The sequence below is a fragment of the Hyperoodon ampullatus genome, assembly GCF_949752795.1.
Source record: "Hyperoodon ampullatus genome assembly, chromosome: 4".
Lineage (NCBI taxonomy): Eukaryota > Metazoa > Chordata > Mammalia > Artiodactyla > Ziphiidae > Hyperoodon > Hyperoodon ampullatus.
In genome coordinates, this window is record NC_136917.1 from 83,083,985 (window position 1) to 83,156,073 (window position 72,089).

Consider the following 72,089-nt stretch of genomic DNA (forward strand, 5'->3'; position numbering starts at 1 on the left):
TGTCTATTATTCTTTCAGCTTTCTAAGCTACCACTGCAGACAGCAAAGCACAACCAATTGTTCCTTAGTAAGCTGAAGGGTACTTTGAAGGTAGACTTGGTTTTCTCATAGCACAAAATTTTGTAATTACAAACCTTCCAAAAAGGATTTCTCAAAGTGAGGATAGACTCTCTGTGTTTCCCTGGGAGCTAACTGATATTCTGGCAGGATATTCTCACATGGTCCACCCATGTCAGCCTAGCTGAGCCCCAGGGCCCCCAGCCTGGCCATTCAGGATAACCCTCATGTCCCAACACATGTCTCCTAGAGGATAACACTTGTCTGTGGTCCACTTAATGATGATAGTACCAATAATGAGTACATCTGCATACTAACTTGGAGTTTACAAATCCTACAAATACCTACCATTGAGAAAAAGACCATGCTTCTTAACAATCTTCTGTCTAGGGCTCTCTCACCCTATGTTTTTGTCTCCACCTCCTCTCTATACCAGAAACCATCCTGGCTGATTCTCTAGATTTTGGTGGTATTAACTGTATTCAGCCTTGTGAAGGCAGGGGATAGATATTAACCTTTTTATGTTCAGTGTGCTGTCAAGTCACGCCACTGCCCATATTAGTTTCCAAAGACTTAGAAATAAAAATATTTGCCATGGATTGGCTGAATTGGATCATATGTTACGACAGCAACTGCTGTATGCCTCTGGGTGCACTTTGCAAGTCATTCAACAACCTGCTCTGAGAACCACACCTTTGCAGGTGCCTTTATATATGTTCTGTGCTGCGGCGTGAACACTGAATTTACAGAAAGATCACACTGAGATGGACTTAGGTGCTGTTCTCCCTAGAAGGTAAAGAAGTCAAGGTAAGCTTCCAGAGGCTTTGGAAGTAGGAAGGACAGAGTAAACAATACAAATTGCATAACCCAAGGCTGAGGTCTATGCCATTGCTTTAATCTTTCTTTTCTCTTCCCTAGGATTCAGTCTAACCGTTACATCCTTATCTCCCAGCCCTTGCTAGAGTGAAATGGGTGAAGCTCTTTCCAAGTCCACATTGTGTTAGAGAAAGTGTATGAGGCTACTTTTCTGGGTAAGAGTCCTGTATTACAGTTTTCCTCTTCAACTGGTCTGTGTGGTTTGGGGTCTGTTTTTTGCCTTCTCTGTGTCTCAGAAGCTCCTCCCATAAAGCTGACTTAAAACAAATTAAACAAACATAAACAGAGGCTTATGTTTCTGATTAAGATGGTGTAACAGGCATGGATTTATCCTCCTGCTTCCAACAATTTAAGAAATGGACAAAATATGTGAAAAATGGCTCTCAAGACATTGGAAAAAAATCAAACGAAATGAGCTCTACAATTGCCCAAATTACTGCCTGGAGAAAGTCTCCAGGCTGCAGTACAGAGATTAGAGGTCTGAGTTGTGGAGATGGAGTTGGGTGTTTGAAATAGCCAATGACTCCATGCTGGAGTTCATGAGGTAAGGTACAAAAGAAGGGAGACATAATCAGAGAGAGGAATTGGAAGATCATGAGAGGGTCCCCCTTGAGTATTCAGTTAAGTATGGATCAAAGCATCTGTGCAGGAAAACTACCTGAGCCCAAGGAAAGAATCACTAAAAGGATTCAAGGGAACAATGTCTGGAACTCACATAGGGCTGGAAATAGTGTTGATTCCCATCAGTCAGAATGGAAAACCTCCTAATTCATGGGGCACTGGATATATCACTAATAAAGGTCTTGTCTGAGTAGTGAGGCATAATTAGCCTTTGACTAAATGTTGCTTGGGTCCCACTGAAAAAGCTTAAAACCAAGACCTAAATAATCAAAGTGTTTCCAGTAACGTAATTGTGTCCCAGAACAAAGCTCATGAATATTTTCAGGAAACTAAGGCAAAATTAACAATGTCTGGCATCCAATCTAATGTTACCAGGCATCTTGAGAGTCAGGAAAATACAACCCATAATGAGGGAAAAAATAAGCCCATTGAAACTAACTCAGAAATGACAGAGATGATAGAATTAGTAGTCAAAGACATTAACAGAGTTACTATAACACTATTCCACATGGTCAACAAGCTAGAGGAAAGGTTGAACATGCTAAGAGAGACACAGTGTATATAGAAATAAAGATTCTAGAGATGAAAACTATAATGTCTGAGGTGAAGAATATACTAGATGGAATTGATTACATTTAACATTGCAGAAGAAAAGACTAATGAACTTAAAGACAGAAATATAAACTATCTGAAATGAAACAGAGATAAAAGGGCTTACAAAAAAGTGAACAGAGCATCAGTGAACTGAGGGACAACCTGAAGTAGCCAAAGATAAGTATAATTGGAGTCTGAAGGAGAAAATGGGGAAGGGGACAGAAAAAATATATATCTGAAGTAATAATGGCTAAGAGTTTATAAATTTGATGAAAACTATAACCCACAGATCTGAGAGGCTCAATAAACTCAAGCACAAGAAAAACCAAGAAAACTACACCATGGCAAATCACAATCAAATTTCTTAACACCAGTGATATAGAAACACGGTTAGAGGAAAAAAGGTGTACTACATACATGCTGAGGAACAACGGTAAGGATGATAGCAGATTTCTTGCTTGAAATCTTATTTGATTTCTTGTCCTCAAATTAGAAGGCAATGGAGCAACACCTTTAAAGTAGTGAAAGAAAAACATCCTATCTAGAGTTCTCTATTCCACTACAATATCTTGCAAAGGCAAAGGCAAAATAAAAGCTTTTCATACGTGCAAAAGCTGAAATAATTCATCGCCAATACATATGCCCTGTAAGAATACAAGTGAGTACAAATAAGTCTTTCAAGCAAAAGTAACATTATACCAGATAAAAACATAAACACAAAATAATAAAATGCACCAGAAATGTTTACAGGAAATGAAGGGAATAGAGGAACAAGTTAAACTACACCATGAAAAAGCAATCAGCCAAATCCAGAACACTGGGACATTTTTCAGATCTCCTCAATTAATTTCCTTAAGAAACAAAACAAACAAATGAAAAAATAATGACTAGAATGTGAACTGATGATTAAAAGAGTCAGCGATAACCTCTAATACCTACTAGAATGGCTAAAATTTTAAAACACTGAAAATGCAAAATATTGGCAAGGATGTGATTCAACCAAAACTCACATGCATTGCTGATGAGAGTGTAAAAGGTACAGACACTTTGAAAAACTCCTTAGTAGTTTTATGTAATGTATGTTTATATACATTTTACCATATTATGGACTAGCAATTTCAATCCCAGGTATTTACCCTAGAAAAATGAAAACTTACATCCATAAAAGGACTTAAAAGAGAATGTTTACAGCACCTTTATTTATAATAGTCTCAAACTAGAAACAACCTAATCAATAGGTAAATGGATAAGCAAACCATGGTATCCCATACAATGGAATAATATAATAATTTAGCAACAAGAAGCAATATATAACTAACAGAAGCAAAAATATGGGTGAATCCCAAAAACATTAAGCTGAGCAAAAAAAGCCAGACACAAAAGGGGTATATACTCTATAGTAACATTCATATGAAGTTCTAGAACAGTCAAAGCCAACCTATGTATGGTGACTGCCTCTGGGGTAGGAGGTAGTAACTGACTGGGAGGGGACTTAAGAAAACTCTTTTGAGTGATGGAAATGTTCTATATCTTGATCAGGGTATGAGTCACACAAGTGTATGCATTTGTCAAAAATTAATTGAACTGTACACTCAAGATTTGTGCTTTTCATTATATATAAATTATACCTCAATTTAAAAGAATGGAGATGAAGAGTAAAATATATTATCATCAATATGTGGACCCTATTTAGACCCCAATACCAAACAAAACCTGACTGTAAAACATTTTTTAGGCAATCAGAGAAATATGAAAATGGACAGACAGACAGATGATATCAAAGAATTATTGATAATTTTGTCTGGGTGACAAAGCTGTCCTGGTTATATAAGAAAATGTCTTTATTTTTATTCCTATCTGGAAAATATTTGGGCAAGGTAATATGATGGCAGGGATTTGCTTTAAAATGCAAGCAATTAGGGCTTCCCTGGTGGTGCAGTGGTTGAGAGTCTGCCTGCCGATGCAGGGGACACGGGTTCGTGCCCTGGAACGGGAGGATCCCACATGCCGCGGAGCAGCTGGGCCCGTGAGCCATGGCCGCTGAGCCTGCGCGTCCGGAGCCTGCGCTCCGCAACGGGAGAGGCCACAACAGCGAGAGGCCCGCGTACCACAAAAAAAATGCAAGCAATTAAAAAAAGTAAAGAAGGGAAAACGAAGGGCTGGATGAAGTATAGCAATATGTTGATATTTGTTGAATCTAGGTAACAGATAAGAAGGAATCCATTAAACTCTCTTATATATATATGTGCATATACATGAAAATTTTTATAATAAAAATTGCAAAATGTGTGTCCCATAAAAATTTCATAAGAAAAGTGAAAAACATGTTTTAAAAAATGATTTGTATCAAATAGAAACTAAAGTTTCCTTCACCAGAGATTTTCATGAATTGATATTTGAGTCCAGGCTGGTGCCTCCATGGACAAAGATTTTCTTTGGCCCTGGTGTTGCTGGTGGTGAGGGCTCCACTTCAACCTCTAGACTCCTCATCTGGAGCGCAGGAGAGGAGAATCCCTCCTGGCTCTGTTCTTGTTAATGACAGGAGTCACCTTCCCATATACGCTGTATTTTAGATAGTGGTTATAGCTCAAGCTGATGTGAACTGACCTCAAGGGTTATTTCACATTAGCTATCTCCACACTTTTTGATCACACACCCTTGTGAGCTAAAATATATATATATATATATATATATATATATATGGGTGAGCATTTCCAATATATGTATATATTTATAAATTTCACACACCCATGCACACAAATGTTCTAATATATTTTGCACATGATAAAACATTATAAAATTGAAATAAAAAGATGGGATAAAGATGGGATAAATGAAATAAATACTATTTTTAAATTTCTGACTAATCTTGATAGCTTCCTGATATCATTCATCTTGAAAAGATGGCATGAATCTAGCAAAAGACAATCAGTTAGGGCAAGGATTTTCATGAATGATAGTACATATGATTTACCTCAGAGTAAGGCAGTTACCTTAGAACTTGCATTTGAGGAAAGCAGGGACTCTGCAGAGCCACCAGTGGTCAAATGGAGAGCAGGCTGCCCTCTTGCACTAAGTATGATCGGAATCTTTCATCTGTACACAGTCCTTCAATGAGCCTCACACCACAGGCCCTGCTCCTCCTGTCTCACTGCCCCAGCTTCATATCCATTTATATTTTGTTTTCTTTCCCAGTTTCCCAGTCTACAATGGAATGGATAGGCAATGGATGATCCAGTTCTCCCAAGGTACCCTCTGTTCCTCGGCACCTTCTTTCACCTGGTCTTTGCCTGGCATCCTAGCTTGTCTCTCTGTCTCTCTTCTTGAGTCTTGTTGTCCTGTACTGTCAGATAAAACTTTCCAAGATTCCATGCTACCCACAGAAAAAGTCCCATGTGTTTTTATCTGGAAGACCACCCTCAAGCCCAGCTTTATTTCCCATTGCTTCCTTCTGCAATCATTAACTCTCCTGGTCCCTTTACTGTTACCAAATAATCAAGCCACATCCCTGCATCCTAGTTTTGTCTCTGCTTTTTCCTCTCTCTGAAATGTCCTCTCCTCCCTACCTTTCTTAATAATCCTTAGTTTTAAGTCCCAGTTTAGGTATCACCTCTCCACAAGGCATTTTTGGACCATTCTGGTCACTTTAGAATTCTTTCCTCTCCTAAAAACAAAAACAAAGGCAAAAAAACAAAACAAAAAAACCCCTCATATAGTAGTTATTGTTGTTCTCTCTCATGCTGTTATTAGACCACAATTTATACTCCTTTTATTTATTGATTGATTTTTGTCTAATCTGGGAACAATGTAGATGCTGAATAAACAAGTGAATGAATAAATGACTCTGCGATCTACTGTCCTCTCTGGAGTGCCATCTTATCCTGCTACTTTTTTCTAGGACGACACATAGCAGCTAAACTGTAAGCATTAGAAAACTCTGCAAGCGTCACCATATTGCCTGAAGTATGAGTATTATAGTTCTGACTTCATGGAGCACTGTCTGAGTTGTGTCTCTCCTCTCATCCCTCTGGTTTGCTTTCTGTCCCAGGGTAGGGGAAGCAGGGCGCCTTGGAGGCAGCACTTTCCCATGTCTTCAGGATGAACCCAGAACCTACACCCCCTGGAGAAGGATACAGGACTAGAGTAGGTTGAAAAATCAATTCCAGAGGAGCCAGGATTCAGGTTATTGTGGTTATGAGCAGGATTACAGAAAAGATCAGACACTGATGCGAGAGGGATAATGTCAGGAAAGGTGTGCTTTGGACATTATGTGGAAGGGAAATCACAAGAAGCAGCATGTCATCTGCTGTCTCTTTACTTCCTTCTAGGCACTGAGAAACGGATGATTTCCTTCTATACAGTTTTGCTACAAACTGGACAGTGGTCAGTATGGTGTAGTGGGACCAAGTAACTGAGTAGGTTTCTCCTAGGCAGGGGGGCAGTTAACAAAGATAATACAATGTTTATCCAGTAACTTAAGCATTTCTATTAAAAACTAAGCTATTTAAAATAAGAGCATTCATACAAAACACTAATTACCAATAAATGTATCAGGCAGATCAATTTAGTGCTCCTAGATTCCAGTTGGTATTGTCTCTATTTGAACATTAACATATTGATACTTTAAATACTTCATCTGATGCTGAGTTTCCTAAATTTTTTTTTTTTTTTTTTTTTTTTTTTGCGGTACGCGGGCCTCTCACTGTTGTGGCCTCTCCCGTTGAGGAGCACAGGCTCCTGACGCACAGGCTCAGTGGCCATGGCTCACGGGCCCAGCCGCTCCACGGCATGTGGGATCTTCCCAGACTGGGGCACGAACCCATGTCCCCTGCATAGGCAGGCGGACTCTCAACCACTGCGCCACCAGGGAAGCCCCCTAAATTTTTATTGTAAGTGTTTATGAAGCATATGCTTTGTGTTTAACATTGGTAATACAAAGAACTACTCTTTTGCCAATTTTTCTGTGAATTCTATTTCAATCTTTCTTAATGTAGGCCCCAAAGGGGCTCTGGTGAATAGGTAAATATGGATTTTAGATCTGCTGCTTTAAAATGGATAGGCACATGAGGGTTAGATAAGGCCACAAGATGGGAATGTAGTCCCTAAATCAATATTTTGGCCTGGTGATTTAGAAAGAGGGGCAAATTTGAAGAAAGAAGAGGAAGCATTTGAGAAACTATATCATGAAGCAGAGTAGTTTAGAAATTTATCCACCAACAGGAAGATGTAACTTGGCTACAAAGACTTGAAGCAGGAAAGAGGTAGTGACTTAGGGGAAATAGTCAGTGCAAGCAGGAAAGGCCTGGGGACTGTAGCATGATAAAGAGCTTGGGCAGAATGTGTGCCCAAGGAGCCGATGAAATTAAAAAAAAAAAAAAAGAAGAAGAGAGCGCTAACATCTTGTTGTGTGCCTGACTGATATGGAACTGTGAACTGTGTCAAAAGAAAAAAAAAAAAGATGAAAATACACTTATGACAATGCTATAAATAAAATAGTAAATTACAAAAAAAAAAAAGTCCCTGTGTATTTATAGCCTGCCTATCTGTGCAACCATATATATAAAATATTTGTATTTTACTGTGTTTAAATATTTATTATATTTGATTTCTTTTTTTTTCCACTAAAAATGGTGTTTGTCCTCTAAATGGCCTGACCATGGTATGTGCTAAAAGAACATATAGGAAGCAAGGAAACCATAGAGAATGTGAAAGAAAAGAGAGATCATACAAAGAAAAGAGTGCATGAAGCATCTACGTGCAGCTTAAAGAATAATTACAAAGCGCACAACCACAGACCCATCTCCCAGGTCAAGAACCTGAGCTTTGCCAGGACCCAGAAGTTCCCTCGATGTCCTTGCTTCTCACCACCACACTCCCTCCCCCGAGCTCAGGAAGATATTATCTTAGATTCTTCTAAAAGCTTTATAATTCTGCCTTTTACGTTTAGGATTATAATCAATGCTGAACAGATTTTTGTGTATGAAATGAGGTACAGAGCCAACATTTTTTCTCTCATTTGGATTCTCAATTGCCCCACATTCCCCATCTAATAAAAAGCTTAACTTCAGTGTGCTGCATAAATCAATTATCTGTCTATAAGTCCTGAATTTATTTACCCGACTTTAAAGAGACACTTTACGAGTTCGTTCATTAACTTAAGCCCCTGATTGTTCTAGCTCCCCATTCTTGAGCATTTCCTATGTCTGAGACTCGCTAACTAACAGCCAATTTTCATTTAGTCTCCATGATAACCCTATGAGGGTGCTCTCATTGTTATCCAAGGTGGTTCAAAGGTTGAGTAACTTGCCCAAGGTGGCCAGCTGGTTTGCAACAAAGCCGACTTTCCATAGTCTGCCCTACATTCTCCTGTGAAGCCCAAACACCTTCCACAGTGATGGCCAGTGATTTCATCTCTGACCATTTCAGCTGCAGGCTTTAAGGTATCCCGCCTAAAACCTGCCCTGACCGATCCTGTGCTATTAGACACATAGCTTGCTCTCTCCGTCTATCTGTCTAGAGACATGTCTGCTGATTCGATTTGAATTCTTTGTCTATTTAAAGAATCAAATATCAGTCAGCCGCTCAGGCGGCCCAAGCCTCAGGCTCTCTGCCCTGTGCTCTTGCCAAGGGATTTTGGCCAGGTCTGGGGTTTTCCCAAAAGGGCTTGATACTTGATACACACTCTTCAGCCTAATTTTCAACCTGTGATGCTTTCCTGAGCCCATACAGGTAGTTGATTGTGCAGCTTTTTCTTTGTGTGCAAAGAATGTTTCGTCATCAGCCCAGATTTACTCTTCTCAAAGGTATCAGTGAGAGATGGCAGCCTGTGGGAACAGGAGAGCTGATTGGAGGGTTGGAAATGGGTCCTCGCATTGACGTGCATTGCTTGGGTTGCCAAGCAGGGCTGCATTTTCAAAAGGGATAATTATCCAAGGTCTGTTTCAGAGGTGAAATCTGGTTTATAAAAGAAAGGGTTAGGGGTAATGCCATTCACACTGAATTTGCCAAATCCTTGATCATGAAATATTCTCAGAATGTTGGCAATCACTTCTGGGTAACCCCACTTACACAATAGTTCCCAAAGCTGCCAGACGCACTGGTATGAATGCTTAAGTAAGGTCAATAAACAATGTGGGAGTTCATTGCCTTTCTCTGAAATATCTTACTGACTCTGAATATGAAAAATTTGGATAATCTTTCCTGCTACAGAAACACATGTCAGAGCATGGACGTTGATACCTTGCCCCATCCCTGTGACACTGCCACAGCTTGACACAGACCCTGTGAGGTTGGATACAACATAAGACTTTGTTGTTTACATGCTTTACACCTGTTTTTCCTAAGTCTCTTCCTTTGAGATATGCTGGCTTAAAGGCCAGCAGCACCTTGGAAAGAATAGTTCAGGTTTCACTGGAACCTATTCCATGCCTGGTGGGCCCTCACCACACAACCTTAGGTTTCCTGGCAACCTGTCAACAACAAGAAGACTTTAGCTCTTAGCACAGGTGGTATATTCTGCTGGGAAATGAGGTAGACAATGAAAAGCCACTGCAGTAACTTTTCCTTTTTTTTTTTTTTTTTTTTTGACTCAGAAAGTTTCTAGTTTTCTTGGAGCATGGAATGTGCCTATACTTCTGACCTTTTCTGTTACCAGATCCTTCACTGCCAGCCTATAACACGAGGATGCTTTTGATACATCTCTCACCTTTTAAAAAAATTTGTTTCATCAGCTGTTGTCACTACTATCTGTATCAGCTCCAAGAATGATCTCAGTTGATTATATAAGTATTGGATTTATTTATAAGAAGGAATGATATAGACTTCCTCATGGCAAAACCCTGAATTGCAGCGATGCTTCCTCTTCAAAATCGGCTTCAAGCTAAGTGTTTATTTCAGAATTTCCTGGCACTAGAGAAAGCTGGAGGATAAGGAAAGATTACTCAGTCAGTTTAACAGGTCCTTAACTTATATATAACTAGTTCCCTGAAAAGATATTTCTCAAAGTCTGAATTTTTGCTATGAGTCCCAAAATTTGCTGAGACAGATTGGTTCACTGTAAATGGGGCTCAGGAAAATCAGTGAAAACCTTTAATATTATATTTTGGAAGTGATCTTCAACATATAGTGTCTAAATGTATGGAGACTGTGTTGGCAGCAAGGAAATTAGCATTGATTAGAAAATCCAGAGGAATGCACGTTATAGACAGACAGCTGCTAAGCTGTTTCTCTCTCTTGTTTACTCTTTGGGGCTGTGGAAGATGAGAGTCCTGCTCTTATGCTCATACTTCCCAATAAAAATCTTTCAGGGACCATCAGGAATGGAGAGAAAGAGACCCTCTGAGGTATTCTAAGATAAACCAAAAAGTAATGTCTGGGAAACAGATTGAGGTAGTTAGGACAGCTGATGCTGCTTCCCTCTACCCCCGAGTCTGTGCTAGCTGAAACATGCAGCAAGGTGGGATCCAAATAACAGCGCATGAAGCCAAGACTGGGCTGGTTGAGATACAAAGCCAGACAGCAGCTTCCATCACCACATCAGCCCACCCCACCCCATTACCATTTGCAAGCACTTTTGAGAAGTCTCTCTCTGGCTTCTCAGAGTAGATGTAGGGTTGGTACCCTCTGTATAAGTTCTCTCCCGTGTGCCTGCATCTTCATTCCTCTGCCAAACATGTCCTGGGGCTCTAAGGTATGTCATGAGTGTCAAGTCTTCCTTGGAACCTGGGGTTTTAATCAATAAGCCTGAAGGGGCAAGGAAATTCCAGGAGGTGGAATTTGTACAGAATAATAACGGTATGCTGATTCCCAGTTTACAAACAGTTTCCATATCTGAGATGGCAATGAGTCCGCCTGTTTGGTCACAGTTGGTTACCCCCAACTACAGCTACATCTTGACACTAAATAGGTGCCAACATCTGTTGATTTATGAACAAAGAAATCTGTCATTTCACTTGACATCATAATCATCCACTGAAGTAGCTAGGGCTGCTGTCATCCACTCTCATTCATAGATGAGGAATCTGAGTCTCAAAAAGACTAAATGCCCCCCCCACACCCGCCCAGAACTAAAGACTGCGAGGTTACTGCATTGGAACCATAACCCAGTTATTTTTATTCCAAACCCAGTGTTCCGCCTACTATACCAAAGAAAGAGAAATGGAGGAGAAGGAACCTAAGGTAATTTGAGCGAGACTTCCAGGAAAATGGATGGATTCCTAATTTTCTATTGTTGGAGAGGTTGGGGTTTCATCTACAGCACGAATCCAATGAGGGTCTAGAGAGGTCAGCTGGAGGATGTCAGGGGCTACAAGGAGAGGGGCTTCTTAGGGCTTCCTCAGGAAGCCAGCTATTGGTTTGGAAGGGATGATGCTAAGAAATAGAGTAGCTGTAAAAATTGAAAGCAGGGACTTCCCTGGTGGTCCAGTGGTAAAGAATCCGCCTTCCAATGCAGGGGACGTGGATTCGATCTCTGGTCAGGAAACTAAGATCCCACATGCTGCGGGGCAACTAAGCCCCACAACTACTGAGCTCACGCACCTCAACCAGAGAGCCCATGCGCCACAACTACAGAGCCCACGCGCCCTGGAGCCCACACACCACAACTAGAGAGAACCCCACGTGCCACAACAAAGAGCTCACACGTCGCAACAAAAGATCCCACATGCCTCAGTGAAGATCCCGCGTGCAGCAACTAAGACCTGACACAGCCAAAAAAATAATAATAATAAATTAATTAATTAAAAATAAATATTTTTAAAAATTGAAAGCAGAATTTGGGAAGAAATGCTCACAAGGCAAGGGATGGAGGTAGGGCCTAGGGGTCCCAATACGCAAGGGTAAGAAGGAGGATGGGCCCAGGGACTTGGGGGAATTCTAAGGGTCAGAGGCTAGGGTGCTTTGAGAAGAACTACAGTTGAGCTAGAACAAAAGCAGCAAACCAAAAAGTAGCACAACTGAGACCTGCAGAGAAAAGGTACTATCTTTAATCAATGTGTCTCTGCAGTAGAACTATGATGCATAGTAACATGCTCTGTATTCCCACCCACCCCCACCCCTTCTCCTGGGAATTCTAGAAAAGGTAAAGTAGTAGAGCCTACAGCTACTCTTGAGAGAATGATAGTAAATGCCTGTCTTAGCTCCTGAAAATTCGGCTTGAGATTCCTGAGCCAGAGCACGTGACACTTTCCTAACATTCATCTCACCCTAAACAGCCCTTGACGATTTCAGAAGAGGCCTTTTCTATGACTCTAAATTAACTGAGAGAGACAATGAAATGGCAAGATCACTGGCAGAAAGCTAGGAGACATAGGCTGAATCCTGGCTTTGCCAATAACTGTGTAACCTTAGACAAGTCACTCATATTTCCTAGGTTTCACTATCCCCATTTGGAAATGAAAAGATTAACATAGATTCTATGTCGTAGAAGCCCCCTGAGCCTAACAATCTATGAAACAAAGGATAGAATCAGACTCAATATTTATAAAGCATTTTGCATCTTCATAGACAGGTTTTTTCAGAGGCTGAGTTTACTGCATGACACTCAAGTCAGGCTGGTTTCCAGGTTTGGGTTCATTATGCTGGTGATTTACTAAGCTTATCTAATTACTATTCCTATATAAAAACAAATGAACCATTTTTTTGTTAATTTAGCCTTCCTAGGAAAAAAGTTGAATCTTAATAATTTATAAACTATTACACTAAGAAAGAACAGGAGATTGAAAACACCAGAGTCAAAGACTTTTTTTGCTTTGAGAAAGATGATAGAATATTTCCTTGAGTTATTAGCATATAGTGTATGCATTTAAAGAGCAGATAAATGCATTTGAAATGTCCACGCAGTGACTGCTTGGAGAGGATGGGAGCATTTCCAGAGAATGATAAATACTAAAGTTCCTTCAAAGGCTGAACTTGGGGCGGAGAGGAGATTGGGAGAGAGATAGTCATCTGAGGATGACATAATTCTAAATGCATGACTCACACTTGCTTTCACTAAGCAAAGTTCCTAAGTAGAATACATGGCCAAAGAGGTTTGTTAGTATTCCCTTTAAGAATTATCACCTGAGGGCAATTGTTAATCAGATACTAACACCTCTGCACATTGAGAAAAAAGAGGCTTTATGCAGGATGAGATCAGGTTTTACTAGAATGTTCTCCAACATGTTTTCCTTGTTTTATTTGCTTCACTAGAGTGGTTAGGACCACAGAATCTGAAGTGAGACTACCTGTGATGTATCGTTAGTAGTTGAGTGACCTTGAGCAAGTTATTTAATCTCTTGCCTCAGTGAAGTTATCTCTAAAATAGAATCTCAGAGTTATTGTAAAGAATAAATGAGTGAATACCTGGCTTGAAAGAATCCTGTTGAGTGCTACTGAGTAGAACACTGTGTTACCTAGGATGATCATTGCTGTTGTTACATTATGTTGCTTTGGAATAACTTGTGCACCCTGGCTGAGGTGAGGAGTAGGTGTCTCATTAGGGCTCATGTTTGGGCACTGGCTGAGTAATGATGACTGTTGACATTGGCTGGACTGAAAAGACCAAAGCTTGTGCATAAAGGTTCTTCTTAACCACAGTTAAGTCATCACACATAATCAATAGTTGACTATACCTTAGTTTTCATTCTAATTGGGAATTATCTTTGTCCCCTTTCTCTCCATAATGAGAAAGGAGAGTTGACTGAGTATAATTTTATAATGATCAGTTAAGTGGCCTGAGATATAATGGTGACATGTGTTCTGTCAATTCTTTCAGAGCTATTGGGAATTGGGTTAGAAGTGAATGATCATGAAACTATCAACTTATAATTCAGATGAAGTTCACTCTAGAAAAAAGGATATTCCAAGCTCCTTGCATACATATTTAGTTCTTTATAGGTTTTTGACTCTAACAAGATAATCTTTGCCAATAATATGGTACCACATATGCTTGCAATGAGAGAAACACAATTTGGGGACAAATGGACTCAAGAGAATTAACATATTTCAATGCCTGTCAATATTACCAAGAGGGAGTCAGACATTCCTTATATAGTATCTTCTCCTTATATTTTTTAGTTAAAATAGATTCACTGATCTACGGAATGTTTCTAATTTCAACTCTATGTAAATAGAAAAGGAGAACTGAGTTGGGCATATTAAAGAAACAGATCATACTTAATTGAACATATTCCTCTTTCTTTATTCACTTTTCTGAAAAGGTGACATAGCCTCTGCTCTGTCTTTTCCTTTCTGGCATCCTGGTGACTTTAGTGTCCATAATTCAAACAACCACCACTAAGAACAGAGTTTAAGATTTGTCCTGTCTGGTTGGAAAACAATGGAGGGTTCTGATATCATTCTTACAATAAACAACACTTTTGGCATTTTGTTTCATGAACTGATTTATTATTTGAACAAATACTCCTTTCTAGAACCCAGTAATCATACACACAAATGCTAATTAATTTCTTTCGTTCCAGCCCAGGAACCACATTTTGATGGCAAAAGTTCTCTAATCTTGACTGAGTAGCAAACCATTTAATTTCGTATGTACTAAGAAGAGAAGTAGGATGGTGTAAGGATGGAAATGAAATGAAGGATGTGAAGCTACAGATTCTACATAGCAGTGGACATTTCTCTTGGGTAATGGCTTTAATAATCCTACACTTGACAGAAAGGGCAAGAAAGAAAATAAGGTTCTGAGGTCTATTTATTCCTGAATCTTAGCAATTACTTTAGCCCCTGAAATTTGGGTCATCATACTCACTTTTGCCATTTTATCCTTAAAGTCATAGATTGAAAATACTTACTATACTCATTCAGGGATCCCTGAATCAATGTTATTAAGTGGATGGGAGATGGTTCTATGAGTTAGGATTAGGATCAGCAATATATAACAGAAAATCTCAAAATGACAGTGGCTTAAACAAAATAGATGTGTCTTATTTCTCTCACACACAAAAGGAGTACAAAGGTCTAGAGCTGATGAGGTGGCTCTACAGAGTCATCAGGAACCCAGGATCCTTCTAGGCCTCTGTATCATCATCCCTATGATGTGGTCCTTGTTCGTGAAAGCCCCCACAAGTCTTCTAATTACATCTATGTACCAGACAGCAAATGGAAGAGACTCTCTTTTAAGGGAATTCTACTCCCAAACCCCACTTAACAATTACATCTATGGGACTTCCTTGGTGACACAGTGGTTGGAAATCCTCCTGCCAGTGCAGGGGACAAGCCCTGGTCTGGGAAGATCCCAAATGCTGCGGGGCAACTGGGCCCGTGCGCCACAACTACTGAGCCCGCGTGCCACAGCTACTGAAGTCTGTGTGCCTAGAGCCCGTGCTCCACAACAAGAGAAGCCACCACAATGAGAAGTCCGCGCACCATAACGAAGAGTAGCCCCCGCTCACCGCAACTAGAGAAAGCCCATGTGCAGCAACGAACACCCAACGCAGCCAAAAATAAATTAATTAATTTTTTAAAATTAACTATATACTGAAAGCATAAATGAATGAATAAACATGTATGTGATATCTATTTAAAAATTACATTTACAACTCACTGGCTGAAACTTAATGGCATAGCCAAAGTTGGCTGCAGGAAAGGCTGAGAAATGTGCCTTTAGCTGGGCAGCAATGTACCCAACTTATGGTCAAGAAGCAGAACATAGGTAATGGGAAGTGGCTAGCAGTTTCTGTGCAGAATATTGCAGTAAATTCATTCTAAAGGGAAATGTTAGAGAGAAATTGAAAAAATTCTGTGAAATAATGCCTAACTTTTGAGGAACCTATGTTTGTATTCTCTAAGTTTTCTATTTCTATGGGTAATGCATGTAATATATACAGGTTGTATTATCAAATTCATGTATTGATAATGTGGGACTTGCAAAAGCTGATCATAGGAAAAGAAGGACATATGAGAATTAAGTCAAGAGTCAGACCTACTGTTGTTCCCAGACCCATCTGCTGACACTCTATAAGTTACATGTCATTATATTGTGGGCATTATGCACATACAACCCCCTTCAGATTCCACTACGAACAAAAGACAAGGGTATATGCAAGGGCAAGGTAATTCTAGGTGCAGGGGAGACCCATCCACCTAACACAACCAAATAGGTGGCTTTAGAACTGCTACTCAGTTCATGGAAAAAACCCATTTCCTAGATAGCTTAAGAGAAAGCTTGTATTAAGAATAACACATCCGTGAAAAGCAATTTTGCAGAATACTGTGTAAGAGCCAATGAATGCTGGAGAGGCACAGGGCAAAAGCAATAGATGAAGGTAGAACTCAGGAGGAAAGGCCTGTGGAGTTACAGTACTGAGAGTCTGGTTGAGAGAAGGTTCCAGCCCAGATGCCAAGTGGAGGATTCACATTAGCTGAGAGTCTGCTAGTTCCTTCTCTCCTCACAAGGTTAGTTTTGAACCCCTCTCAAGGTTTAACAGAAAAGACATGCAATTTATTCACCTGTTGCTGCAGAAAAAGCTAAAGCAAGGATCAGTGTCACATCTGTCAGTCCATAAAAGCCAAATGATGAAAATTTAAATGTAAACAAAGGGCAGAATCACAGACACTCACTTGTGGATCTCAGAAAGGAAACCTCTCTTGTGGTCTTTTGTTCTCCACTCCAGCTGTAAGGGAATCCCGGGTCAGGTCCACACCACGTGTTGCTGACGGTAGTCCAGTGGCCCTGGATGGCCTGAGTCTTCTCAGGGATCCCTGTGAAAAATGCAACCTTATTGACTTTACAGTTTTTATTTAGTCTCACTCCAAGGAGTGGATCCGTCTTTCTCACTGACCTGAGACAACCCCTTTGCAGCCATGGGCTTGAGAAAAATCCTCCATAAACCCTCTGCAAAGATAGAAATGGAATCATGAAAGAATCAGAGACGTTCTCTTGTCTGAGATCCGAAAGTCCTCTCAGATAGTTGAGTGGAAGCCAAGTGCAGAGAATGAGGGGTCAGTGCTTGTCCTCAGACCTGAGCCACCCTGAAGCCTGACCCAATGGCTTTACTCCCCATGTATGAAGAGAACAGTATTGAGATTCAGACCACGTATATTATTAACATTATTGTAGGAGCCTGACCGCCCACCCCCCACCCCCAAATCTACCTCTGGATCTCAAGCCTTTCCAATACAGTTTCTGGTTTCCTAGGTTTCGTCCTACTCTAGTAACATGTCTAGGCAGAATTAAAGAGGCTTGATATGCCACAGCTCTTAAACCACCTGCCTGTGGCTGGCCAAAGACAATACCTGCCCGTCCTCTTGCAGATTCCACCAAGCTGTGTTTGGAACACTGACAAGTAGATGGGAGCCACCAGTGAGCTGCAGCAGAGAGAGACCACTGAGAGGAGACGTTCTCAACTGTGAAGGTCTGTGAAGGTGTATTCTAGCCCTCTCCTCATAAAAAGCCATAGAGTTCCATAAAAGGGACACAGGCAAGGCTTTCCAAACTTTTTGTGGATAATCGTAATATTCATTTGTTCAGTTAACATCTATGGATGCCCATCTTAACCAGACACTAAACTAGCAACCAGGGATACAATGGTGAAAAAGAGAGACGGCCCCTCCCATCACAGGACTTATATTCTCACGGGGGAAACCATGATAAAGTAATTAACTGCAAGTGTGCTAAATTGCTACAGGGACGTACCCAGTTCTACAGAGTATATTATAAGGGCGCTGACCCAACCTATGGTTCAGGAAAGGCTTCCTGGGGCTGTGTGTTTGTGTAATGAAGTTTAAATTGATATCTGAAGGATGAACAGGTGTTAATTAGCAAAGATGGTGCTCCTGGCAGAGGGAAAAGCAGGCGGGAGGCCCAAGGAAGAGGAGGAAACATGGTAATAAGAAAGAAAATGTGATATATATATCTATATATAGAGATAGATATAGATAGATATACATATATGGAACATTTTTCAGCTATAAAGAAGAAATCCTGCCATTTGTGACAACACGGATGGACCTTTGGGGCTTTATGCTAAGTGAAATAAGTCGAGCAGAAAGATAAATACTGTATGTAATCATGTATGTGTGGAATCTAAAAAATCTTCAGACAACAAACTCATAGACTCAGGGAACAGATTGGTGGTTGTCAGAGGCAGTGGGGTGGGGTGGGGTGGGTGAAATAAGTGAAGGTGGTCAAAGGGCACAAGCATCCAGTTATGAGATAAGTAACTCCTGGGGGTGTAAGGTACAGCATGGTGACTAAAGTTAACAATACTGTACTGTATGTTTGAAAGTTGCTAAGAGAGTAGATCTTAAAACTTCTCCTCACAAGAAAAAGAACTTGTAACTACGTGTGGTGATGGATGTTAACTAAACTTATTGTAGTGATCATTTTGCGATATATACATATATCAAATCATTATGTTGTACACCTGAAACTAATACAATCTTTTGTGTCAATTATATGTCAGTTTAAAAAAGAGGAAGGAAGGAAGGAAGGAGGGAGGGAGGAAGGAAAGAAAACAGTGATTCTGGAGCGCAGTGAGCAGTGAATATCCCCACTTGAGCCTGAGGGGGCTGGCAGGCTGTCTTAAGGACTTCCACATCACATGGATAAAGAGAAGCTTGCAAAAGCTTCCAGATAGGGGGAAGAAAACTAAATGCATACTCTCTTCTTTCTTGCTCCTTACCTCTCTAGCCAATGAGCTATATATTGACATCTCTAGCCAATGAGCTATATATTTTAGGGCAAACTAAGAAAAATCAATCCAACCTTCAAGCTTTGTGCAAAACTAAACTCTTATGTGAGATGACTATAAAGCAAATGCTCAGAAATATAAAAACTAATGTTTTCATCTGACTGAATACATCTATAATTCAGTGGATTTGGCCTTGGCACTTGAACTCAGTTATCTCTAAAAACATGTGCAGATATTTCAACCTCCTGATTTGTATGCCTTCATAGCTTGCTACAGAAGGCAACAAATACATGCCAATTTTGAGTAGTGAAAGGAAAACATGTTTCCCTGAATTGAGAAATAACTTTATTAGGCATATAAGAACTCATTAATGGAAAAGTAAAGCATCCTCCTTTGCTGTAAACTTGGATATCATACTTTCACCTGTTGAAAGAGGAGTGTAAAGACATGGAATCCATCTACAGCCATGGCAAGGTAAAAAGAGAATGTACCCACAGACAAAGACTTTTAACTTTTAATTAATTTATTTAAAAGTTCCTCAATCTGTTCTTCCTGAAAATGTAAGCCACTGAGACTTAAAGAGTTTGTATCTTTTTTTCCAAGTCCCAGTTATTCAGAATATTTAGAAGGTAAAGCTATTTAGCTTACATGACACAGACTTATAATCTCCAAATACCGTTCCTCCTCCTCCTGGTACACAGCTAGCCTGCATTCCCAGCCACTGTGATGTGAGTTCAACAGAAGGTTAGTGGAAGTAGTATAGGCTATTTCTAGGCCTGGCCTATAAGACTTTCCAACAGGCCATCCTCTGTGCTCTTTTATCCTCCATCAGCTTGATGAAAATAAGCACAGTGACCTTGTAAGTTACATAACGAAGATGGTGGAGCCATAAGACACAGAGAGTCTGGGTCCCTGCATCAAGGCTCATAGAAAAGCAGCCAATCAGTTGCTCACAGTTCTGACTCCGGGTTCACTCTTCATTTCTGGCACATGGAAATTTTCCTTTTCTGAGCTCTGCTGTAATACAAAATTTCTGTACTCTTTGTTCTGAACTTTGTTCAGCATTTCTATATAACTGCACTAGAACATTAAACATTAGTTAGCTCGATCTACCATGTCACTGGAACCAGAACTATATTAATACATGCGCATTATTAGTACCCTGATAAGTAGCAAGACTGGTAACCGAGGAGGTAGTCAGTGCCTCTTGTCATAATTGTAACCTATCTTGTTTCACTGTATCTATTACAGTTGAACTCTCTGCCGGATTGTTGGATAACCTGGGTTTCTTACTCTCACAAACATTGTGGATTGGCCTGATTATAGGAAAGAGTTTACACTTTATGTGCTCCCACCCTGGGGGAAGGGGGCATCTCTACTCGGAGCAAAATATATTCAAGTAATCTGTCTGACCTTTTCGAGTGGGATACAATCTTTAAAAATTGTACAATTACCTGTTAATTTGCAAATGAGGGTGAAATTGCACAAGAAATAGTGTAGGCACATAGGAAAAAGGGAAGAATGCAGGGTGGTAGAGCAAGAAAGGAATTATTCTTAGAGGGGGGTGTAATCATAGCGTAACCAGAAGTTAGACATTGTAGATTCACTACCTACTAATTGTGTAACCTTGGGCAAGTTACTAAACCTCTCTGAACATCAGTTTTCATATCTGTGAATATAGAATGATAATATTAGCTACCTCGTAAGTTGTTATCTGGATGAGCTAATACAGTAAGTCCCCTACATACGAACCTTGGAGTTGCAAACTTTTGCTCCATCAATGACAGACACGAGTGAAATTGCAACTTGCCCTCCATCTCCTATTGCTGGCGATCCTTTGGCTCTACCATCTCCCACCTCCTCTCCCTCCTCCAGTCAGTAACTCTTCTTGCCTGTTCACTCAATGCCAGCCCCTATATGCCAGCTGTGGTACTGCACTACTGTACTTTTCAAGGTACTGTACTGTAAGATTTTAAGTTTGCTTTATGTTTTGTGTTTGTTTGCTTTTTATGTATTATTTATGTGAAAAGTATTATAAACCTATTACAGTACAGTACTATATAGCCGATTGTGTTAATTGGGTACCTAGGCTAACTTTGTTGGACTTACGAACAAATTGGACTTATGAACGTGCTCTCACGATGGAACTCGTTCATATGTAGGGGACTTACTGTACATGTAAATTACTTTAAATGGAGCCTGGAACAAAACAAGCACTGAGTATATGCGAAATATTATTATTTTAAATTATTCTAGAAGTGAAGGGGAGGTAAAATGGCAAATGTGGTTGGTTGCTGGAAGCACCTAAAAAGGTACCTTGCCATCCCTCCTTGGAGCTCAAGCCTGTTATTATCCAATTGTCCACCAACTCTGACTTAGCTGATTCTGGACTCTCAAGTCCAGCCCCCACTGTGAAGTTAAGGGCCATGAAAACCCACAAGGTCATGGTGGCAGAACTGGGCCAACTCTTCTCCCTCTCAGCCCCTCCACACCACTATCTGGCAATGGTCACCATGGCTCACTATCAACTGGCCACCATCAACACTTTTTGAAGGACTCAAAACCCCTATGATTCCATCTCTAGTGCCAGGGTGAAGACTCACACACACACAAATATACTCCTGAGTTCCCTAGGTAACTTACAGAAGCTACTTTGAAAAGACCCAGACTTTTGCTTTGAAGACCATCTTTTTATCTTTTAACAGATGCTGTTCTAATGAAACTTGGTCATTAGTGACTTTAAGTGCATAGTAGGTCCACAATAAGTGACAGCTATTACTATGACTAATTTCTTTAGTCACTATGCTATCTACTTAAAGTCTTTGTTTTCATTTTCAAAGGATTTCAAACATCCCGAGAAGAGTAGTTTTGTGTTTGGCTCAAACTCCATGAGTTTTTAAATTTTTAATGCAAATGAGATTTATGAGTCACTCTCTGGCAGAATTTGCAGCTTTTAGCATGTCTAGTGTTAGAAAAAAGACCCATAACAAGATACAAAATTGCAAAGGAACAAGTGATCAGTTTCAGAAGAAGCTGCAGAAGTAGAACAAATGAAGGGAAAGAGAGTTTCTGGTTATATAAGTGATGGAGTATTTGGAGAAATGAGACATTGAGTAGCATTTCTTATGTCTCAGTAGATATCCTTTTCAATACTTATCCTGTGGCCCTGCCTGGCCTCTGTCCTTCCATTAGTCCACTGGGTGGTCTTGTCTTGACAGAGATCATGATCTCCCATACAAGTTTCTTTGTTCTCTCCTCTCTTGGGCAGGCCCATTACATTAGAGAATGTAGAAAAGTGGAGTTGGAAACTGATCTCTGGATTAACAAGAGCAACCTGAACTGCCTCATCTTTTTTTATTTCTATTAAATCAATCACAAGCACAAACATTTGCCCACATTCCTTGGAGCTCAAAGACAAGGAGCCAAACCAGAAGGAAATGAGGCTATGGCCTTGGGAAGATATTTTCCCATATTTTCTCATTTCTCTTCTCTGGTCTCTAAGTTTTGAATGTGAGCTATAAAGAGAGAGATGGATTATATTTACTCCAATGCCTGAAGGAGGGGTAGTGGATAGGAAGGGGCCTTTTTCAACAAAGTAAGCTAGACAACTCTTATTCAATGATCCACACAAAACTTTAGGATTTGTGACCAGCCTCACCCCAACCCCTTGACTTGATTGTAAGGCAGCTGAGCCCCAGTCAGTGACTTGCCCAAATAGCCATTAAAGTGGAAGATTCAATTCTACTGCTTAGTAACTGACAGTACTGAGAAGTTATCATCCTAAACATTTCACAGTGACATCTTGGGAGATCATGGTTGACATCATGATATGTCTTGACATGACTTGATAGTACAGTATTATCCTTACATCCATATTGCTATTTGTGACTAAATTCAAATTATAAGGTCTTAGAGATGAAGATATTCTCCTGCTTAATAATGCTGGGCTAGGACAGACATTTTCAGATCGACTTTCATTCTAGTCATTGCTGCTGTGATATAGACAGAGAATAACTGGAATAAAGTCCACCCTGGCTGAAAGCAAAAGGTCTTTGATCACATATTTAGTTCTAGTGCTTTGGGCAAAGATATGAAGAAGACAGTGGGTCCTCACCTAGTTCCACCAGCAGTTCCCCACACCACTGTCCTCAACACTGTTTCAAACAAGCTCTCCAAGGGCTTCCCTCCCTTGTTGAAAAGTAAATAAAGCATAGCTTCACCAGAGACCATGGAGTACATTGATTCTGGAACCACTTGGGCTTCCTTCTGTAGCATCCATCCTTGGACAATGAATGACTAAGATTAATTTCTAGCTTACATAATGTCACTTGCACAAGAATATGTTTGCACACTAGAATATTGACACTGGCAAATGGGACCAGACTTTTGGCAGGTTTTTTGGCAGGTTTCTTGGATAAATAATGCCAAGCTGGCTAACGTCCTATACTTCTCTAGTTTTTTTTGGAAAATACCTAGAACACTTTCCAAGAAATTAGTTTAGGTCAATCAGAGTTTATTCTGGATAATACTACTGGTTGCTGTGCAAGAATCTAAGTCAGAATCGACTCCTCTTCCAGACCCAAGTCAGTTAATACTGACATAACACTTAGGCTTTTTTGCTCAGGGCATGAAAGCTACTTAAGGTTCCAGGAGGTAATACAAATTATATTTCTGAGTGGCTTGAACTGGCCATGATCTCACTACTAATGCTAAGGCTTTGAGGAGACAGTGATAATAAGAGAAACAGTACTGTCCAAATAATTTGGAAAGCTGAGGGCTTCTCTGTGCTCATCCCTTTCCTGGCTGGTGTTCTAGCAGGGAAGAGCACAAGGCTGGAAGCCAGTGACTGGGTTTGAACCTGGTTCTCACAGTTACTAGCTGGTTATAGTAGGTAGTTCAGTGGGACACAAAGTATTCTGTGGACAAGTGTTCATGTCAAATTTCAACAAAGCTAAGGCTACTCTAAACTTCAGTTCATCATAGAATGGATGCTTCTAGTCCAACAACAATTTAATTAGTATGATAATTTTGTTATTAAAGTTTTTAGTTGACAATTCTTTTTAAACTGGACATTATGTTAGAGGAACAACAATTTCTCGGTAATGTCAGCCACTGGATTGCTTCTATGGTCATTACACTGTACATCTGCAATACCAAGTAGTCACTTTCCATTTAGGTTAATTGAGGAGCTATATATATATATATATATATATATATTTTTTTTTTTTTTTTTTTGGACAGTTCTGCTAGTCTCAGAGACTGCTAATAGTGATGTTGCCACCTAGGACTTAATGGGTTTTTTTCTATTTAGTAGTAATATACTAAGGTAAAGACTTATCTTCTCTTATCATATACCAGAAGATATAATTTTATTGAAACAATGCCACAAACTGAAGCTTTGTGCACTGCTCTAAGAAAATGCTTTCTAAGTATTTTTAGAAATCAACTTCAAATTATTCTACATAAAATTAACGATTTTCACAGTCATAATGAGCTATGGCAGAATTTTACAAACTGCAAGAATTTCAACATGTAAAGCACATAAGTAGGTTTTCTCTTTGTGTCTGGGATGCTTCCTTATATTTGAAAGTGAATATTCAGTTATTAATAGTAAACTCAACTAGTGTGGACTGTTTGTTTAACTGTCATTACACAGATTAGATTTTATTGTACCCTGGTGGTTCAAATTATTGTTGATCAGAAATACTGTCAGAAACGTTATATGAAGGCCTTCCAAAGACTAAGGCTGAAGACCAACTCAAAGAGAAAATTTTGGTCAAGTCTTTAGGTTGATATTAAGCTATGTTAAGGCTGGGCAAGCTTACATAGCTTACATGGCTTATATTGAAGCTTTCTCTTCTTCATCTGACAAAGGGGGACATCACATCTTCTTTCCACCTCTTGCTTGATTGTTGTGAAGATAAGAGCTAGACAGTAAATGTATAAGTCCTTAATAAATGGTAAAGGTCTATGTATACACAATGTGTTATTCTTACTTATTTCAGAAATGCCAGCATATCTTCCGTTACACAAGCAGAAGGACAAGGGCAGTGTGTTGGTGTAATTGGTGCTTGTAGATGCTTTGTTCCTCAAAATCTCCTTGCCAGGAACCCCATCATTAAGCCATTTTTTGTAGTGCTCAACGTGTCCTTTTCTTCCCCCGACACAATCCACTTCCGGCCCCGACTGCCTGAAGCCCAGTCTATATAATTAACCTCAGTAACGCTCTCCCTGTCTCCGGGCCCTCTTCACCATTCTGTCCAGAACACCAGGACCAGATTCATCTTCCAACAGATTTTTATCATGTCACCTTAAACTCAAACGCTGCTCCCCACGGCTTACTAGATTAAGGTCTGAACTGTCTTTAAAGTCCTTCGCAATTTGGTTCCAGCTTACACGTAGAATCTTACTACCTTCTTAACCATTCCGTATGAGTCAATCAAATCTTTTGTTTACCCTTCGTATGATTTTTTGCTTTTCTGAGTAGGCATCTCTCTTTGTACTGCATCTTTGACATAAAATGCCCTCTTTCTCCTCTCCTGCCGACAGAAATCTTGTCTGCCAATTCGGGCTCATTCACAGTCATAGCTTATATTTATATATAACATATGTGCATGTATCCATATGTGTGCAAGTATATATATCTATAAATAAATTTCATTTCATTCCAATTATATAAATACAGGCTAGTTAAAAAAATTAAGTCAATATATAAAATTATAAGAAAGAAAATAAAAATTAGTTGGACTCTCAATCTTGAGACAACCACTATGAACATTCTGGTGACTCTTTCTTGCACTTCTATGTGTACAAATATACATATATATTTATCTTAGTATATACATGACATAAGATTATACCTGCTTTTTAAATCATATTCACTGTTAGGTATAAATAAAAGTTTGGTTTTTGTTTTGTTTATCGCATAGGTTCCTCCTTATCCTCTTCTTCCACCATTTTCTCTAACAAACTCAGCCCAGGTGATCAATATTAAAAACTTGCTGCATATTTTCCCATATCTTTCCTTATGCTTATGTCATCCTATGTGTACTTTATGTTATTGATTAATGTTCAAAGTAGACTCATAAACATATGATTCCTCCACTGAATACAGAATTAACCCATTAGAGGTTATTCTGTCTATTTTCTTTGTTCACATAGCCACAAATAAACATAACTTTATATAAATACATGCTTGTTCTCATAGTTATACTCTTTTGTGCCATCTTTATTTGCCTTTTGTTCCTTTCTTTTTTCCCCCTCTGTCTTCCCTTTTATTTTATTTTTTTTGGCATGCATTCTCTTCCTCTAATTCATCCTTTTTAATGGCTGCATAACATTATTCAATACATATACACATGCCACAGTTTATTTTACTAGTTCTTTGTTGATGGCTATCCATTTTGTTTCCAGTTTGTTTGTACCAAGACAATACTACAGTAAGAAGGCATGTGTGTGGTTTTTTTTTTGTATGTGTGTGTGTGTGTGTGAATTCTTGATTTTAATTTGATGGATTAGATTTCTCAGTCAAAGGGAAGATATTTTTTAAATTTTCATTGGTATTAACAAATTGCTTTAAAAAAAGGCTATAGAATTCATATTTCCATTAGCAATAGATGTATGAGTGCTGTTTCCTCATGTTCATTATTAATTTTAGTCTTATCTGAGAGTTAATGTGATTCTCTCACTGCCATTTTAATTTGCATTTCCACGACTACTGTAGAGAATGAGAATCTCTTCACATGTAGAATGTAATTTTGATTTCTCTTATGTGAATTGCCTATTCCTATCCTTTGTTCACATTTATCCTGTTATTTTTTCTAACCAATATGTACAAGCAATCTGTATATCACTGTGGTAGGCAGCCTTCCAAAAAGTCTCCCAGTGATTTCACATCCTGGTATTCATGCTCTTGTGTAATCCCCCTCTCTGAGTGTGGGCTGGATCTAGTGATTTGCTTCTAGAGAGTAGTATACAGCAAAGTGATGGGATACCACTTCTGTGATTAGGTCACAAAGACCATGACTTCCAGTTTGCTAGTGGCTCTTCTCAGGTGCTTACTCTGATAGAGAGGGCCGCCTGGCATGGAACTGAGGTGGCCTCCAGTCAACAGCCCATAAGAAGCTGAGGCCCTTATTCCGACAGTTCTCAAGGAAATGAATCCTGCAAACATTCACATAAGCTTGGCAGCAGATTTTTCCCCCTTCAAGCCTTCAGATGACACTGCAGCCTGGCTGACATCTCGACTGCAATCTTGTGAGGGACCTTAAAGCAGAGGACCTAGTTAATTTGTGCCTGGATTCCTGACCCACAGAAACTGTGAGTAATAAATGTGTATTGTTTTAAGCTGCTAAGTTTGGGGGTTATTTATTTTGCAGAATTAGATAACTAATATAATTACATATGTTAAATTTTTATTGGATTATATATTGCAGATGTTTCCTGATCTTTTGTTTATTGACTTTATTTATGACATCTTCTTCCATATAGGATTAAACATTTTATATAATTTATTGTCTATTCTTTTCTTGGCCTTTAGATTTGATAGAGTATTAGGGTTAGGGGTAGGATTAGGGTTAGGGTTAGGTTATTTGGTCACTCTAACTCTCTAAGGATGGAAATAAACATGTTAGCCACAGGTTTTGTTCAAAATATGTTTTAAAGTTCTTTCTCCTGGATTTCATGTTGGCAAAAAGTTTCCCAGTTATTCTCTAATTCTTGCCTTCTATTGTGATCTTTTTAAATTAGATAACATCTTTAGGTACAATTATTAGGTAATAAGTCACTCTCTCCTGGAAAACAGCATGACTCTCTAGATTGTAGTTGGCCACAGCATATGTAGGGGGTTAAGTTGTAAAGTCAAAGAGCAAAATGATAATCAAGTTTTCTCAAAGTAATCCTTGAGAATCCTTTAAATTGAACATAGAGTAGAATATATGTGGTTTGATATATATGCTCCTCTAAGGCAGCATGTATATATACATGTGTAAAACAAACAGAGGATATAGCACAGTGTACACATGCAAAATATAACTCTACAGTATATTAAATTATGGGATAACAAGATAAGGAGAAAGACACATTTAACAAAGCACTGGAAACAATGCTACTAAATACTCACCATGCATCCTGGGTATCCTTGCCTGGCTCTGATGGTAATAATGTTGACTCACTATGATGACTGATGCTGACAATAATGATGAGTTCAGCGTCTGTGTGATGAGGAATGAGATCATGAAGATGGGCACAGTACACACTCCAGGGATTCGTTTTCCTCCTCCCTGACAACACAATTGTAGGTCATATGAGCAGTGAAGAGACTGGCAGGCAGAATGGCTCATAATATTTAAATTGTTATTTTCTCAGCTCTAACTTTTCTTCTTGCTCTCTATTTAATGGCTCATCTATCATTGATTTCATGGAAGTCAAATACACATTTATGCTTTTCCACTGTATGGGGTATAAGGAGTTCAGCTGACTCCAAACAATAGTCAGCCGACTGATTTCTGTGTAGGTGGCAACACTGAGGTTGCATCCTGCAACACGAAAGATCACAAGAACTCATGTGTGGTAGCTCACAGTTGGAGGAGAATTTGCTTGTTTATTGTTTGTTTTATTTTGTTTGGTTTCAATTTCTATTCAGTAGGAGGGGAACCAATTTATACTTTATGGTTACACATGGAAACCTGGATTAACTGATACTATATTTCTACAGTAACTTTTTCCAGGGATGTTTTTTCACCTCTTACAAAGTGGCATGCTTGCTCAGGTGACCTGAAGATAGGGAAATGGTCAGTGCAAGTTCCCTGAGATGTTGAGACATGATGTGATGGGTAAAACCTATGGAACATCTGACCTTTCTTAGGAGGAGGGCCTCCTTTTCTATTTTCTTTTTTTTTTAAAGACAATTTTTTATTTATTGTTGGCTGCATTCGGTCTTCGTTGCTGCACGTGGGCTTTCTCTAGTTGTGGTGAGCAGAGGCTACTCTTCGTTGAGGTGTGGGGGCTTCTCATTGCAGCGGCTTCTCTTGTTGCAGAGCACAGGCTCAGTAGTTGTGGTTCATGGGCCCTAGAGCTCAGGCTCAGTAGTTGTGGCGCACACGTTTAGTTGCTCCGCGGCATGTGGGATCTTCCCGGACCAGGGATCGAACCTGTGTCCCCTGCATTGTTGGCAGGCGGATTCTAACCCTGGCGCCACCAGGGAAGTCCCAGGGCCTCCTTTTCAAATGCAAGGTGCGAAGCAGGAAAGGGGTGTGAGAGCAGATCAGTGTAGAACTCAAATTGGAGAGTTCCAATTTGATGAGGTAAGTGAGAGAGTCAGAAGTTTGGGGGGAATTTTGAGGGAGAAATGGGAATGTGAATTGACCAGGGAAACAGAGAAGATTGCCAGGCTGTCCCACATCAAGCACCCAGGTGAAGATAATGACCATACTTCTAGGGAGACAGCAATCTGCCCAGCTGGGGCACTTCATCTAGAAGTGGAGCAGCCTGGGCTTAGCACTGGGAAGGCCTTCATTTCAGGAAAAAATAATTAGGAAGAACAATATCAGAAACCTGAAGAGAGAACAAACTTACAAAGACTAAGGCATTAAAACATGAAGGTAAGACTGACTAAAAAGTGAGAAGTATATGTTCCTAAGGCAGTGGGGCCAGGCTGTGGGTGTTGAGGCCCTGGGGGTACTGACCACGTGGAACCCCAGTGATCATGAAGCTGCAAGTATTAGTATAATCAACAAAAGCTTAATTTAATGCAGAATCGATAATTCTTACAGCCTGTTGCCCCAGGTTGTTCCTATTGGAAATGTTAGTTATGAATTTTATGACCGCAAATAGCAGTTCCTGTTCTACTATTTGAACACAGGGAAGGCTAAGCCATAACACGTTGACTTGAGGAGGAAGAGTCCTATTTCCTCATGGGAACAGAAGGGCCTCTAATGGGTGGTCCATTCCACTTTACAAAGACTTTTAACAGGTTAAGTCAAAGCCCAAGCAAGTTCCCAGGGAACGGAGCCATAGCCGTGTGACTCGCCCAGGAAAAAGCTGATGCCAGTCTTGCGGAACAGATGTCTTACCCCCAGCCAATGGGTAGTATATTTTCAGTCAAGACTCAGAAAAGACATGTGAAGAAGACCTCTTCTTCCCTTGGTCACAGAACACAGAGGTCAATAAACATCTTTACTTTTAATAGATGGCATGGGAGAACAGGAAACCAGGCACCAGCTTTAGTTCTGACATTTACTTTCTGTGGGACTTCCAGAAAATTCCTTCACTTAGAGGCTGAATTGTGCAATGGCTTTCTTCTTAGACTCTAAAGTCTTATTTCTTGAGTCCAATCCATCTCCACTTATTATTATAGCTCTGTGACCACAGGAGAGTTATTTAAGCTCTCGTGTCCTGATTTACTCACCTATAAAAACCAGAAATAATAGTATTGGTTGTAGGCATTAAGTGAGATAGTATTTGCTAAGGCACAGTGCTTGGCATATAGTGAGCATTCAGTAATGGTTGACTCTTGCATAGACCTGTTTTATCTTCTGTAAAAGGAAGTTCTTGGGCGCATATCTTTTCCAGCTCTGAAACTCTTAAGATTCTGCGATGAAAATGATTTTTGGTTATTGTTTCACAGCTAGGGTCAGTAGGCATTTTCTGTAAAAATATAGGTAGTAATAGTTTAGGCTTTTCATGTCATACAGTCTTCATCATGACTACCCAACTCTGGCACTATAATGTGAAAGCAGCCATAGACAACACTTAAAATAACAGGCATGGTTGTCTTCCAACAAAACATTATTTACACAACTAGATCCATGGCCTAGATTTGGCCCATGGGAAGTAGTAGTGTGCTGACCTCTGTTCCATAGAATAAAAAAATGTGGAGAAAAGAATTGAAAAGCAATTTGTGATAGAAAAAGGACACAGGAAATGATGTGCTGCAAAATTGTATAAGCTTATGGTACATTTGTTTAGCTCAAAAACTTTTTCTGTAATGAGCATATGAAAAAAAACAGATATTCTACAACAAAGGTGGATAATAGAAATATAATAAACAGCTTTTACAAGCTTAAACATTTATAAATATTTAACTGGCATAAATATGGAAAGTAAGTGAAATGCAAAACAATGGCCCAGAAATTCCCTTTTGCTACAAGTTGAAAGAAGGCAAGAACGTGGCAGTCATGCAAACAGCATGAGAAGCCCAGGTTGTAGCAAACAGCTAATGCCGCTGTTGACTCCATAATTAAGGAGACAGTTATGCATTAAAATGGCTCAAACACTTGGGTGATTGCTCAACCTTCAAATCACATTTGATCCGATCTGGTCATCTGAATATTACAGTGCAATGACTGGATTATGGGCTGTTTTCCTTATGAAGTTGGCTCAGTGACTAACTGCTCAGAAACCAGGCCTTCATGGTATCTGGATACCTTAACAAAGAATATCAAACTGTATGGTAGTCATATTATAGCTATGAGCACCACCTGAAATTATGTCGAGGAAAGAAAAAGAAGAAAAATGCAATGAATAAAAGAAGAGACATGACAAGAAAGGTACAAAGGAAGAAATGCTAGTGGAGCACCATAGAAGTAGAGTCCAGATGCCTCATGGGGGCATTCACTTCAGGGGAACTGTGAGAATTTGCATGCTATAGCAACTACCATCCCCATCCCAGGGTCCATTACAGCCATCGCTGTTCCCCAGGACCCCCTACAGATGTCTGTGTGTCACCCCTGCCTTTCTCCTCACTTCCAGGTCTCACCTGGGTGGTTCTCCTAACTAGAGTTTATTCATTTAAAAAAGAGCAAACAGGATAGTATTTGAGCAAATAATTGACTCGCAGTATTTTTCCATCTTCTCACTTCAAGCATCCTAACACTTTGCTTGCATCAGGGATTTTGTACAACAGAAAACTTGACATCAAAGGTCTTTCCTGCCTTTTGTGAAAGCTTAAACCCTCTGAAGAAATTATGCCAGGTGTCCCAGAGAGGAAAGAGAGAAAAGATGGCAACTCTCAAGGGAGAGAGAGATTTCTCAAGATGGTGAAGGATGAAGGTCAGAGAGTCTCTCTAATGGTGGGGATCACACACTGCTCCTTGACAGAAGTCTGAGGAGGGGAAGAGACCCCAAGAACAACTGTAGAGGGCATCTAGGAAAGATGGCCTTAGGTAGACGGGGCTTTATCTCTAAGATTCCAGGATGAAATCTGGAATCTGAAGATGGGTGCTGGGGCTGATGGCCCCAGTTGGACTGAAACCACATGCATCTCAGCAGTAGCCAGCAAGCACCATAGCCCGTGACCAGAGGGACCAACCTGTTGCTTGGGCAATACATAAATTCCTTTGCACAGGCCTTGAAAGTGGGGAGTCCCAATAATGACTGAAATTACGTTTCCCTCCAGCCTTGAGGGAGGAGGACCCAGGGCAGATTTAAACTGATTTAAAGATATGAAGAAACAGAATGATTCTTGCAACATAGCATCCGTGGGCTGATATTCATGTACCAACAAATGTCTGGGAGTGGCGGGGTAGGGGAAGAAGAGTGGCTGAGCTGATATTCTACCTGGCACAGTCTCTGAGGCAGAACCAGCAAGCTCCCGGGGGTACATATTAGGTGCATGGAGGCAGAGTGACCACCGCGGCTGGGAGAGAGCACAGGGCTGCCTTATAAATCCTTTAGTGGGTAAACGAGTGCCCAGAAAAACAGAGAGTGGGTGGAGTAACATAACTGAAAACAGCTGAACTGTGAAGTGGGCCTAATTTTTTCTGAACTAAGAATGAGTAAAATGTCTTTTCAAGAACTGGGTATAAAAATGGAACCAGGAGATAAAGAAAACCCACTATATTTAGTTGTTCACACACATGCACACACAGCTAATATAGTAGCCATGCAATGCATTAAGAAAATCTCCTCCTGTACTTTTCATAACTTGCTTGGTTGTGTGATGATCCAGCACTTGGAGACGGGGAAACAAAAGGCCTCCTGACCCAGGGATAGACCCTAAGAGCCTGTAGGCCCATCTGATGGGGAAGCATAACCACTCAGGGGGTTCAGAAAGGGCTTCTGGCTGCAAAGGCTGCACCTTTTTGAGAAAAGCACACAGAGTGGAGGGAAAGAGGAGGTCACTGCCCCAGCAGGCCAGGTTGGCTGGGGCAGGCCTGGCCATCTGGACAGCTTGTGCCGTGGGCTAGTCTCACACCCACTTTCTCATCCAGCTCTTCTTTCGGTGAGATCAAAGGGATGTAGTGAGTCACCAGTGTAATCAACAGATTTGGTGTTATCTTCATCATTATTATAAAATATTCCAGTCATATTCTGAGTAAGAAGTAATTCCCTCCGAGCAAGTTGTAGAGCAGTAATTCAAAGCAGGCTCTCTGGATCCAGAACTCACCAACTCACCTCCTCTTTGTTATATGGCTTTCTACGAGCACAGCAATGATGGCTTTCACATGCATTCCACAGATGTGGCACCAGCTGTGGACACCCATCAGTGGCACTAAGCCACTGTAATCTGTTAATGACTATGCAAGGTCAATGGTAATTTATTTTTAAATGTCACCTAAAAGGAAAGGAGGGAGGGCTTCCCTGGTGGCGCAGTGGTTGAGAGTCCGCTTGCCGATGTAGGGGACACAGGTTCATGCCCCGGTCCGGGAGGATCCCACATGCCGCAGAGCGGCTAGGCCCGTGAGCCATGGCCGCTGAGCCTGCGCGTCCGGAACCTGTGCTCCGCAACGGGAGAGGCCACAACAGTAAGAGGCCCGCGTACCGCAAAAAAAAAAAAAAAAAAAAGGAAGGAGGGAATCACATAAAGGAGAAAAATAGGCCCTCTAGAAACAAACAATTAAGAAGGTCTAATACTTAACACCTTAGAAATATAATTTTACTTTTTGTTATGTTAATATACCCATTATTAAGGCCCGGTTCTGGGCTAGGGAGTCCAGTAAGCTGGGCAGGTTTTGAAAAGAGGGATCCAGACAAAACCACTGATTTACTTTTATAAAGTTACATTAATTAAATAATAATAGGAGAAAACAGCCATAAAGGTGAGAAGACAATAAAATGTATTTTTTTCTCTTTGAAAAATTATGCATCCCCAGTACACAGGAATTAGCTATTATCTGCAAATACTATGTTATTAAATTTTCTCTTTCCTTATGCACACATCCTTTTTTTTTCCCCCTACAAAAATTGATTGCCACGGATGTGGTCCTGAAATCCCTGTGGTTTCTGAAATCCTGTTCAAAGGACGCAATACATTTTCCTATTCCTGTAGTTTGAGCCAAGCAAAAACAGGAACTAAGTCAAATCGTTCCATTTCCTTTTTTATAAAATTAATATACTGGCAGATTAGCAAAATGCCATAGATATGGTCTACCCTTTGTTCACTGATTTAACCACTCAGTCAATAGGCATTTAATGAGCGTCTAGTATGTCTCAGGCACTGGGAAAGCAGAGGTCAATCAAACACTGGTCCCTGCCCACATGAAGCTGAATTTACTAGAGTTGGTGGCCATATCAACAAAGAATTGTGATAATATTTTGAAATACTATGAGAAGTCTTTTTCTTTCTCAGAAAATCTTTTTTTTACCTTGTGACTCTTTCACCATTAAACCAGACCAAGAGACGAAGGCTGACTGCCCGCAAAGAAAAGACACAAAAGGATCCAGTCAGAACAGCATCCAATTTCTGGCTGAGAATATAAAAAGAAAGCCTTGAAAGCTTTCACTTCTAAGAGCCTGGAGTTGGAGGGAGGGAGGAGATGGGGGTAGCTCTTGTTGTATTTATTTATTTATTTATTTTTGAATGCTAAAACCTTGGCTCTGACTCAACAGAGTAAAGCCTGAAAGACTAGCCAGTTTCTATCAAAAGCCAGGGAGTGGGACAAAATGCATGATGACGCAAAAACAGCTTTACAGCCTCAGAGGAGACAAGGCCTTTTCTGAGAAGGAGAAGGAGCTTTGAAAGGATGGAGAAAGGAGAACTAGAGTGTTGAGATGCAAATGTGGGGTCTGCTGAAACCCCTGCCTGGGGGTGGGGGGTGGGGGACAGAGCAGCTGGGAGACATTAGGGATATGAGGATGGAAGGTGCCCTGCTTTCTATCTGGAGTAGCCCTGCTGGCCTTCTCTTTGGTCACTGTCCATGCTCGACTACTTGTTAAATCTTTTTAATATTGTCCTTACACTGGAGAATTTGGGTGGTTTTATTCAGGGGTGTCATAGAATATGACCTGTAGTTTTGAAAGAACTCCAGTGAGGATGAAGAGGAAGGATGGGAGGAGAAAAGACCAGAGACTTGGGGAGATGCTTAGAGGCCATTGCCCAGGCACAAGAGGGGAGCAGCTAGTCCAGGAGTGGCAGTGCCTTCCTGCTTTACACCAGTTCACTTCTGAGGGAGGTGAAGGAGGGGGAGGATCGGGGACTGTTCCCAGGATTCCGGCATGTGGGCTGGGCGGTGCCATCAACCAGTAGACTATTGAGGAGTACGAGTGAGTCGAGGAATTCAGTGTCACCCAGGCGGGTCGTGAAGTCTCAAGAAATCCTTGAGAACTCAGAGAAATGTGAACCGCTTGATGGTATGGTAAGGAGAATCTGAAGCTAGTGGAACAAATGGACACACTGTGCTTATTAATGAATTGTGATGCCTCTCAGGGAGGTCTCTGGGGTTCCACTGGAGGCTCTGCCCTTGGCCTGCTGTTTTTGAGAACTTGGATGTAGACACAGAAGACATACTCATCAAATTGGTGTAGGATGCAAATTCTGAAGAAATAGCTATTACAATAAATGATAGAATGAAAAACTCAGAAGGCTAAAGCAAGTGTCTGAACATAAAAGGATGACACTGAACAGAATAAATGGAAAGTCCTGCATTTAGGTTTAAAGTAGAGTGAAGAGCACAATTAGGAAATGTGAAGGCCTGGCTTGGCAGCAGTTCCTCGGAACAATGACATGAGGATTTTAGTTGTCTTAAAGATGTTGTGAATCAACAGTGTGATGCCACCACTTGAAGGCAGCCCCACCTCTAGGGAGGATGAGGTAGAGTTGAGAAGACCTCCTTCCTAGCAAGATGCTGCAGTTTTCCCAAGCTAAAATCTTTTTCTGAGAAGAAAAATAAATAGTTTCAAGAAGCCACAGATTAAAAACCAAGGCTTTTGGTCACCCATTCCAAACACGTGAGGCAGGGAACAGCTCCTCACTTGGTGATTTTATGTCCTGATTGAGTCATCACTTTATCCAGAGACAGCTAGTGCTCACTGACTATCCACATGCTCTCTGACACTTTCTGGGGGGCTTTCACTTGGGTTGGGGACTTATGACTGAGTCCTGGCAGTTAAGAATGAGAGCAGAAGGGATATGGTACTTCTGACCCTAGGTTCTGAACTGTCAGTGTGTGTTCTCCATCCATGTCCTCCCCTGTGAACTTGGAGTCACATATTGAGATGCTGGCAGCACAAGATGGAGAGAGTCTGGACCCTTGAGCCATTGGATAACAGACAGCCCTGCTGACCCACATACTTCACATGAGCAAGAAATATACTTTTGTGTTTGTTAAGCTCCTGAGATTTAGGGATGTGTCCATCGCTGCCACTAGCATAACCTAACCCTAATAGTGTTTATCCTCGAGCATCCCTGGTCTCTGCTAAAGTGTGTCAATGGTCCATAGCCATTACATTCCTCTTTAGGGAACTTTTGGGAAACTCAGCCTGGGGATCCAGCTCAGTGTCCTTGATGAATAAATGCTATGGTCACACACAAAAGGAATGGGTAATATGGCTGGAGGAAACCACTGTTTGAATCTAGATAATTTATATTTCAAGGAAAGTACCAATTTATTCTAAGACAGAAAGACACTCAATTCATGAAATTCAATATATCTCTTGAGTTTTCCCATCTAATATTCTTACTTAGGGTAAAGGTTTTGACTAGATGCCAGCCTGGGTCCCTTTCAGTTCTATGAAGTAAAGCTGAAATAACATAAGGACTAGAGGAAATCTTAGAGTCCATCTAATTGTACCAAATGCCAGACTTTATAGATGAGGAAACTGAGCCCAAGAGAGGTTAAGATATTTATCCCAGACCCCTTAGATCTCCTGAATTCCATTTTCAGTGCTCTTTCTAGTATATTGCCTTAAATGAACAAACCAACAACAATAACAAAAAGACCTCCTGATTCTTTTTACCTTTAAGGTGAGCTGATTCCTTTCTCTGGGACCCCTTCAATCTATATGAGTCCATGAAAGGGAGAGGGAAATGTCTCCTTAGGAGCAAAAAGAAGGAATAGAGAATGGCAGATCGAAGAAGGGAAAAGAGTGCGAGCATAACGCCTCCTTATTTCAGGAACTCCATGTACCTTTCTTGGCCCCAAACCCCTGACCCTTTTTTTCTTCAAGCCCTCCTCCTCCTACGAATAGACACATGCTGCAAAATCAGCCTGGAACAGAGTCCTTAACTTTTTCTCATTCCAGTTTAAACTTAGTCTAGTACGGTGATATTTTTTAGTCCAATTCAGTTATAAAAATTCTACTTTATAATTTCAACCCCCAAATATTCTTATTTCAAGATTCTTTCCCTATTCTCCACCACCTAGTTTTAACCTTTTGGTGAGAAGCTGGGAAAGAAAGGGTATCTGCCGGCTTATTAGAATAATGACTCCTAGCTGGAGGGCAACCAGAAGCTCAGGTTGCCAGACTCTACATCCGTCAGAGCCACTGGCCAGCTCCATCGTGGATAATCAGGGGCCCCGCTGGTCCTCACTATGTTGGGGATCCCACTTCTCAGTGCCATTTTCTCCCTCTCACCTTGTACTTGTTACTTCAATTGGAAATTCCACGGAATGACCAGTGGGTTGCTTTGTCCTCTTATTCTGCAGCTGGTCCGGGTTTAGGAAAGCGAAAAATCTCTTGAGTCACCTTGGATTGATTTCATGAGAAACCAGGGGATTGAGCCTTGCCTTTCGCCATTCCCTCCCCTTCTCTGACTCTCCCTAAAACCCCTTCCCACACTCCAGGAACACCACCTGCAGCCATCCAGGAGGAAGGAGATGCCAGGCTCCCCTTTAGCTTATCTGCCCACATTTCACTAGGGAAGACTTAGAAGACTTCAGCTTTGGGAAAGCAGTTAAAATCCCCCTCCTTCCACACTGGGAGGTGAGATAGAAAGGGATACTGACCACTTCAGTAATAACGGGAATAAAGACACAGACCTACTTGAGAACGGACTTGAGGATATGGGGAGGGTGAAGGGTAAGCTGTGACAAAGCGAAAGAGAGGCATGGACATATATACACTACCAAACGTAAGGTAGATAGATAGTGGGAAGCAGCCGCAGAGCACAGGGAGATCAGCTCGGTGCTTTGGGACCGCCTGGAGGGGTGGGATAGGGAGGGTGGGAGGGAGGGAGACGCAATAGGGAAGGGATGTGGGAACAGATGTGTATGTATGACTGATTCACTTTGTTATAAAGCAGAAACTAAAAAAAAAAAAAAAAAAAAATCTACTTATCACCTACTGTGTGCCAACCGCTTTTCAAATGCTCTACGTATTACCTCAGTGAATCCTCACAAGGACACTAATGAGGTGGGAATTCTAAAGAAGGTGACTTTTTTGTTGTTGTTTTAGAGACACCGAGATGGGGGTGTGGAGAATGCTGCTCCAGAGGTTCTGCTAAAGTGCCTATCTTAACATCCCGGGAGGAGGGCATCCAGTTTCTTTTGTCCTCAGTTTAGAACTGTCTCCACAACTACCCGTTACTTCCAGTCAGCAAACTTGAAGGAGCAGGAAAGGGTTTTGTGCCGTACACTCTTTTTTTTTTTTTTAACATCTTTATTGTAGTATAATTGCTTTATATTGTTGCATTAGTTGCTGCTTTATAACAAAGTGAATCAGCTATACGTATACATATATCCCCACATCCCTTCCCTCTTGCGTCTCCCTCCCACCCTCCCTATCCCACCCCTCTAGGTGGTCACAAAGCACCAAGCTGATCTCCCTGTGCTACACGGCCGCTTCCCACTAGCTATCTATTTTACGTTTGGTAGTGTATATATGTCCATGCCACTCTCTCACTTCATCCCAGCTTACCCTTCCCCCTCCTCATATCCTCAAGTCCATTCTCTATGTCTGTGTCTTTGTTCCCGTCCTACCCCTAGGTTCTTCAGAACCATTTTTTTTTTTAGGTTCCATATATATGTGTTAGCATATGGTATTTGTTTTTCTCTTTCTGACTTACTTCACTCTGTATGACAGACTCTAGGTCCATCCACCTCACTACAAATAACTAAGTTTCGTTTCTTTTTATGGCTGAGTAATATTCCATTGTATATGTGTGCCACATTTTCTTTATCCATTCATCTGTCGATGGACACTCAGGCTGCTTCCATGCCCTGGCTATTGTAAATAGTGCTGCAGTGAACACTGTGGTACATGACTCTTTTTGAATTATGGTTTTCTCAGGGTATATGCCCAGTAGTGGGATTGCTGGGTCATATGGTAGTTCTATTTTTAGCTTTTTAAGAAACCTCCATACTGTTCTCCATAGTGGCTGTATCAATTTACATTCCCACCAACAGTGCAAGAGGGTTCCATTTTCTCCACACCCTCTCCAGCATTGATTGTTTGTAGATTTTTGATGATGGCCATTCTGACCAGTGTGAGGTGATAACTCATTGTAGTTTTGATTTGCATTTCTCTAATGATTAGTGATGTTGAGTATCCTTTCATGTGTTTGTTGGCAACCTGTCTGTACACCACACTCTTACGCTACAACTAGCATGTTGCTTACAACAGGAGAGTAATAGGAATGCATGTTTGTCTCTGTTTACATCGCTTCATTGTGCTTTTTCACTATGAGAGTAACAGAGACTGTAGCAACAAATTCAAGCAACACAGAAATATAACAAATAAAAACCAATTTTCTGTTACTTAATTGCCTCACCCCCTGACATTCAACCACTTTTATTAGTTTGGAGTGTGTATGTGTGTGTGTGTGTATGTCTTCTATGTACATACTTTTTTTTTCACTGTACATACAAACACAGATAATATATTTGCTTTCATTTTCTTAAAATAGAATTATATTATATATGTCTCTATATATGCACATATATATTATATATGTGTTTTATATATATAATATATATGTAATATATTTCTGAGTCTTTTTTTCACTTAACGTATTAGTATGTCAGTACATTCAGATCCATGTCATCTTTTCAGTGGTCCTGGAATATTCCTTGGCGTGAATGTTCTATGACTTATTTGTCCATTTCCCTATTGATGGTATTTAGTTTGTCTCCAGGTTTTTGCTGTCACAATGTGCGCACACACACACACACACACACACCTTTCCCTCTAGAGTCAGAGCTTTTCTGAAACAGAATCTTGTATGTGGGACTGCTTGGTTGGAAAATGTGCTTATTTTAAATTTGATGAAATCCACCAAATTGTCTTTCAAAAAAGGTCACATCCATTAACAAAATTGTAAAGGGCTTTGTCTTCTTATCATATATGTCATCAAAATCTTACTCAATTTTTGCCAACTTAACCCCCCAAAGAAAGAACTATTGTTTTAATTTCAATTACTGTAACTGTTAGTCAGTTTGGGCATTTTTTAAATGTTATTGTCTATTTGTAATTTCTTCTCTAAAATGCCCCTTATCATTTGCCCATTTTTTCCCCTTTTGTCTTTTTATACTGTTTGGGAGGAGCTTTTTATCTATGATAGATATTAGCTCTGTCTTTTCTATGTGTCGCAAATATTTTCCCACAGTCTTCATCTGACTTTTAAATTTGTTCGTGTGAACTGATTTTGCCAAGCAGAAGTTTTGGCTTAATTATTCCAATCTGTCGATCTTTTCCTTTATGGTTTCTGGGCCTCCTGTGGACCTCAGAAGGCTCTCCCCACTCCCCGTTTGTGAAAATATGGAGAATGTGCTTACTTAGAGCACGAGATGGTCCAATTCCAAGAGGCAACAGCAACAGAACTGATAGGATGCCAAGGAAAATTGCGCTGAGCCCTGTGAGGAATCTGCCTGGCCCACATTTCCCCTCCACTGTACTTTTCCAGCCTGTGGTTATTTGTTCTGCCTCTAGGCAGCCCGGACGTTCCACCAAGTTCTCCCCCTTCCTCCCTCATTCCTGTGCAGAGAACTGTTTGGTTTTCTGTCTTTGCTCTTGTTTTCCAGACAGTTCTCTGCAATAAGTGGGGCTCCGTTTACCTGCAGGTCTCCCACCCTAGGACTGAATGCAACATTACTGATGATATTTGCATCTTTCTGCACACCCTTCCTGCTTCCCCCACCACCACCCGCCACTTCCTGGAGTGAGCAAGCAAAGCAGCCAAAGTAGACGTTTGACACATCTGCCCTGGGTTGGCTCAGTTCCAGTGGGAAAGTTTGATGTTGCAAGATTTTCATAGCCACTCGCATTTCCCTGACTTACAATCATACAGGCTTCCTTGACTTCCTTCTAATTCAATAAAGACCAAGAAAGCAAGCTGAGTTTGCACTGCTTGGGTCCTGGGGGAACCAGCCCCAGGCAAGCAGATGACAACAGCCTTTGTCTTGGGCCCCTTTCTCTGCCCCAGCTGCCCTTTCTCTCTTGGCTCACTGGGCATAAGTGCTATCAAGTTTCTTTCCCTAGTGGGGTCAATCACAAGCCAATGTCAAGGGTTATCATAGGAGGATTTTTGCCCCACCAGTCTGTCAGCATCCAACATCAGTTATGTCCATTTCTTAAATATTCTGAGTAAACGTAGTATGCCTGTGTGCAAATGCAGCTTCAAGACAAGCTCCCCAGCTGCCCATTGCAAATACATTTTAGCCTCCTATACCTGAACTCCTCCTGTGCAAACATCTGGCACCCTGCCCCCTCCCTAACTTTTCCAGGTTTCTGGGGGTGGGGGGCAGGATGAGTGCAGGGGATGGAGGATTAAGCTCAAAGGCTAGGATTTCAGGTTTCAGTGCTCAAAGCCTGGGAAGCTCAGAGCCCATGGGGACCTGTGGACCCACTGCCCGGAAGGGCATCTCCTCTGACCTCTGCCCTGGAGGAGCACTGCTTCCCTGGGGACTTTGCTGGTGAACACTGTGGAGCAAGAGATGGAGGGTGCTTTCAACACTTCCTTTTGTCTTGGTTATTCGTATTTTCTGATTTTTTTCCCCCAAAATTCCAAGTAGTGTTTCTAATAATAAAATACAGTTTTATCCTAATTAAAAAAATATTATCCTTAGAGAGAAGCTCTCAAAACTCCCAGGAGGACTTTAAAGGAAGCTATGTGGACATTTAAATGAGTTAGTAAGTCCCCCAGAACTTAGGAAGCTCTGGCTAAATATCAATTGCTAACATTATCAGTATTATTATTACTACTATTATTCTGAAGAAGGAATAATTTTAGGGTAAAAGTAGAGTTGGCATTGAATGAGGAGCAGAGAGTTGAGTCTAGGATTAGAGGGTGCTTCTCATGGAATATAGAATGTGCTCAAATTGGCCACATTTATGTTTGGGAGCCATATGAGTTTTTCAGCTAGTAAGGTTCCCAGTATCATGAAGGATGCTGATATCTTGATGTTTCTCCCTGTAGCCTGGGTTATAGACAAATAATTCAGGGGGAAAAGAAAAAAAAAAAAAAAAAAAGAATCTCTCTAAACACAAAGCACTGAAGAGAGACTAGAAAAATCAGGAGAGAACTGGGAAGAGACGAGAGGACTGACTTCCTAGCCAATCCTGAAGCAAAGAAAGATCATTGGTCTAGTGACTCCTGAGAGGCCTGCCTACCACATATAATTCTGATTTTAGATATTCTGTCCCTTTACGTCAACATAAACAGTCAAGGGTTCTGATATTTACATTAGAAACCATGACCACCACACGTGTCCTTAAACACAGGGAAACATCTAAAGAATGCATGATTTTCTCTGTTCAACATGCATTGTAAATCTCATATAACCAAATCTTTTGAAGTTTCCTTTCACCAAAAGGAGGAGAGAAGCAGCAGCTCAGTGGCACACAAGCTGTCGAAAATGCATTTTAACCAGAGGATGCCATTGCCTCTGGGGCCTCATGCCTCAGGCTCACATACAGGGCTTCCGCTGTCTGGGGTGCCAGGAACCCCACTAGGGATCCAAGTTTTCAAGGCTAATGAAGATGATTTAGATGTGACGTCTGAAAGGGCCGTGTGGCATAAAGCCTTTCCTGTATGAAATCCTGGCACAGCTGCTCAGAGAAATGTGAGTGGGCGGGGATGAGGGGGTGTGAGAAGGCAGGATGCCATCAGGCAGAGCTAGCCATAAAAAGGGAGTTAGAGAGTCCAACACCCCTTTTTGTCTTAACTTTATCAATTTCATCTTTCTTTTTTTTAAAATAAAAGTCCCATTTTAAAAACTTGGCAATTCATCCAATAAAGCATGCCTCTATGCCCAAGTAGTAATATTTACTTTTTAAAATGTGGGATTTAAGATAACAGGGTCAACAGAGAGAACATAATTAATGGAACAAACGGCTGTTGATCACCTAATTAACCAAATAAACTTGAACCTTGGGAGAAAAATAGGTGGACTGTGACCCAATCATTGCTTGTATTCATGAAGCACCAGGAAAAGCTGAATAATTCCAGAGGGAACATTCGAGAGCATGTATTCATTGGCCATGAGTTTAATGTAAATATGCATCAGCCGTGAGGAACCTAGAACTTTCCAACACAGTAAAAGCAAGGTTGTGCTTATTTAAAAAAAAAAAAAAAAAGACGTATAGCCTTTCACCTTGTAATCTTTGTTCCTAAACCTGACCTTTCAACCCCCTTCCGAGACAGACAAGCCCATTACAGTCCCCAGTGCCTCACTAAGTTCCACCTAGTGGTCTGAGATCCTGACCTAACAGGTGGACCTCTCATGCTTAATGATTTCTTTCAGCTTCTTTCTGCAGAAGGAGCACACCCAAGACAGTGATAAGAAAGAGCATGGCTGCACTGCCACTGTTATTGCCCCACCAGGCTGATTTCTAAGGTTAAAGCAGCAATTGTAAAACTTGCCGTATTTTTCTTGATGATGATATTAATGTTCTTTACGAAGTTAAAACAACAATGATCTGAACTGATGTAAACCTTTGGGGGCTTGCTGCATTTTCATGAAAGCCTGTAATGACACGTGCAGAGTAGGAAGAGAGTCACCATCCTTAGTATTCATGAAGAGGACTGGCAGTGAGAACCCCAAGCACGAGCGCCAGTGTATTATTAGCACTTCCCATCAACAGCACGGCCTGGGCACTTGATGGCGCAAGAGCAACACGTGCCCTGCTTTAAGGAACCCTCAGACACAGGAGGAGCTTATACTTGGAGTCAGGTCCATAACTTCCCACTACCGCGTATTAGCGACTTTCTAGAAAGGGACAGTTTCTAGATTTTTAATACAATCTAACGTTTATATGAAGTGCTTTATTATGTACTAAGCACTACATATGCATTTTCTTTTTTCCTTCTCATAAAAATCTTATTGGTCCATTTTATTATTATCCTCATATTATGGATGAGAAAACAAGAGGTTAGAGAGGTTATAGAGAGGTTAAGTAGCTTTTCCAAGCTCACACAGCAATAAATGGCAACAGTGAAACTCAATCAAAGACAACAAAGTTCATGCTCCTCTGAGACTCTGTTTTTGGGTCTGTTTACAAAGAACTTTCTCACATGTAATCACTGGTAAACTTCAAAACAGCCCTGTACATTAAATATTATTGTCCTCATCATATGAATGAAACTAATAAGGCTACAACATATACTTAGGTCCATTAGCTTTTTAAGTAGATCATTTTTAAATGCCAAACAGATGTATGAAGAATTAAAAACTCTTAAATATAATATTTTTCATATCATATATTTCAAATATTCATCACCTAAGAAAATGTTAATGTTCAATTTTAACATAAATTTTGCCAACTCCCTTTCTGGATAGGTTGCCAGATTTAACAAATAAAAATACAGAATGCCTAGTTAAATTTGAATTTCAGATAAAAAGCAAATGATTTGCATGGGGCATACTTGTACTAAAAAAGTATTCATTATTTATCTGAAATTCAAATTTAACTGGGCATCCTGAATTTTATCTGGCAGTCCTATTTCTGGAAGATATATTTAGTGTGCCATAAATAAGGAAATTTTAAGCCAATTGAAAAAGATCAGAGAACTACTCTTTTGTCATCAGCTACACTTGTACTAAGCATATATCTGTGGATGATGCCTGCCTAGCTACTATACAACTGTGTGGTCTGGTTTCTGCCCTCCAGGAGTTTACAGCCCAAATAGTCATTACAATGTAAAAATAAGTCGATGACTCTTTCAAATGCTTTTAGTTCTAGCTACTAAAAATTAAAACAGGAAGTGCCATTTGTATAGTTTTTGATGATTTGTGCTAATTTAAGATTCACAAAATTTTATGAGGGCTGTGGATATTCCCATTTTACAGATAGAGAAAAAGAGACTAAAAAGTTATTTGTCTAAGGAAACAAAGAATTGGAGCAGAACTGTGGTTTAAGTCTCCTGATTCCAGCCTCACTCATCTTTCCTCTACACTCTACAGGACCACGTTTCTCAAAGCAGCAGGCTAGCCATGGAGGGGAGCACGGGGAAGGCACTGCCAGATAGCGGTGAACGCCCTATCTTTCTGGGTACCTTTATGATGGTGCCAGATCGTGGAACCCCAGATGACAACAGAGGATGATGATTCACCATGAAGAGTCTTCCGGTTGGCCTCAAGCCATATCCTGGAATGGATGGTGCCAGATCGTGGAACCCCAGATGACAACAGAGGATGATGATTCACCATGAAGAGTCTTCCGGTTGGCCTCAAGCCCTTCAGACTCTGTTAACAGAGCAAGCAGGACTGGCTCAGGTGAACAACCTGGAAAGCAAATTTGTTGGGAGCAAAAAGTAAGTAATTCAGAAAAAGCTCAGGTCCTATAGAGGTGGTCTGACTTCCATCTAGGTCACATTTTTCTAAGTGGATATGATGGTTAACTTCATGTGTCAACTTGAATAGGTCACAAGGTTCATGCTCAGTCAAACATTATTCTGAGTGTTTCTGTGAGTGTGATTTTGGATGTGTTTAATATTTAAATCAATAGACTGAGTGAAGCAAATTGCCCTCCCTAGTGGGTGGGCCTCATCCAATCAGGTGAAGGCCTGAGTAGAACAATAGGCTGACACTCCCCCAAATAAGAGAGAATTTCTCCTGCCTGATGGTCTTCAAGCTGAAAAATCCATTTTTTCCTGCCTTTGGACTCGAAGTGAAACAGTGACTCTTTTGGGTCTCAAGCCAGTTGGCCTTTGCACTGGAAGCACACCATCAGCTCTCCTGGGGCTCCAGCTTCCTGACTGCAGATATGGGGACCTGTCAGCCTCCATAATCACAGGAGCCAAATCCTTATAATAAATACATACATACACATACATATGTATACATATATGTATGTACATGTATATATAAAGCTAATATTTTCAGGTTTCTGAATTGTTTACACATATACACACATGCATATTCACATTATATTTGTGTAACATACATAGACTAAAGTCATTCTGAAATAATTCATTTCAGAACAATTAATCATATAGAACTGTAAGGCATCCTTTCAAGAAGTGGTAAAATACAATTTATCTTGACTAAGGAACAATTTCATCTATTTAAGCTGACTTTTGATTACACAAACCAGAGCCTTTACATAAAGATGAATGCTATCCTCTTCCTAACAGTTACCTAGAAAGACTATAAATTCTATAATCCTGAAAATATTTTTTTTCAGATTGTCTGGAGTCCTCAGTACGTTCCTCTGAGTATTTCTAACTGCAATAAATCTTTATTCTTCAGAAATGAATCAAATGTCTGAAAATAGTCAGATATCCAGAGAATAAAAAGGAGGACCAAGCTGGATAATGTAGATGGATGGCCCACTTGGGGTTACAAACTCCAAATGAAAAAGGGTGAATCTGGTTTTATACTTTCTCTGAAGTCAATCATATAGAGAAGGATCAAAAATTTTTCATCTGGCAGAATTGTTTTAGTATACATATCACCTTCACGGGATATTTTAGAACAGGATTGAGGGCCTTCAGTTCTCTTCCTGGGGTACCTCTCTAATCTCTCCTCCCACTTCTTGTCATTCCTCGTTCCCTAACAGCCAGCCTGAATTTCATGTGTTCGTGCCCTTGACATCCACTCCTCCTCATCTGTAGAAAACATACTCATACTTTTTTTAACATCTTTATTGGAGTATAACTGCTTTACATTGTTGTGTTAGTTGCTGCTGTATAACAAAGTGAATCAGCTATACGTATACATATATCCCCTTATCCCCTCACTCTTGCGTCTCTCTCCCAGCTTCCCTATCCCACCCCTCTAGGTGGTCACAAAGCACTTAGCTGATCTCCCTGTGCTACACGGCTGCCTCCCACTAGCTATCTACTTTACATTTGGTAATGTAGATGTGTCAATGCCACTCTCGCACTGCTTCCCAGCTTAACCTTGCCTCTCCCCTTGTCTTCAAGTCCATTCTCTATGTCTGCGTCTTTATTCCTGTCCTGGCCCTAGGTTCTTCAGAACCACTTTTTTTTTTAGATTCCATATATATGGGTTAGCATATGGTATTTGCTTTTCTCTTTCTGACTTACTTCACTCTGTATGACAGACTCTAGGTCCAACCACCTCACTGCAAATAACTCAATTTCATTTCTTTTTATGGCTGAGTAATATTCCATTGTATATATGTGCCACATCTTCTTTATCCATTCATCTGTCAATGGACACTTAGGCTGCTTCCATGCCCTGGCTATTGTAAATAGTGCTGGAATGAACACTGTGGTACATGACTCTTTTTGAATTATGGTTTTCTCAGGGTATATGCCCAGTAGTGGGATTGCTGGGTCATATGGTAGTTCTATTTTTAGTTTTTTAAGGAACCTCCATACTGTTCACCATAGTGACTGTATCAATTTACATTCCCACCAACAGTGCAAGAGAGTTCCCTTTTCTCCACACCCTCTCCAGCATTGATTGTTTGTAGATTTTTGATGATGGCTATTCTGACAGGTGTGAGGTGATATCTCATTGTAGTTTTGAGTTGCATTTCTGTAATGATTAGTGATGTTGAGCATCCTTTCATGTGTTTGTTGGCAATCTGTACATCTTCTTTGGAGAAATGTCTATTTAGATCTTCTGCCCATTTTTGGATAGGGTTGTTTTTTCGATACTGAGCTGCATGAGCTGCCTGTATATTTTGGAGATTAATCCCTTGTCAGTTGCTTCATTTGCAAATATTTTCTCCCATTCTGAGGGTTGTCTTTTGGTCTTGTTTATGGTTTCCTTTGCTGTGCAAAAGCTTTTAAGTTTCATTAGGTCCCATTCGTTTATTTTTGGTTTTATTTCCATTTCTCTAGGAGGTGGGTCAAAAAGGATCTTGCTGTGATTTATGTCATAGAGTGTTCTGCCTATGTTTTCCTCTAAGAGTTTTATACTGTCTGGCCTTACATTTAGTTCTTTAATCCATTTTGAGTTTATTTTTGTGTATGGTGTTAGGGAGCATTCTAATTTCATTCTTTTAAATGTACCTGTCCATTTTTCCCAGCACCACTTATTGAAGAGGCTGTCTTTTCTCCATTGTATATTCTTGCCTCCTTAATCAGAAATAAGTTGACCACATGTGCATGGGTTTATCTCTGCGCTTTCTATCCTGTTCCATTGATCTATATTTCTGTTTTTGTGCCAGTACCATACTATCTTGATTACTGTAGGTTTGTAGTATAGTCTTAAGTCAGGGAGCCTGATTCCTCCAGTTCCGTTTTTCTTTCTCAAGATTGCCTTGGCTATTTGGGGTCTTCTGTGTTTCCATACAAATTGTGAAATTTTTTGTTCTTGTAGTAAAAAAATGCCAGTGGTAGTTTGATAGGGATTGCATTGAATCTGTAGATTGCTTTAGGTAGTATAGTTATTTTCACAATATTGATTCTTCCAATCCAAGAACATGGTATATCTCTCCATCTGTTTGTATCATCTTTAATTAGTTTCATCAGTGTCTTATAGTTTTCTGCATACAGGTCTTTTGTCTCCTTAGGTAGGTTTATTCCTAGGTATTTTATTCTTTTTGTTGCAATGGTAAATGGGAGTGTTTCCTTAATTTCTCTTTCAGATTTTTCATTATTAGCATATAGGAATGCAAGACATTTCTGTGCATTAATTTTGTATCCTGCTACTTTACCAAATTCATTGACTAGCTCTAGTAGTTTTCTGGTAGCATCTTTAGGATACTCTAAGCATAGTATCATGTCATTGGCAAACAGTGACAGTTTTACTTCTTCTTTTCTGATTTGGATTCCTTTTATTTCCTTTTCTTCTCTGATTTCTGTGGATAAAAATTCCAAAACTATGCTGAATAATAGTGGTGAGAGTGGGCAACCTTGTCTTGTTCCTGATCTTAGTGGAAATGGTTGCAGCTTTTCACCATTGAGAACAATGTCGGTTGTGGGTTTGTCATATATGGCCTTTATTATGTTGAGATAAACTCCCTCTGTGCCTACTTTCTGGAGAGTTTTTATCAGAAATGGGTGTTGAATTTTCTCAAAAGCTTTTTCTGCATCTATTGAGGTTATCATATGGTTCTTATCCTTCAATTTGGTAATATGGTGTATCACATTGATTGATTCGTGTATATTGGAGAATCCTTGCATTCCTGGAGTAAACCCCACTTGATCATGGTGTATGATCCTTTTAATGTGCTGTTGGATTCTGTTTGCTAGTATTTTGTTGAGGATTTTGCATCTATGTTCATCAGTGATATTGGCCTGTATTTTTCTTTTTTTGTGACACCTTCGTCTGGTTTTCGTATCAGGGTGATGGTGGCCTCGTAGAATGAGTTTGGGAGTGTTCCTCACTCTGCTATATTTTGGAAGAGTTTGAGAACGATAGGTGTTAGCTCTTCTCTAAATGTTTGATAGAATTTGCCTGTGAATCTGCCTGGTCCTGTGCTTTTGTTTGTTGGAAGATTTCTAATCATAGTTTCAATTTCAGTGCTTGTGATTGGTCTGTTTATATTTTCTACTTCTTCCTGGTTCAGTCTCAGAAGGTTGTGCTTTTCTAAGAATTTGTCCATTTCTTCCAGGTTGTCCATTTTATTGGAATATAGCTGTTTGTAGTAATCTCTCATGATCCTTTGTATTTCTGCAGTGTCAGTTGTTACTTCTTTTTCATTTCTAACTCTGTTGAGTCTTTTCCCTTTTTTTCTTGATGAGTCTCACTAATGGTTTATCAATTTTGTTTATCTTCTCAAAGAACCACCTTTCAGTTTTATTGATCTTTGCTATCATTTACTTCATTTCCTTTTCATTTATTTCTGATCTGATCATTATTATTTCTTTCCTTCTGCTAACTTTGGGGTTTTTTTGTTCTTCTTTCTCTAATTGCTTTAGGTGTAAAGTTAGGTTGTTTGAGATTTTTCTTGTTTCTTGAGGTAGGATTGTATTGGTATAAACTTCCCTCTTAGAGTTGCTTTTGCTGTGTCCCAGCAGTTTTGGGCCGTCATGTTTTCACTGTCATTTGGTTCTAGGTATTTTTTGATTTCCTCTTTGATTTATTCAGTGATCTCTTGGTTATTTAGTAGCATATTATTTAGCTTCCATGTGTTTGTATTTTTCACAGTGTTTTTCCTGTAATTGATATCTAGTCTCTTAGCATCGTTGTCGGAAAAGATACTTGATATGATTTCAATTTTCTTATATTTACCAAGGCTTGATTTGTGACCCAAGATATGATCTATCCTGGAGAATGTTCCATGAGCCCTTGAGAAGAAAGTGTATCCTATTGTTTCTGGATGGAATGTCCTATAAATATCAATTAAGTCCATCTTGTTTAATGTGTCATTTAAAGCTTGTGTTTCCTTATTTATTTTCAATTTGAATGATCAGTGCTTCGTGAAAGTGGAGTGTTAAAGTCCCCTACTATGATTGTGTGACTGTCGATTTCCCCTTTTATGGCTGTTAGCATTTGCCTTATGTATTGAGGTGATCCTATGTTGGGTGCATAAATATTTACAATTGTTATACCTTCTCATGGATTGATCCCTTAATCATTATGTAGTGTCCTTCTTTGTCTCTTGTAACAGTCTTTATTTTAAAGTCTATTTTGTCTGATATGAATATTGCTACTCCAGCATTCTTTTGATTTCCATTTGCATGGAGTATCTTTTTCCATCCCCTCTCTTTCATTCTGTATGTGTCCCTAGGTCTGAAGTGTAGACAGCATATATACGGGTCTTGTTTTTGTATCCATTCAGCCAGTCTATGTCTTTTAGTGGGAGCATTTAATCCATTTACATTTAAGGTAATTATCGATATGTATGTTCCTATTACCATTTTCTTAATTGTTTGGGGTTTGTTTTTGTAGATCTTTTCTTTCTCTTGTGTTTCCTGCCTAGAGAAGTTCCTTTAGCATTTGTTGTAAGGCTGGTTTAGTGGTGCTGAATTATCTTAGTTTTTGCTTGTCTGTGAAGGTTTTAATTTCTCCAACGAATCTGAATGAGATCCTAGCTGGGTAGAGTAATCTTGGTTGCAGGTTTTTCCCTTTCATCACTTTAAATATGTCCTGTCACTGCCTTCCGGCTTGCAGAGTTTCTGCTGAAAGATCATCTGTTAACCTTATGGGGATTCCCTTGTATGTTATTTGTTTTTCCCTTGCTGCTTTTAATATTTTTTCTTTGTATTTAATTTTTGATAGTTTGATTAATATGTGTCTTGTCATGTTTCTCCTTGGATTTATCCTGTATGGGACTCTCTGTGCTTCCTGGACTTGATTGACTATTTCCTTTCCCATATTTGGGAAGTTTTCAACTATAATCCTTAAAATATTTTCTCAGTCCCTTTCTTTTTCTCTTCTTCTTCTGGGACCCCTATAATTCAAATGTTGGTGCGTTTAACGTTGTCCTAGAGGTCTCTGAGACTGTCCTCAATTCTTTTCATTCTTTTTCCTTTATTCTGCTCTGCAGTAGTTATTTCCACTATTTTATCATCCAGGTCACTTATCCATTCTTCTGCCTCAGTTATTCTGCTATTGATTACTTCTAGATAATTTTTAATTTCATTTATTGTGTTGTTCATTGTTTGTTTGCTCTTTAGTTCTTCTAGGTCCTTGTTAAACGTTTCTTGTATTTTCTCCATTCTATTTCCAAGATTTTGGATCATCTTTACTATCATTACTCTGAATTCTTTTTCAGGTAGACTGCCTATTTCATCTTCATTTGTTTGGTCTGGTAGGTTTTTACCTTGTTCCTTCATCTGCTGCATATTTCTCTGTCTTCTCATTTTGCTTAACTTACTGTGTTTGGGGTCTACTTTTTGTAGGCTGCCGTTTCCTAGTTCCTATTGTTTTTGGTATCTGCCCCCTGTGGGTAAGTTTCGTTCATTGGGTGGTGTAGGCTTCCTGGTAATGGGGACTCATGCCTGTGTTCTGGCACATGAGCCTGGATCTTCTCTTTCTGGTAGGCAGGACCACATCCAGTGGTGTGTTTTGGGGTGTCTGTGAACTTAGTATGATTTTAGGCAGCATCTCTGCTAATGGGTGGGGTTGTGTTCCTGTCTTGCCAGTTGTTTAGCATGGGGTGTCTTGCACTGGAGCTTGCTGGTCATTGAGTGGAGCTAGCTCTTAACATTGAGACAGAGATCTCTGGGAGAGCTCTTGCTGATTGATATTATGTGGGGCCAGGAGGTCTCTGGTGGTCCAATGTCCTGAACTTGGCTCTCCCACCTCAGAGGCTCAGGCCTGACACCAGGCTCGAGCACCAAGACCCTGTCAACTAAAATGGCTCAGAAAAAAAGGGAGAAAAAGAAAGGGGAAAAAAAGCAAAATAAAATAAAGTTATTAAAATAAAAAATTAGGGCTTCCCTGGTGGCGCAGTGGTTGAGAGTCCGCCTGCCGATTCAGGGGACACGGGTTCGTGCCCCAGTCCGGGAGGATCCCACATGCTGCAGAGCGGCTGGGCCTGTGAGCCATGGCCGCTGGGCCTGCGCTCCGCAGCGGGAGAGGCCACAACAGTGAGAGGCCTGCGTATCGCAAAAATAAATAAATAATATATTACTAAAATAAAAAAATTTAAAAGTAATTTTAAAAAAGAGAGCAACGAAACCAATAAGCAAATCCAGCAATGATAACAAGCACTAAAAACTAAGATAAACATAAAATTCAGAATCTAGTCAGGCGGGACTTCCCTGGTGGTGCAGTGGTTAAGAATCCGCCTGCCAATGCAGGGACATGGGTTCGAGCCCTGGTCCGGGAAGATCCCACATGCCGCGGAGCAACTAATTCCGTGTGCACAACTACTGAGCCTGTGCTCTAGAGCCCGCGAGCCACAGCTACTTAAGCCTGCGTGCCTAGAGTCCGTGCTCAGCAACAAGAGAAACCACAGCAATGAGAAGTCCGCACACCGCAAAGAAGAGTATCCCCCGCTCGACGCAACCAGAAAAAACCCGCATGCAGCAATGAAGATCCAACGCAGCCAAAAATAAATAAATAAATAAAAAGAATCTAGTCAGGCACATACAGCAAACCCCAAGTCTACATTTGCTCCCAAAGTCCACAGCCTCGATTTTGGGATGATTCACTGTCTCCTCAGGTATTCCACAGATGCAGGGTGCATCAAGTTGATTGTGGAGATTTAATCCGCTGCTCCTGAGGCTGCACGGAGAGATTTCCCTTTCTCTTCTTTGTTCGCACAGCTCCTGGGGTTCAGCTTTGGATTTGGACCCGCCTCTGCATGTAGGTCGCCCTCTGGTGTCTGTTCTTCGCTCAGACAGGACGGGGTTAAAGGAGCAGCTGCTTCAGGGGCTCCGGCTCACTCAGTCCAGGGGGAGGGAGGGGTACGGATGCGGGGTGAGCCTGTGGCGGCAGAGGCCGGCGGGACGTTGCACCAGCCCGAGGCACGCCGTTCGTTCTTCCAGGGAAGTTGTCCCTGGATCACGGGGCCCTGGCAGTGGCGGGCTGCACAGGCTCCCCGGAAGGGAGGTGTGGATAGTGACCTGTGCTTGCACACAGGATTCTCTGTGGCTGCAGCAGTAGCGTTAGCGTTTCATGATCGTCTCTAGTGTCCGCGCTGATAGCCACGGCTCACACCCATCTCTGAAGCTCGTTTAGGCGGTGCTCTGAATCCCCTCTCCTCGCACACCCCAAAACAATCGTCTCTTGCCTCTTAGGCAAGTCCAGACTTTTCCCGGACTCCCTCCCGGCTAGCTGTGGCGCACTAGCCCCCTTCAGGCTGTGTTCACGCCGCCAACCCCAGTCCTCTCCCTGCGCTCCGACCGAAGCCCGAGCCTCAGCTCCCAGCCCCGCCCGCCCCAGCGGGTGAGCAGACAAGCCTCTCGGGCTGGTGAGTGCCGGTCGGCACCGATCCTCTGTGCGGGAATATCTCCGCTTTGCCCTCCGCACCCCTGGTGCTGCGCTCTCCTCTGAGGCTCCGAAGCTTCCCCCACCCTGCCACCCGTCTCCACCAGTGAAGGGGCTTCCTAGTGTGTGGAAACTTTTCCTCCTTCACAGCTCCCTCCCAGAGGTTCAGGTCCCGTCCCTGTTCTTTTGTTTCTTTTTTCTTTTGCCCTACCCAGGTACGTGGGGAGTTTCTTGCCTTTTGGGAGGTCTGAGGTCTTCTGCTAGCGTTCAGTAGGTGTTCTGTAGGAGTTGTTCCACATGTAGATGTACTTTTGATGTATTTGTGGGGAGGAAAGTGATCTCCACGTCTTACTCCTCTGCCATCTTGAAGGTCTCCCCATACTCTTATTTTGAGCCAGTTTCTCAAACACCAGTGTGCATCAGAATCACCTGGTGAGTTTGTTACAGCACAGCTGACAAGGCCCAACCCCCAGAGTTTCTGATTCAGTAGTTCAGGAGTGGGGATGAGAATTTGCGTTTCTAACATGTTGCCGGTGAGGCTGATCTGCAGCCTACAAATTGAAAACTACTGCTTTGCACTGCTTCTTGGACTTTGCTGCATCTACCATAACCTGAGGATCTTGTTAAATGCGGAGCCTGATTCAGTACATCCGGGGTGGAACCTAAGGTTCTGCTTTTCTAACAAGCTCCCACTTTTAGCAGCATGACTGTGGGGCTCAGCTCCGAATACCCCTAATTTTTTTTAGAAGAAGAGGGCCACCCCCCTCCTCTATATCAGTGGTGGCCAAACTTGTCTGCACATTAGAATCACAGAGAGACCTTCAAAATATACTGGTGCCTATGTCTCATCCCAGAGATTATGGCTGGTCTGAGGTACAGCCTGGCCTTTGGGAGTTTTAAAAGATCCTCAGGTGACTCGAATAATGCCAACAAGCTTAGGAACCACTGCTCTAAAAACTCAAGCTATTTTCCATCCTCCATTGTATTTTCATTACAGCTATTGTCAGTTTGTTGGCTTCTTTTGTCTTTGCTTTCATCTAATCTGCCCTACCAGCTCATTCACCCCTCTGAAGGCAGAAACGGAGTCTGCTTCCCTAACAGTGTTTGACGCACACTAGCGGTGAATAAATGTTTGTTGAATAAATAAATGAGTGACAAAAATAGAAGTAAAAATGAATTTGTAAACGATATTACCCAAGTCACCAGCCCCCGGTAGAGTAGGGTCTGCCAAAAAGCCATTTACCTAAAATAAATTGTCTGACTTTCTCATAATAGACTTACAGGGGACTACTGCTCTTCACATGTTCAACTGTCTGACTCGTTTGCCGTATGAATTCCATCAAGCAACTTTTCTGATACAGCTTTTATCAATATTTCACACAGCTGATTTTTCACTTGCTACTGCAGGCTTGCTAAGGAATCCAGCTCAGCCCTGGGATCCAGGAACTGTCCTGCCTGCTCCTGGGTTTTCGAAAGAACAGGAACAGAGCCCACCCCAAGTTTGTGCACTGACCTTCTCCCGCAGGGGAACTCTGTCCCTCTTCTGCACAGGACACGGAGCCTTTTACCCCATCACCAAGGGGTCCTATACAGCAGCCAAATGTCTCTGAAAAGATGGAGTCCATTCTCTTTCCCATAATACTCTTCCCTTTCAGACCTCTCCACAACTGCAAACATAGAGAAATCAGCTGAGTGTAGGCAGCTGAAGCCTGGATCCCAAGCTCCTGTGTCTCATGATGAAGTGAAGACTCCTGTGGGTTTGTTGAATGAGCAGTTTCTTAGGGTCCATTGGCTTTGTAGTCACACCTGGAAAGGGCAAAACTTCACTCTGTATTTGTTCTCAGAGAACTATTAAGTCTTAAGTCACTCACTGTGCCAGTGGCTCCTATACACGTTTCCAGGTCCTCAGGCTGCTTCCTGATGTTTGGAACAGATTTGTGTCAAGTCCTGACATTGTACCAAAGAACAGTACCGAGGCCCTGCAGCATTACATGAACTAGGAGAGAAGTTAGCTGCTCATATCAAAAAACCAAATCCCCACTAGCTTAAATATGTAGGATTTATCTTTTCCTCCCCCCTTATCTAACAAGACTTTTAACTAATGCTACAACTCAAAATACCATTAGAGGCAAGTTTCCTCTATTGTCCTTAATAAGAAGACATTATCACCTCCCGGTTATAAGATGGCTGCTGTGTCTATTAAGGGTTTCGTGTCTTTAATTCTAGGCAGCAAGAACAAAGAAGAGGGAAGCATCACCCCTTCCAAAATTTCCAAGATGTCACAAGGCTGCCCTTAGCTGCAAGAGAGTCAGGTAAAGAGTATTTTCAGTTGAGCACAGGGCTGATCAATCCATTAGGCACAGTGCCTAGAGCCCACCATACTTTTAGGAGCCTACAAAAATGTCTTTGTTTTACTTTCTTTTAAAATCAGAAGGGAAAAAGAATATACTGAATATGAATATATAACAATGAATCTAGTCTGAATTACATTTGTCTTTATACCAATGCAGTTGTAAAATTTAATTTTAACTTTTAAACAGAGAAGGGGCCCACAAAAGCCAAAGCATCTAAGGACTATGAAAGTCATAAACCAGCAATGACTGGGATGAACCCACTGGATTCCAAACTGGAATGAAGCCACCCTAGCACACTACTGTCTTTGTTCCCTCACCCAGAAAGCAGGCCTCGTAAGACTAGGAGCATTAAAAAACGAATACACATAAATAATAGCATTGCTCCCACCCGAGAGATAGTGCCCACCACAAGTATTCACTAGTGATTATTAGTTTTTCTGAATGGTATATGAGTATTTTTTTCTCTTTTGAAAAAAAGAGCTATTGTGAAATGCTACATTTCTTGACATCATTTTCCAACCCAAGAAATTTTAGTAGCTTCAACATTTGGCTGCCCGTGGTTTATCATTGCCCAATCCACTAATTCCTTTCCTCAGTTTTTGCCAGTAAGTTGGGTATTACTTAGACCAGTGACTGCCACAAGGTATGTGCTTTCTAATTACCTGACTACATGATAGCCTGTCACCTTGGCCCTTCCCCGAAAGACTATTTAAGGAGGGGTCAGGCTTTAGCAGTTACTGTATTTTCACTTGTGGTTAGAAACGAGTGGGTTTTCCTCTCCTCCGCAAATATTTGGCCACCAAGTGCCAAGAGTATCACTTATGAGCCATCTGGAAGAGCTGTTGGTCCTTAATTGTTTCCAGATGACATTTCAAATGGATCATGTGGTGGAATTCGATTCCTACTCTCAGAGTACCAAGGATAAGCTTAGCACCTCAAAGCATGCTACTTGAAGCATTTTACAGAGAGCATGTGCAAACAGCACATGTATAGAGAACTTGTCCCTAAAGAGGAGGCTTTAGATGACAATGCTAATGTAAAATCCTTGAAGCAGGGATAGGCTCTTGTTCAACTTGGTCCCCTCATGGCTCAGTGACCACAGTGGCCTTTCTAGCCTCTCAATGAATCTTGGTCCAAATGAGTTAAATTACCAACCTAAAAGAAGCTGACCTTAAAACCATTTTATGTTTCCAAAATCAATTCAGGATATTAGGTTTTCCCAGAAAAAAAAAAAACTGTCATGTATGATCCTGGCTAAGCGGAATGCCAGTATCCAATTAAGTAAGATATCATCAACATCATGTTCTCTTAGACCTGGAATCAGCTTAGGAAGAACTAAGTAAAGAGAGTAAAGGTTAAAAAAAAAAAATCTGAGAGCTGAGATTAATGGGTAACTTGTTTTACTTTCTAAACCCAGTTTCTCCATCTAGAAAACAGGGGTAATATTGCCTACTTCACAATAAGTTGTGATGAAGACCAATAAAGATAATGTTTGAAAAGCAATAAGGCAATGCCTCTCACATTTTAAGACCCAAATAGATGGTGTCTGTATTATTATTATTCTTATTGTTACTGCTATTGTTATTTTTACAGTGAAGTGCAATTACCAGTCTAGCTCAGGAAGTCTATTTCATGGTTGTCTTCATTATGGTAGAGGTGTTACAAGATTACAGTTGGGAAAGAAGAATATGAGAAAAGCATATACTTTTGAGTGATGTCTCTCCTTATCCCTAAATGTTCTTCTTTCATGGGGAAAAATTTTTTCTTATTTGTTCATAACTATCAGCCACCATGAAGAAACCCTTTGGAAAAGCAATAATCTGAGGCATGATTCTTTTGCTCTCTACTAAATGCAGAAGTGGAATCTCTTACACATCACAGACATCTTGTGATTTTTTAAAACTACTTTTTAATTAATGACTCTCATAAACTGTCTCCTGTGTAACTATTCCCTTTAGTTACACAACTGTGTGCCAGAATTGAGCACAGAATCATGGGATTGCCTTGCTGCACACCCACCCCCTGGGAGTGGGTGTGGGGATGTCCTCTGGAAGGTGGGATTTTCTTCCTCAACCATAGACCCAGGGAGAAACTAAGTCATGCCTTGATCCCACCTTCATAAAGGGGGACTGTTCTCTTTTCTTGGGATTGAGCTGAGGTTGGAGCCCTCAATGCTGGCTAGAGGAGAACAAGCTCAGTCCCATGCACAGAGGTCAGGGGATCCCTTCGTGGCAGGGTATAGGGAGCTCAGGACCAAGGCAGCCTGTGGAAGCCCCTAGGAGATTCCAGGAGACATCCTATCTAGAAGCCAGTTTTAAATTTTCTCTTTCTGCGTTATTATTCCCTCCTCTTACACCTAATACTTCAATAATCCTATGTTAAACATTGCTGCAGACTCTCTGGTACTTGGAGGAATTATCCATGTCCATATGGGAGGGCCCAATGTCAGTACTTAAGGAGGAAGCTAGTTATGAGATGGCAAAAGATGAATGACTAGTAAACAAGGAATATCAGTCAGAGCAAGAAAGCCAGCTGAGGGGTGCAGGGGAGAACAAGTCATTTAATGGAACATAAAATCATCCCTAAGCAAATTTTCAAAAGTTTACTAGGGGTGGTGGGAGGGTAGAGAAGAATGTGAGAAGACCAGATTTCCACATGGCATGGGCTAGGATTCCAGACTATCATTGTGTTTGTTTTTCTACTGTCATTATTTGAATTAAAAGGAAAAATTACCCAAAAAGCTGGAGAGTTTGCCAACATTGGGGTTGTCCTTGTTTGCTAGGGCCACCATAACAATATACTACAGACTGAATGACTTAAACAAAATGCATTTTCTAACAGTCTGGAGGCTAGAAGTCTGAAATCAAAGTGTCAGCAGGACTGGTTTCTTCTGAGGCCTCTCTCCTTGGCTTGCAGATGGCCACTTCCCCGCTGTGTCCTCACAAGGCCCTTTCTCGGGCAGACACATCCCTGGTGTCTCTCCCTCTCTCATAAGGACACCAGTCCTGTAACTCCTATAAGGACACCCTAACAACCTCACAATCACCTCTTTAAAGACCTCATCTCCAAATACCATCATGTTCTGAGGTCTTGGGGGCTAGGGCTTCAACATATGAATTTGGGAGGGACACAATTCAGGGGTTAATACAGATGCCAAAAGGCAATAACATCTAGGCCCTAAAGTCTAGAAAAATAAAAGAAGGAGAGGCAGGTGGCCATCAACATCAGGGTGACAGCTTTTCTTCTCTTCATTCTGATCCTCTCTTTTGTCTGCAAAACATGGCATTGTTTTTAACTGATCGCCTTTCTGAAAACCCTAGGCTGTCTCCTCGATGCTTTCTCGAAGATTTTAATAAAGAGGTCTCCATTAGGGGTGAGTGGAACGGTGTGGTGGGAAGGACTGCAGGGTAAAAATCAGGAAATGAAGGAAGCCTCTGGTCTCTCGGCCAAGCAGGAAAAGAGTGGCTGAGACATGACAGGTTTGCTGCACACAGATCTGCTTTCAGCACTCTACTTCCCCACTGCCTCTGGGACATCTAGCACTTCATTCAAACACACTCAAGGCAAAGCACTCCAACATTGCTGAACGTTTCTCTGGCAGGTTGCCTGTGCTTCATTCTTCGAGTTAATGGTGGCCGAGAAAATTACACAAGGTATCCAGGATGTTGACATGTTACTTGCTTCACCATCTACTTCAAAGTCCCTCAGGGTTCTCTGAGTTTTGTTTTCTAGAACAAATATTCTTGACATAAGCATCAAGGATGCCCATGCAGTTATTCTTAATGGTGGCAGAAATCAAGTTCCGGATTTTCAGGTCAGAAGCAATCTGTCTTTTAGCAATTAACAATTAATGGCTTCGTAGTAATAAGTTTGGTTGGCACAGGCTTATTTCTTCAATTCACTGATACAATAACAACCATGTATTAAAAATGAACTTATTCCTATTGAGCGATATCACTTTGCTCTTGTTCTTGCTCTTACGCTGTAACTTACCTGGCATTGCCCGAGGTTCTCCTTCAGTTTCCTTGATTGAAGATGACATCTAAGGAGATTAATTTGATTCACCAAATCATAAAGCTAGACGAGACCACAAGAAATTGTTCAGTTAAATCTGCCAGGAAAACTCCAATGCAACAAAACCATCAACATTTTCCAGGGCAGAAAGGCAGTGTTTCCTGTATATTTCACTGTCAGAAAGATTTTCCTGTATCAGGTCACTCCCCTAACAGTGTCTGAACTTGAATTAATTCTGTATTACCAAATCCTCTGCCCCATATCTAGTCTCAGGAAGAGGCCTGGTATCCAACGTTTCCAAAAAAATACACAAACTGAATTCTGAAAATGGTGACCCTGGGTTCCCCTTGAAATCTTGATTTCCAGTGTTAGTTACGGCTACAGCTAGAAGAGCACTTAGCCTGTGGCTAATTCAAGAATTTTTGCCCAATGGATGACTTGTATGGTCAACTCCCTTGAAATCTGGAGAGTCATGCTGGTCATAAATGCAAATTTCCAGGGGGAACCCTCTGCAATTTTTTTGAAGCAATTTTTCTTTTTCTTACGATACGTTAGAAATTTGGCTGGTTGCTTATCTTACGCTATTTGCTTATGACTTTGCTGTACTTTTACATGGATGATCAAAGCATACTTTGCTGTGTCCCCCTCCTTCTGTGGTCTCCTATTCTGCTCTCTTTCCCTCAGTCTTCAGCGAGGATCCGCATCTGTGAGAAGACCATCCACCCAACAGTGCCCTCTCCCTTCCATCTGGCAACTCGGCAGTGGGATCAGTCAGGGCTGGCTCTGAACTCCTGCTTGTGCTATTGGCCAAATAGGAAGGGAGATTTGCTCAGTGACCTGCTATTTGCAAATAAAGAGCCCAAGACACGGTCACTGAGTGACAAGTGGCTGAGGAAAGACTTGGGTTTTCCAATGCTCCATGTTAAAAGCACCTTCACCAGCCCAGAAACCCAGGGTTTCTGGACAGAGAGTCAAAGTGGAAATGCTTCAGGGGTCATCAGCATAGCTGCACTGTATCCCCTACCACTGCCAAACAGCCCAGCTCAGACCTTTATTTCAAGGGTGAGGAAACTGAGTCCCTGAGACATATGGTCATTTGCCCAAGTTCGTGTAGCTAGCTCATTGCTGTAAAGCTGAGCCCATAACTCAGGTCCCCTGATTTCTAGCTCAGGGTTCATGCTGTTATAGCATGTGGCTCGCAAGGGCTTCTGCACCATCCCATCTATACCACAGTGCCACCCTAGCCTCCAACCGATAAAGTCAGCTCTCTGCATGCCAGACAAAATAAGAGGTCTGAGAACGTGAGTTGTGCAGCCAAAAGGCCCGAAGCTACTCTTGTCTCCCTGCCTCAAGAATTGTCCATTTCCCTTACCAGCCAGCCCCTGGAGCAGCTAAAGGGCATGATGTGGCTTTGCATGCTCATTCTGCAGGGAACAAAGGCATACAAAAAGCAACTCATATTACTGGTGTCCTCAAATTCTTTCAGTGTTTCCCTACAGAAGGTCACAATCCTCACTCGGTATTAGAGGCATCCCTTAGCCTGCCCCGAACCTCCCCGCTTCCTTTCTCCCCAGCAGCTCCTTATCCTGCCCGTTCTTGTCAGTGCTGGATTCTTGCCTCTTGCTATCCCATTGCCCTCCGCCAGAGCGTCCCTCCTGCACCCTTCACCTAATGCTAGCCGAACCGCCAGACCCAAATTCTTTTTCCTAGGTGTTGCTCGAGAGGGATCCCCTCCACCTCTTCTCTGAGGTCATCCAAGTACTCCCTGCACACGGAGCACGTGAGTTCAGGTATTGTTTTCTGTGTGTCTCCCAGGCTCTCCTTCCCTAATGGCTCCCGTGCTTTTTAGTATCTATTGGATACACCTTGTACTTTCTCACCTCTGTGCCTTTGCCCATGCTGTTCTCTTGCTGGGAATTCCATTTCTCATTTCTGCCTATTAGAATCCTACCTATGCATCAAAGTTCAGCCGAAATATTACCTTCCATTAAACTGTCTCTACTCCTCTGTATTCTAATGCAGTTGTAACAAATTACCACAAACTTAATGGCTTAAAACAACACAGATTTATACCTTTATAATCCTGGAAGTCAGAAGTCTGCAATGGCTTTCACTGGGCTACCATCAAACTATTGGCAGGTCTTTTGCAGGTTTCCTTGGCTTTCCCAGCTTCTAGAGGCTACCCACACTCCTTGGCTTGTGGCCCCTCTTTCATCTTCAAAGCCAGCAGGGTCGCATATTTAAATCTCTCTCTGCTTCTGCCATAACTCTGCCTCCTCTCTGTCCCTCCTTTTATAAGAATTCTGTGATTTTATTGGGTCCACCTGAATACTCCAAGAAACCTCATCTCAAGTTCCTTAATCACATTTGCAAAGTCCTTTTTACCATGTAAAGTAACATATTCACAGGTTCTGGAGATTCCCCTAATGGAGAATCTATCTTTTTCATTTCTATAACCTCATAACATTGTGTTTGAGTATCTGTAATTCAGAGTTCATCAGAGACTGTATCCTTATAGCAGGATAAATGCTTTTTTTTTTGAATTCCAATAAAAATTTATTTTTGGACACTGGTATTTGAATTTCATATTATTTTCACATGTCACAAAGATTATTTTTTTCTTTTTCTTTTTGTATTGAAGTATAGTTGATATATATTACATTAGTTTCACATAGTAAAATCACATAGTGATTCAACATTTATGTACATTATGATTTGATCACCATGATAAGCCTAGTAGATATCTGTCTCCATACAAAGTTATTCCAACATTACTGACTATAGTCCCTGTGCTGCACGCTACATCCCCATGACATATATTTTAACTGGAAGTTTGTACCTCTTAATCCCCTTCACCTGTTATGCCCAATCCATACCCCCACTCCCATCTGGCAATCACTAGTTTGTTCTCTGCATCTGTGAGCCTGTTTCTGTTCTGTTATGTTTGTTGGTTTGCTTTGTTCTTTATATTCCACATATGAGTGAAATCATACAGTATTTTTCTTTCTCTGTCTGACTTATTTCACTTAGCATAATTCCCTCTAGGCCCATCCATGTTGTCACAAATGGCAAGATTTCATTCTTTTTTATGGCTGAATAATATTCCATTATATATATTTCTCATGACAACTTCATTTCTTGGAACAGTCTAACCTCCCTTCCCCACTGCAATGTCCACATACAGGCACAAAGATAATTTACATAAGTATGATCACTGCAGAAATATCTGTAGTAATGAATAATTGGAAACAACTTAAAAGTCTATCAATATGGTACTAGTTAATTAAATTGTGATGTAGTAAAAAACCAGAATATTAAGCAGACATTCAAAACAAGACGGAGATGCATAAACTGGCATGGAAAACGTTCACAATATGTTGTTAAGTGAAAAAAAAAGCAAGTTGCATGCGGTACGTCTAAAACAATTTGGCTTTTGAAAGCAAATCATAACATATGTGTAATAAGTTATATATGCAAACAAAAGGATCTGGAAAATACAGAGGTTATCACTTGCCTATGTGATTTTGGAACACTTTCACCCTCTTTGAACATTTGAACTTGAATTTACAGTTATGTTTTGCTTTCATAATTGGAAGAAGGGAAAGAAACCTATTCTGAAAATACAGCAACAGATGTTATGTGAATTCTGGAAACAAGGGAGGTCAGTAATGGGCATGTGGTAAGAGACTAAAACAGAAGACATTCTTCTTTCACAGGAAACTGAAAGCTAACAAGGAGGTCCTACCCTCTTGTTAACCTTTTTGAAATTAACTGCTTTGCATTTACTTTCTTTTCCACAAAGTGACAGCACTCACATAAAAACGTCTCTCAATGACATTAGGATGTCATGATTCCACGGCTCTCTACATCTGACTCTTCTGGTGCTTCTGCAGCTTGACAATAAGCTTAAGGAAATCTCCCAGAATTCCCAGGGTGAGGAGTGAGAAAAAAGCACCCCTTTGTTATTGAATTGGATACAGGATTCCAGGCAATATTAACAAAGGAATATTTTTAAAGTGGATTTAATTAGACTGTTCATGGTATAAATTTCTTTTTATATAGCTCCATTTGTGAATTTAGGAAGACTTTTAAATGTCATCTCTTCTTTCCTTAATTTGTGTCACTGTATGTATTTTTTTTCTCCTATACTCCAGAATCTAATCAATTTAGAATCCTTTACATGTGACAATTCTTTGAATTGAGTTTGGCCACCAAAATAGCAGGACGCTATCAAACTTATTTTTGTATATATGATTCCATATGTTTAAAAGTCAACATGCAAATATATGCAAAAATTCTAGAATTAAAAAAAAAAAAATCTCCCTGAACTTAAAACCAGGCCTTATGGGTGGTTCCAGGTGTTTCAAAATCGGGTGCCTTGCATGTGTGGGTGGGTGGTGGATGGGGAACACCAACCTTACTTTCTTCCTTGAAGTTGCTAAAAATGAAATTCTCCAGGAGACAAAGGAGATGCATTCAGTGAGTGTTCAACGATGATTTTCTAATTGACAGTTTTTTTGTAGATACTTTTTAAATGAACATAATTCCATTTACGTTAGTCAACAATACTGCCACTGTTATCCCTGGAATGAGAACCACAAGATTATGCCTTTATACTCTGTCTAGTACCATGATTCCTCTATTACAGAATAATACATCCAGTTATCTGTTTATTCAAAATTTCAACTTAACTCAATAGTATTCAAAAACACAGCAATTATTTTTTCTGAGTCTCATTTCCATTATTGGCAATCTTCTCTGCATAAAATGTCTTCTGCTATGATGAGGCTAGAATTTCAAAACCTTGAAAAATGCCTTGCTTAGTGTCATAATAAGAATTACGAATTTACAAAAACTTGGCGCTGTTTATTTTTACTTAGAATCACCTCCTTCTCTCTGGAATCACAGAACTCTTATGAGGGATCAGTGTACCAAGCAAAGATTGCAAGCACATGGAAGAAAAGAAAGAAGAAAGGAATTCAAGTGGTTGGGTTATAAGATATAATGGACAAGAGAATTCTAAGAGGTTTGGAGTGCTGCAAGTATCTTCCCAGCTCTAGGCAAGCCCAAGCTTGCAGGGTACCACCCACACTCCCACCTCCTAGTCTCCAGCTTCCCACTTCCTATCCACGTACTCTCCTTCCCCTGGCCGAGGACCTTCCCTCCTCCTGCCCACTCACCCTCCTACCACCTATCTGGATACTCACCTATAAAGGTGAGCTGATGACATAAAATTCAGGATATGAATGAACATGTTTTGGGGATAAAATCTCAACCCATTCTTAATTTCTTGGCACATTCTAAGATACAAAGTGACCTTCCCCAGGACGGAACACAAATATGCCCTGTTCATCCCGGGCAGTGGATCAAGTAATTGTGTTTCTGAGGATTAAAACTGCCTTACATTGGGGAAGTAAAGCCAGTTTTTTTGATGTTGAAGATTTGGGCTCATGTTTAAAGTAGAGTCAAGTCTCTTACTGATTGGGCCATTAAAGTCTTTTGTGAGAGGAAATAAAGAAATCTGAGCTTTTGGATAAAACAGAAGTTGGCATGAAGTTAAGGAGGTTGGGAAGAAAGGGGAGGGAGGGAGAATGGAGCCCTGAGCCAGGAGGATGTTCCACCATCGCCGAGGGCATACTAGGAAAGGGACCAAGAAAAAGCCCTCCATGAGGAGGTTATCATAGGCATGTTAGCAAATATTTTTCCCAGCTGGAATAAGAGATTTTCAAGATAGGTGGTTGGCCAGGGAGATTTAGAGATGCACACCTCGGACTGGTCAGTCACAGATGCCCATACAAAGTGGGGATTTGGAAAGGATATTCACACAAGAGGTCATGTTCTAGTGACATATATTTTTCCATAAGATAAAATGCATTTCCATTATGAATGTTTAGAATAACTAGAAAAAAATGGATAGTGAGAGTAGACAGTGGCAGGATGGGGCAGAGGGGTGGGTAGCAGTTGTGGGGAAAGGGCCAGGCTTTTGGGAATACCAGAAAATAAGAACACAAAGAGAACAGTAAAATCAACAGTTATTTTCAACCATAAGTGCTGAAAGATCATTTTGCCAAAGTGCAATTCAGATAAAAACCAGACAAGTTAGTTTTAAGTAGTCAAGACAACTAGAGTCATTGTTCTAGAGCCTATTTTTTATGTCTTCATGCTGGAATTCTTTTTGGTATGGTTTTATTTTTTAAAATATATAGCTAGGGCTTCCCTGGTGGCGCAATGGTTGAGAATCTGCCTGCTAATGCAGGGGACACGGGTTCGAGCCCTGGTCTGGGAAGATCCCACATGCCACAGAGCAACTAGGCCCGTGAGCCACAACTACTGAGCCTGCGCGTCTGGAGCCTGTGCTCCACAACAAGAGAGGCCATGATAGTGAGAGGCCCGCACCCCGCGATGAAGCGTGGCCCCAGCTCAACGCAACTAGAGAAAGCCCTCGCACAGAAACGAAGACCTAACACAACCAAAAATTAAAAAACAAAAAACATATATATATATATATATATATATATAGCTATTTTGTTTCTTCAGACCTGGAAAATTTACCCTCGTGGGTAAAAGAAAGATGACAATAATGTCAGTGATTCATCACAGATGAATATTGAGAAACTAACAATGTAGACCAAGGACAGAGCTGGAGGATTTGGTGGGTGGAGCGGGGGGGCATGGTACAGAGGGGGGAAACGACCTAACTTTTTAAAAGGGAGAATAAGGTAGATGCTGAAGACTATTAAATTTAACGTCATTCTCAGGATTTTTCCTGAGCACATGATGATGTTGGAGTTAATCTTTTAGAGCCAATCTGTGTCACAAGGAAAAGTCATGCCAGGCTATGGTTTCCTTTATGGCTATGATTACTCTACAGGTAGATGGGGGTGCTTTAAATCGAGTGAGTCTAGACTTAAGTCACTTGACAAAGTCTAAGTTCTGTCCTTGTAATCAAGTCAGGGAAAAAGAGGCAGCAGTGATGAAAGCTAATCCTTGGACTACTGCCAAAACAGTTGCTTAAGAGTAGCCTGGGGAGCTTGTTAAATGGTCCAAGATAGTTGACTGTGCCATAGCTCTTTAGGCTCTGGAGTGAATTCCAGAAGTCAGGTTTTGGTAATCTCCCCAGATGACTCCCATGAGCAGACAGGCATGACATCTCTGAAGGAAGCTGACTTACAGACCAAAGACAAGCTGAAGAGAGACACCCCAAAATGCCATGCGGTGTTCCGTTCCAGTCATTACTCTCATCAGTGTCTCAGATAAGGAGGAGAAGTTTATCACATTCAAGGATGACATGAAACTGGACAAGATGGCAGAGTTAGCATCTGAAATGATCTCAGCCTAAGTCTGACCAGATAAAAACCAAAGATTAGATTAAAAAAAAAAAGCCTGTCAGTAAAATTTTCACATCACCTATGACTTCAAGTCACAGGGGAGACATCTAATATTCATTTTATAATTTGTAATATTAGAAAGTCAACGAAAAAGAATGCAGGGATCTGGCCATGGTCAAAGGTCTTTTGGCCTGGGCAGGAAGATGATTATGTATAGACCTTGCGAGACGAAGAATCAATCATGTGGTCACTTTGGCACACGAATGGGGAGTTACAGATTTCTGTGAGTAGACTTCAGGAAAAAATAGAAAATGTGTATGTCTTGAATCCAAAAATGTAGATCACATAGCATACTTTTCTTAAAGTTATGGAATCGAGTATTAAAAAAGTGTACTGCATCTCATCAAGGTCCAGGCCAAAAACACTAGTCATCAGTTAACAACGATGGTACTTGCCCTCCTTGAAAGGTAAGCATCTTTCAATCTCAGAATTGAAAATTGTGTAGAGAAATATCTTAGAAAATTAAAACCCAATAATATCAACATTTTTGCATTTTGCATCAAGGAAGCTTAAAATTCGATATTTTGCATACTTGTAATATTTGAGAATTGCATTTGAATGACAGCTTTGTAACTTCAATGTAAAATATTTAAGTAACTGATTCAGACTTCTGGTTTGCAGTGGAATTCTTACTAACTATATGATACAACAGTACCACTTAAGATAACTCAGGGTTCACAATATTTATAAACTTATTTATTTATTTATTTATTTATATGAATTACTTAGTACTTGGGAAAGTTTGCCAATCAGGCAAACAAATTACTCTAAATGGAAATAAAATATATTAAATTATTAATGCAATGTAAAATATGTGAAAGTGTTTAACTAGTTTTAAATGTGATCAAATGTTGTTCAAAGGTGATTAGAGTGATTGCTAAAATTGCTAAGCATAACTAGAATAACAGGATTTATACATTGAATTTACAGCCTAAGGAAGAATGAGGTTATTAAAAAGCAGTGACTTTAACAAAGTGAGTATCAATTTTTGAGAACAAAATCAACAACTGAATAGTCTTTTCTACATAGACAAGCTATCCTTGAGTGAATCAAAACCTCACGTTAGCTTGTCCAAAGTTGGGATGGACGAGCAGCAAGTGTGAAAATGATGAAGGCTGGAGTTTGAGTCCTTAAAGCTCCAGTGGAGGTCTCGTGATGTTGAACCTGCCAAGATCCGCCACGATCTTGGACTGAGCAGAGAGGTCAGTGTCCAGAGAGAGGGAGCTCATCACCTCCCTCCACTCTACACTGATCAGATCCCTTGACATACCATGCTCACTCCTGGAAACCTGTCTTTAAGACCAATTGTTGCTAACTGTCCTGAGCCAGTTTGATCATTCACTGAGGTTCTTTTTAGTTTGTTCTTGTGAATAATGGCAGATGTTTTAGTAGATAATAGAAATGGGTGAGGTTAGTTACCTCCCCACAAAGTCACTACCAAGTTATAATGAAAGCAGGTCTCCAAACAAATTCTGCCACACGTCTATCAGACGTTTATTAAGCAAACATCTATTAATAAACAGGCACAAAACAGCTCATAAAATCTGAAGTGCCAGTTCTCTGTCCTTTTATGTCATCTGACCATACTTTTCATGGAGATGTTTTTAGAAGCAGATGTAGCAATTTTTTTTTTTTTTTTTTTTTTTGCGGTACACGGGCCTCTCACTGTTGTGGCCTCTCCCGTTGCAGAGCACAGGCTCCGGACGCGCAGGCTCAGCGGCCATGGCTCACGGGCCCAACCGCTCCGCAGCATGTGGGATCCTCCCGGACCGGGGCACAAACCCGTGTCCCCTGCATCGGCAGGCGGACTCTCAACCACTGCGCCACCAGGGAAGCCCGTAGCAATATTCTGATGGCAGAAATCTGTACCTCTTATGGAGGAGCTGGCTTCCAGAACTTAACAGGGCTCTCACGAGGGCACAGGCTTAGACCTGCAAGGCAGCTTAGCAGAACCTAAAAACATACTTTAGAAAAAAGCCTGAATTCAAATATTGGCTGTTCTCATACATCAACTTGGGAATTTTACATAATCTCTTTTGCCTTCCATTTCTTCATCTGTAAGGCAGGTATAATAAAAATTACCTATTTTTAAGGTTGTTGTGGGAACTAAAGGAAATAATGCATATAATGTACATAGTGTCAAATAGCCAGCACTCAGTAAATATAAACTGTTATTGTCATTGTTTTGTGTGATTCCAGAGAGAGAACTACAGTTTATGGGTGAGAGTGAGAAATAGGAAAATAGTGAGTCAACTCAAAGAAGTAATTTTCTGGCAGTTAGAGCATTACAAAAATAGATGAAGGTATCTTTTGCTGAAATAAATTCCTATCAAGGTCAGTATCCAAGATGAAACTGTCTTTGGTCTTACCAGAAGTTTATCTAAGGTTTCAGAGGAGATTCCTGCTGAGGGTAGAAGATTAGATGTAGAGAGGTCTCTTTACTCTCCAGCACACAGATTCTACAATATGGGCCCCTTTCCTTTCCGGCAGGTGTAATTTAGATGTGATTATCCATCTGTGGTCACAGGAGGGTCCTCTAGTCTTGTACTTTTACAGATTTAGAAGGTTGGTCTAGAGAGATCACTTTTTTCTTCATTTCTAACTCTGTGTCCTTTACCTGAAAAACAGTCACAAGCTCTCTGATACCTCTTTATTCCTGTTATAAGCGGTGTAGATGGTTTTCTGCTTTCACATTTCTTTCAGGTGAGTCCACGATCACCAATCTGACATTTCCCATTCCCCACTTTACATGCACAGTCACACACATCTTCAAGCAACCCTCACCCCATATTTGTTTTAAAGAATAGACTAGAACCTCGTTTCTGGGATTAAAATTGTACCCTGGGCTACCTCTCTAGCTTTCTGCCATTTGTATTTCTATGCCATTTAATTCTTGCACAATTTTTGTATATTTACCCACCCACCTCTGTGCTCCTTTTCTCCACTGGGAAAGGCTACAAGCAACTCTTTACCTGTGAAGTTCTTGCTGTAATACCTCTATCTATACAGAAATCACCTCCTGACTTCTCCTAGGCTTAAATCATGTCTAGACCCCAACTCTGACCTTGCCCTGGTTATACCTGCTCATCTCCCCATTTCTTGGTTATATTTCACCTGAGGATTTCCTTAACACCCAAACCTGTTACTTTCACTGTATCTTTTAATAAATGACAATCAATTTTTAACCAGCTCATAATGTTTTCCTGTGCCCATTGCTTCATGCACGAAGAGTCAGAGGAATCCCTTGGTCCTTGATGAATAGACCAATCATAAAATGATATAAATGATTTATAAACATTTTAAAATGTTCATCCTCACTAAAAAAAAAAAAAAAAGAAAGAAAGAAAAAGAAACCCAAATAGGAGCAATGAGGTACTATTTTACTCTTACAAAATTAGCAGATTGGAAACCAGGTGAGTACTCCAAGTCTGGTGAAGATGTCGTAGGACAGGTATCTGTGCCTACCCTGTTGATAAGAGTGTAAGTTGGTACAAGCTTTTGGGAAAGCAGTTTGGCAAAATATAATAAGGAAACATGACAGATACATATATAGCTTTGGGGGCGAAGAGTTTCATCATAGATAAGGTAATAGATAAGAAAGTTTGCTATAATTGAATATTTTGCAGCCATTCAATGTTTTTTTCTTCCTCTATTTTTAAAATTAAAGTTTCTATTTTGAGATCATTGTAATCTCACATGCAGTTGTAAGAACTAATGCAGAGGGATCTCATGTACTTTTTACGCAGTTTTCCCAGTCATAACATCTTGCAAAACTGTACCATAGTATCACAATCAGAATGCTGACACTGAGACTGTTAAGATGCAGAACGTTTCCAACACTTCATGTTGTGCTTTTTTTTAAAAAGAAACTTATTTATTTATTTATGGCTATGTTGGGTCTTTGTTGCCACACGTGGGCTTTCTCTAGTTGCGGTGAGCGGGGGCCACTCTTCGTTGCGGTGTGTAGGCTTCTCATTGTGGTGGCTTCTCTTGTTGTGGAGCATGGGCTCTAGGCACCCGGGCTTCGGTAGTTGTGGCGCACGGGCTTAGTTGCTCCGCGGCATGTGGTATCTTCCTGGATCAGGGCTCGAACCCATGGTCTCCTACATAGGCAGGCAGATTCTTAACCACTGCACCACCAGGGAAGTTCCATGTTGTGTTTTA

At 40.7% G+C, this 72,089-nt stretch overlaps 1 long non-coding RNA gene across 1 annotated transcript; it reads right to left on the reverse strand.

Annotated features, from left to right (window-relative positions):
* Positions 1-16,817: 16,817 nt before the first annotated feature.
* On the reverse strand, positions 16,818-45,455 carry LOC307052492. The gene is made up of 3 exons (XR_013810865.1): positions 45,424-45,455; positions 27,898-27,988; positions 16,818-16,845 (listed from the first exon to the last, which is right to left on the reverse strand). It is a non-coding gene; the product is annotated as an uncharacterized lncRNA (long non-coding RNA).
* Positions 45,456-72,089: the final 26,634 nt, after the last annotated feature.